Here is a 72089-nt window from a genome sequence, read left to right on the forward strand (position 1 = left end):
AAGGGGCAAATAGTTTTCAAGATGATAGCCAATTCTGTTTTCTTTCTGGGGTCATATACTCTTAATGTGTTATAAAATTAAAATAAAAGTTCAGGTTGCCAGACTGGTGAAAAGTTCTATTAAAAGAGTTTGCAGTTTAAATTTGCTCTAGACTAGTGCTAAGTTCCAATAGAACTTTCTCAGTGATGGAAATGTTCTATTTTGCCACATCCAATACGGAAGCCAGTAGCCACATGTGGCTGTGGAACTCTTCAGTTGTGGCTATGGTGACTGAGGAACTGAATTTCAATTTTATTTAATTTTCATTCATTTAAACTTAAGTAGTTACATGTAGCTGTTGGCTACTATATTGGACAGGGCACACTGCAGACTACCTGGGAATTTTACTGTTTTTCATTTGGAGAATATAGTTGATTGTGGTTTAGGATGCTCCCAAATAAGGGTGAGCCTACTAAGCACAGTGTGCTTGCCATCTGAAAATCCTTACTACCTTTATCATAAAGATGTTTTATTACTTCTTAGGAGTCACAACCACCAGAGCTGTTATTTTGGTTACTGTAGTCATTCTGTTGAAATGAGAGGTGTTTTAAGTGGCTTTCTTACAGCTGTCATTTGGAACATTTGCTCATCATTATTAAACATTTATCGAATACTTACTATGCATCTTTGTGGACTTGAGAGTCATACTAGGATTCAAATTCCAGCTACACTCTCAAACTAACATTTATATTTGTGACATCTCTGGTACATTGCGGTGTTTGGGGCCCTGCATGTGTGTTTGTGTGGTATATGTCTTGTTTAGCTAGATCACAGCTTGTTAAAAGCAGAGATTGCCTTCCCTGGTTTGTGACAAAGTGCCACAGATCGGATATACATAAATACTTGATTTATATGGAACTGAATGTAGAATCAGAGGCATTGTTAATGAAACTGGAGCAGAGCCTTGAAAAGGGAAAGTGATTTCACTTTGATACTAGAAATAGCAGTATGTTTTTTTTTTGCCAGTTTTAGCCAAGGTGGCTAGCTAATAAATTAGACAATAGCCAGTATAACATTATCCAAAATAAAAGCTACCATTTATTGAGTCTTAGTATAAACCAGCTGCTGTATGAAACATACTATATACATTTGCTAATTTAATCCTCATTTCAATAGAGGTAAGTACTCTTATTAGTTTGATTTTTGTGTATGAGGAAACTGAGGCTATCTTCAGCCCAGATCTTTCCTCTGAGCTCCTGTTCTTGATATCTCTTGCCTATTTCACATCTCCTCTTAGATGCCTGAGGCCCCTCAAACTTCACCGGTTCAAGATCTACCTAATAATTCCACCCCAGGACAGAGATACTTCCAGTGGTTCCCGTCTTAATGAATGGCTTCACTGTGCATTCAGCTGAAACCTAGAGGTTATCTTTGGGAGTTCTCCCTTTTTATTTTGCTTTCCATATTTAAGCCTTAGTCTCTAAGTCTTGTAACTTTTACCTTTAAAAAAAATTCTACCTACTTCTCACCACCACCCTAGTCCAAGCTGGTAGCACCTCTACCTTGCACTAATTACTTCAGCCTCTCAATCCACTGACCTACCCCTACCCCCACCCCCACCCCACCCCCACCTCCACGCAGCTAGAGAGAGAGATCTTTTTCTTCAAAATGTATATATGTTATCTTGTTGCTTAAAATGCTTTAGCAGTTGAAGACTTCTATTGTCTGGCCTCTCCAGCTTTATTTTTATACCACTTCTTATTCTGTCCCTTAGGGTTAAATTGATCCTTTTATTCCTTTATACCACCAGGCTTTTTTTTGCAGGGCCTTTGCACCTGCTCTTCTGTCTACCTGGAATGTTCTTCCTGGCCCTCACTCTCTGCTTATCCTTTAGATCCAATTTTAAGCTTCTTCAGAGAGCTATTTTCTGTCCTCCCTGACAAAGATTACTTCTTATTAAATCTTTTCATGCCACTATGTAACTTCTTATTGGCAGCTGTCACAGTTGCAGCTTTGCTTTTGTTCGTGTGTTTGGTTAGCTTTGGTTAGAAGATGCACTGTGGAAGGTACTGTTTCTGTTTTCTTCATGCTTGCATTCCAGTGCCATGTATAACACCTGGCTTCTCTGACCTTTTTCATACCTCCCATCTCTTGCTCCGGGCACAGTGTCTTTCACCCTTTCTCCCCCACCTCCCCCATCCTATTCCCTTGACTATGCTAACCTTTCTACCTCAGGGCTTTTTTACCCATCGTTTTTTCTGTCCAGACTCATTGCTTTGATCTCCTGCTCTCTCTTGGCTAGTTCCTTTCAAATGTTACTTCATTAAGAGAAGCCTTTCCTAACTTCCCTGTGTAAGGTAACCCTCACTGAGATCACCTTGTTTATTTCCTTTATAACAACTGCCAGGAGTATAGTTATCATTTTATGCTCTTGCTTATTGTGCTCTCCCCCCACTAGAGTGCAAGCTCCCTGAGAGCAGAGACTTTGCTTTGCTTTTCCATCAGGTAACACAGCCCCTAGAATAGCGCTATGTCAGGCACTTAGTGAATATTTGTTGAAGGAATGAATGAACATACCCTGTTAGAGCAGGATTCTAACTTAATCAAATTCACATGCCTGTAAAATCCATGTTCTTAATTTAATAGTTTTTTTAATTGATCAACATAATGCTGACAGCACAATATGAAAATTAGCCACGTGCTATGTGCATTGTTCTTTAAGCACTTTTACATAAATTAACTCATTTTACCCCCGTTTTGAGCAGCACAGAGAGATTAAGTAATTTGCTTAAGATAACACAGCAGGAACATGGCAGAACCAACCAAGATTCAAACACAGCTAGTCTTAATCTGCAGCTCACACCTCAACCTTCAGATCTCTGCTCAGATATCACCTTTCGTAAAGCTGATCATGAACACCTTACAGAAAAATAGTCTTCCCTTCACCAACCCTACCCACATTCCCTCTCCTTATTATCCTGCATTAGTTTCTTCAGGTAGTGCTTATCATCACTTGATGTGTGTGTTTGTCTCTCCCCCTTCAGTAGAATGTCATTCCAAGAGAGCAGGAACATTGGCTGTTTTGCTACCGACCTATCCCCAGTGCCTAGAGCAGGGACTGGGATGCAGTCAGCACTTTATGCATATTCACTGAATGATTAAATGGTTACTACTTTTCCTCAAACGAACCATACTTCTCATGGTAGCTGCATGGATATGAGCCTGTCTACTACTGCTGTTTCACAATTGTTTGCATTGTTCGAAATTTTTTAGCAAGACTTTACAGCATCTCTCCTTGACTTCTCTCCCCACAAATTTACTGCCTATGGTCACTAAACTTCACTTACAATACAGAAGCTCTTAAGGTGTCCTGTTAACCATTCTCCACATCTAGGCAAGAGGATAGAGTGAAGCAAGAGCGGCTTTGATGTTGACGGGTTGTCTATTCCATAAGCCGCTCATACTGCCCTATGGCAGAAAAATCAATTGAGGTTTAAGTATCTGAGATGTGTAAAAATGTTTCATAGCCAGAATTGCAATACTTTATCTGTTACTTCTCATTTAAAGTTTGTTCTCCATTTATATGAGTTGTAAATCATTGCTGCTTTTATTAAACACTAAGGAGAATTTATCTTCACTGATTTTTGTATTAAGTTCATATTCTTCTTTATCCCCTGAGGTCATCCTTTGTTTATTGATTTTTATGTATTGTGTGATGTCATAATGGACTGGCTCCTTAAAGATGTTTACATACATTTAGAACATGCCATTTAAAAATTTGTCTTTTTCTCGATGCAAGTAACAGGCCAGCCTTTCACATAACTTCACTTTTGCCTGCTCTTAGATTAAATTCAAACATAAACGGATGTCACAGTAACTGAGGTGAGAAGTAACTGGTTATGAAATAAAACAAATTTGAAAATGAGGAATGATAAATAATATTTGACTGTAGTAAAAGAAAAAGTGTTCTAAACAGTTTTTTAAATTTTAAAGAGGGAGATTTACCCATCTTTAATTCTATGAACAATTTCTACTTTGGAACATAGAAAGAGTTTTTTTTTTATGTTAATTTTTTTTTAAGTCGAGATATAATTGACATATAACATTGTATTAGTTTCAGGTGTATGACATAATGATTTGGTGTGTGTGTGTATATATATATATATACACACACATATATATGTATATATATATACACACATACATACATACATACTGCAAAATTATTACCACAATAAATCTAGCTAACACCCATCACACATAACCACAATTTTTTTCTTGCAATGAGAACTTTTTAAGATCTACTGTTTTAGCAACTTTTAGATGTTTAATACGTTATTGTTAACAATAGTCAGGAACGTCTCCTGGACATATTTGTCTTATAACTGGAAGTTTGTACCTTTTCACCTGTTTCTCCCGCCACCCCCCCCCACCCCAAATCACCAGTCTGTTCTCTGTATCTGTCTAAGTTGTTGTTTTTTTTTTTCCAGATGCCACATACAAGTGAGAGAGATCTTCCTTTATTATTTTCCAAATGACTTGGACTTCCTTACAATGTACATATACAATTCAGAGATTTTCAATTTAGTGCTCACCCTTTTTTATAAAAATGTCTTTTTCTATTGATCTTGCTACTTCCCCTTACCTATGGACCCCTTTCCTTTATTCACACTAGTAGCCTAGTGTTTCTCAAAGTGAGTCTGAGGGTTACCTGCAACAGAATCCCCTGAGGACCTTTATTAATTGTGTAGATTCTGTGTGTATGAGGAGCTTCCTGGTTATTCTAATATACACTAAAGTTTGTTTTAGTCAGTGAACCCCTCTACCTTTCTGCGAGCCCCTCTTGGCTGTTCTGAACTCCCGTTTGCAGCTTGATGTTAAGTGTTGTATATACCTGCCTTCTGGACCTCCCAGGAACTTACTGACTGCTCTGACAGTCCCTGAATCATTTCCATTTTCTGTTGTCTTCACTCTATTTCCACTTCTGATCTTCGCCTCCGTAAATTTCAGCTCTCTTTCTCTTTTCCGTCTCCAGCACCAGCGTACTTCTGGATGAGGATCCAAAATTCTTTCCCTGCTCTTCTTTCTTCTCTACATTTTTTTCTTTTGGAAATGTCTCCAGTTCTCACAACTTCAATAAGACTCCCAAATGTCTTTCTCCAGTTCTTTACCTTATCTGAGTTCTGGTCTATAGCTTGAATTGTCTACTAGTTATTTCTAATCGCACATCCCACCGCCATTTCAAACTCAAAATTGCTAAAACTAAATGGATCACTTCTACCCCTAAACCAAGCTTTTTTTCTTTCACTTTGATTATCCAGTAATATTATTTGTTTTAATTGCAGGCTCTTCAGCAAAAGCCCTTGTCAGTTTAAAAGGTAAGAATCATAGCATGATCATTTAGGTACGACATAAACTAGAAATGTAATTCATGAAAGTAATTTGGATATAGTGTTTCTTTTTTTTTCCTACGTTATAATTCATTATTGATTTTTACTAATGATAATTTTAAATTCATATGCCGTTACAAGAGAATTGGTCCTTGGCTATTAGAAATTATTAAGAAAATTTCTCCCCAGAATTACTGATTAAAGAACTTTCTAACTATAATATTCCACACAGATCTGAGTAGATTTAAAGCATTTATTAAACAATTGTGCTAAGCTGTATTTTTGCATAATAGTTCATTTTTTATGAATCCTGCTTTCTAAATAATAATGCAAGTCTTTTAAAATAAAAGAATGATAGTAATTTTCTTTTTCTAAGAAAAAAGTTAGACATGTTCTTTGGTCTTGTTATTTCTTTCTATAAGTACATTAGACTAACCCTCTTAATATAATATATTTTGAAATTTTACCTCTTGAGCAAGATTCTACTGAGTAAGTAAATTTGGAATGAAGCTAGATATTCTCAAGTGTTCATTAGTACTTCTAGTTTTTAAAACTACTGTGCTGTGCTTTGGATTGGTGATTTACCAAATTAAATTCTTCTGGCTCGAGAACACTTATCTTCCAGAGTTATCCTAATTTCTTTACCTACCGAGATAAACCCCATCCCACCTCTTTTCTTTTGTACGTATTAAAATATACATCTGAAAAATTTTGTTGTTTTTTTCCCCCAATATTAGAATCATTTTTCTATTTTAAAAAAAATATATAGGTGATATAAATTTTCTATAGAAAAAAATTACAAAATGCTGATAAGCAACTAAAAGGAAACAAAAATAACTATGTTGGGTATATTCATCCCAGTTTTCTATGTCTCATTCTATATAGAAACACATCCTTTTTATAAAAATTAAACTCACCCTTTATTTTCGTAATATCTCTGATTGAATCTTTCCTATTGCATACAACTGTGAAGATATTTCTTTGAATTAAGGAAAACCGAAATGCGACACATTTCATTTTTAGATATCAGGAGTTTCATATATTGAAGCAGAAAACATTTAGAAATATGCTCTAAATACAAGATTAGAAGGAGCTTTTTTCATTGCCCTTCTTTCAATCAGATTATACTTACGAAGTAATTCTTGACAAATTAGAATAGAGGAATTATTAAAAACCAAAAATAAAGAAAGAAGCCACGCATGTTTTAATAAGAAAATTTAATACTTTCAAGATGCATTGCTTCGTCAAATTATTTAGAGAGTTTGAAAAAATTATGGTCAATGTATTTTTTTCATATTGATAAATATTTCAGATATTGCTGTTATTAAAAAGGCAGTGTTCACAGTATGACATCCTTTGACCTCAACTTAAATCTTATTAGTAATAATTATTTATTACAGAGGGAAGCTTATCTAACACATGGAATGAAAAGTTCAGTTCTTTACAAAAAACACCTGTTTGGAAAGGCAGGAATACAGGCTCTGCTGTGGAAATGGTAAGGAATTAGTTTTTCTTACACTTTAGAATATGATAGCTAAATTGTCTGTATTGTCATGTGCAAATTCTTACAGGACAGTAAAAAATTTCCAGGGTTTTTCCCCAACTCCAAGCATTTGAGTCTTTACGTGTCATTGAGCAGTATTTGATCATATTTAGATAAATAATTTGTAGCCTAGGATAATCTGGTCATCATTAAGCATTTGTTAAGTAATTGTAGTTTCTTTAAATAGGCAAAGACAAAAAACTCCAACAACCCCAAATCATATTTTTTTAGTATATGTACTGCTGAAGTGACCACCAAATCATATTTTTTTAGAATGTAAAAAATTTTACATAGCTCTTATTCTTTACAAAAAGATATATAAATAAATGGTAAGATGTTGAAAGATCTTGTGTGATAAGGTATTAAAATCTTTTGTAGGTCAAGTGTAAGTGTATTTAGGGTTGAGAAGTAGAGATAAGCTTATAGTTAGCATAACAAATGATTTGGGGGGCCTCTGGTCCTCCTCTGCCCAGCCAGGTAGCTAGGAGGTTTTAGGGTTCAGTCATGAAACAAACCTGGACCTGGGATAAACAGCAGTGGTCTGGACAGCTGGCCATAATGCAAGCACAGGACTTTTCACACTATATCCGTTCTATCACCATCATTCTCTTCCTCCTCTGTCAGGGGAAGGGACTTCCTGTCAGGGCTATGGAATGTTGAGACTCTCAGTGTGTTTAACTTCAGAGATCCATAGCCTTGAACCAACTGGATGGTGCCCATATGTGGTTAGCCCTCCTTCTGCACCTGCCTCCCTTCCAACTAGGCATGAAGTTCTGTCTTGAATGATGGAGAAAGGACTTGAGAAAAGATGTGGGTACTATTAGGATATTATTTCTGTCCTCTACGAAGGAAGCCTCTGAATCTAGGATGGACTGTAAAAATTTTCATGTTAGAGACTGTTAAGTGTATGAAGTTTTTTGGGTACTTAAAAATTCTTTAGTTCTATACATATTTATCAAGTATCTGTTAAAGGTATCTCATATTTTTATTTACAAATGTACATTCACTTAATTTTCGAGAGCAGATATAGTGTAATATTATATACATTTAGATTTACCATCTACAGTAATTTAGTAACTTTGTCCCAGCCCAGCCCTATGCAACAGATGCATCATGAGATACACCCAGTTGGTACTAATGCAAACATTAACATAATGAGAACTGGAATTTCCAGAACTTATTTTCCTATCTTCACCATTCCAGGCTGCCAGTGTACTAAGGAGACCTGGATTCTAGTTTAATCATCAGCTAGGTGTTTTGTTTGTAAACAGTTTGCATAAATATGTATCTTACTACTTTCTAAATATATGATTATTTATATTTGACTTTGTGTACTTTGTATTACCCATACTTCATCCTTCTATACTTCTGATTATCCAGAGTTAGCTGGATTATTCCAAGTATAGAATTATATTTTGGAACAAAGATGGGAAGTGTTTTCATTAAATAAAAAATTTCTGTCATAGCCTTTCAGAAATTCAAAACGAAGTCGACTCTTTTCTGATGAAGATGACAGACAAATAAATACAAGGTCACCTAAAAGAAACCAGAGGGTTGCAATGGTTCCACAGGTATGTGTGGGCTGAAATTTTGTTTTTATGTGATAGAAAGTGAGCAATTGCTCAGAATAATACAGTTTATATTTATTCTGTTACATTTTGAATAACAAGTTCTTTAAATCGGTGCTCCAGTTCAGCTCCTATTTTACATACCTAGAAAAGGCCATTGTTTTATCGATGGATTTTATTTTATTTTATTATTTTATTTTTTTAATGCCTACAGCACCTGTATTCCTAGATGGTCTCCCATCCAAGTACTCACCAGGCCCAATCCTGCTTAGCTTCCGAGATCAGACGAGATAGGGCACGTTCAGGGTGGCATGGCCATAGACTTTATTGATGGACTTTAAACCAAAGTAGAAAGCCAGTCCTCAGTCTTACAAATGCACACTTTTCTTTTAAGCATGGATATAGCAGACATTATGTAAATGAACTGGGCAATGTGGAATGAGTTTGGAGTTTAAATGGGACTAAGAGGAGAACTCTCCTTTATCACTGAGGGAAGGATGTTGAAGACTCCTTTATCCAGAAGAGGAAAATATGTAGCATGAAATCATATCTCCTTTTTCATTTTTGGCATCTTTTTAAAGTCATAGTGGACATGTAAGAATCAAAGGAATGAATGAAAATTAGATAAAGAAATATTAACTTTAAGAATAATGTAATTCTTCTTATCAAATTTTTGATAGTTATTCCCTACTTCCCTTTCATTTTTTTCAAAAATGTTATGAGATTTTCTAGTGGAATGGGCCATAGTAGAGGGGATTTTCTCAACCGAGGAAGGATTAGGCACCAAATAAAGTTATGACCAGCAATATACCCTACCAAAAAAATTTGTTTTAAACCCAAAAAGCTCTTACATATCTTTATGATAATTTCAAATAGTAAAATATGTTCATGTTCTATAAAATGAACAAAAAGGTATTTTGACCTTTTTTTTAACATCAAGGACAAATGTACATAAGGATCTAAAATTCAGTTTTAAAAACTAGAAACCAATAATAACGTGCATTGCTTAACTTGGTAGGTGTTGCATACAGAGTTGAATGAATATCAGAAATAGTTAAATAACTGTTTCTTGCATTGACTTTAGAAGAGCTGTGTTATTAGGATAATTTGAATGACTGTTTAGATTTTTTAAATTTTCAAATGTGGATTTTAAAAAATTTTTTTTAAAGCATACAGAAAATTTTCAAGCATACAGAAAACCCTGGTCTTTATGACTATAAAACCATCCTGCCCCAGCTCTACCCACTACCTTCCTCCCTAGGCACCTCATTCTTTCTAGGACTATTTTACTAAGTCCTTTCTACTTCTGAGCAACACAGAGCAAACATAAGACAAACATAATATGAGATGACTTCTGAGTTTTCTCTTTTCTTGACTTAACATGCCTAGTTCTTTCAATATTTATTTACCATGGCATAGCTTGTTCCCTTACTGTCCTAGTCACGTCCCCTAAATCTGTTGTGTTCTGTGTGTTTCTTTAAACCGCAGTCTAGAGCTGAAAAATTAGCAAAAATCAACTTCCATTGAGTTCTTAATATATAGTACATCCTGTTCTAAGCACTTCATACATATTGCTTTGATTTACTCTTCGGCAATGCCGATGACATAGGTCACTACTATGTTATTTCCCATTTTTCAGATGAGAAAACAGACACAGAGAAATGTCTTGCTAGGAAGTGAAGGCTGGTACTAAAATGGCAAGCATCCTTTCTCCAGAGCCCGGCTTTTTTTTGTTTGTTTTAACAGCTTTATTGAGATATAATTCACATGTCATATCATTCACCTATTTAAAGTGCCCAATTCAGTGGTTTTAATATATGCACAGTTGAGCAACTATTACCACAACCAATTTTAGAATGTTTTCATCACTCCAAAAGAAACCCTGTACCCAGTAGTAATCACTTTCCATTTTCCATGGTATGAATAAACCCTTAGACGTGTAATTGCTACAATAACAAAATTTAAATTTTGCAATATACCACCAAAAGTCTATTCATAAAAGTTGTAATAATTTATATTTCCAATAACAATTTGAATGTATTTCCTCACGCTCAACAAGGGATCTTTAATACAGTTTTATATCCAGTGAGCTACAAATACCTCATTAAAAAATCTGGCAAATAACTCATTGGAAAGAAAAATAGCACCTTTTCTGATAATATTTTATAATAGTTTGTGTTTATGCTTAACAACTCCCAGTAAACAAAAAATTTTTTTACATGAAAAAGTTAATTTTTTAAGTACAATGTGGTTATCTTGACCTGAATTCTGGTACAGAAAAAGGGCATTAGTGGTAAAACTGGAGAAATCCAAATAAAATTTGCAGTTTACAGTATTATACTAATGTTAATTTCTTGGGTTTGATAAACCATGGTTATATGAGATGTTAACATTAGGGAAAGCTAAGTGAAGGACGTATGAAACTTGGTACTATCTTTACAACTTTTCTATAAATCTACAATTTTTCCAAAGTAAAAAGTTTATAATAAAAAAAAGTTAATTTGACCTATACCTACCCTCCATAGCTACTTCCCTTATCAACTGGTAACCACTGTGATTAGCTTGATGATTCTTTTTGACCTTTTTAACACTTCTAAGACTATATATTTATAGAAAATATTTGATATTGTTTAATATATGTAATTTAAAAATTACATTTGTAGAATCATTTTCATGACATTGTAGCATACATCATTCTGTAATTTATTTTTTTCACTGAAAAGTCTGTTTTTGAGACCTGGCCATGCTGATCGATTTAGTCAGCTGGCTAACTGGTTGAAAAGGAAGGGGAGGGGAGAGGCGGAAGAGAAGAAAGAAGAAAATTCTGCCTTCAATATTTCATTTTTTTTACTGTTATATAGTATTCAAATTTATGATACCATAATTTATTTACAAATTCTCTTATTTATGGACATTTAAGTGGTTTCCAAGTTTTTACTATTACAATGCTGTAATGAATCCCAGGCATGCCTAAAATGTGGAATTGCTGAGTCATAGGATCTGCACATTTAAAAATTTTTAAGTGTTGCCAAATTATTCTCCAAGGATATTATACTGGTTTATACTTTCTACCAACAATGTATCATAGTGCCTATTTTTTCAAATGCTTGCCAGCTCAGTATATAATCAAACATCCAAATTTTTCTAATCTAATAATAGCATCTCCCTTGTTTAGTTGACATTTCATCTGTGAGTGATGTTGTTTAAAAACTATTTTTTTCCTTTCCTCTAAACTGTTATGTATTTTTCCCATTTTCTATTAGATTGTGGTTATTTTCTTATTAGCTTGTAAGAATTTTGTATGTATTAACACTATTAGCCTTTGGCTGTTAATATTGGTTGTACTTTTTTTCAGAGTTTGTAGTTTGTCTTCTGACTTTGTTTCTACATTTTTCACCATGCAGGATTGAAAAAAGTTTTAAGAGTCAAATAGAACTATCTTTTCTCTTTATGAGTTCTTGAGTTTATGCTCAGAAAGACCATCCCTAATCTAAAATTTATAGTTTGAGAATTTTGTCATATTTCTTCTTTTGCTTTTTTAATGTTTAAAATTTTAATCCATCTGAATTTATTTTGTAGTAAGGAATGAGGTAAGACTGCAACCTAATTTTTTTCCAGAGGACTACTAGTTTGTTCTGGTAACATTTATTGAGTAATCCATCATTTATACATTGATTTACAATGCTGCCTACATCACAAACTAATATCCTGTATATATTTGGGATTATTTCTAGATTTTCTATCTCTTTGTATCCTCTATGTCTCTGTTGTACTAGTGTCAAATTGTTTTACTGTGGTGTTATATCGTGTGTTAATGTCTGATAAGACATTATTAACTGTTCTTTTTTTAGATTTTCCTAAGTGTTCTTGCAAATTTTTTCCATGTCAATCTCGCACATTTCTTAAGTATATTCCTAGGTATTTAATACTTTGTTCTTGTCATTTTTGCTGTCATAAACAGGATATTTCTTCTGTTTTATTGTTTAACCAGTTCTCATTAACATATAGAAAAAAGTGGTTTTTTTAAGATACTGATTTTTGTATATCAGCTTTGTATTCACCATTTTAAATTATCTTATTATTTGTAATGGTTATAGTCGACTTTCTTGAGTTTTCTGGGGCAGTCATATCACCTGCAAACAATGATAGTTTTTTCTTCTTGCAGTTTTATTCCTCTTATCTAATTGGCTAAAACCATCAAAACAACGTTAAAAAATTAGAGGTGATAGTCAACATTTTTGTCATATTTATCACTTCAATGAGAATGTTTTTAATACTTTAACATTGAGTACAATGCTGACTTTTGGGTTCGAGATATGATTTTGTTTCTTTCAGATAAATACCCAGAAGTGGAATTGCCGGATCATATGGTAGTCTTATTTTTAATTTTTTGAGAAATGTGTTCTATAGATTAAGAAATTATCCCTCATTGATTTTTATGTTCTAACTAAAGATTTGTCAATTTTGTTGTCCTTTTCAAAGAACTTTTGATTCCATTGATTTTTCTCTGTTGTTTTTCTGTTTTCTATTTCATTTATTTCTGCTCTAAACTTTATTATTTTTTTCCTTCTGCTTGCTTTGAGTTTTCTTTGCCTTTTTTGCCTAGTATCTTAAAATGGAAGGATAGGTTATTTGTGATCTTTCTTCTTTTCTAATATAGGCATTTGTCCTATAAATTAAACTTCCCTCCAGGTATTACTTTAGCCATATCATTTAACTTTTGGCATTTGTGTTTTTTCAGTTGTTCTCTCTATTTCTATTGCATTAAGAGTTGTTTTAATGCATATTGAATTTTATCAGATGTCTTTAGCATCAGTGAAGGTGATCATATGATTTTTATTGCTTTGATTTATTGATAATGGTGAGTTACATCAACAGTTTTTTAATACTGGACCATCCTTGCATTTTTGACATAAATTCCATTTGATTATGTTGTGTTCTTTTGATGTTCTTATGGAATTTATCTGGTAACATTCTTTTTTAGAAAAAGCTTTTTTTCAATTGAGATATTTTGTATTGCTTTCAGGTATACAATGTACTAATTTCATATTTGTATATATTGCAAAATGATCACTACAGTAAGGCTAGGTAACATCTGTCAGCACAGTTACAAAAATTTTTTCTTATAACAAAAACTTTTAAAATCTCTCTTAATAACTTTTAAATATGTAATACAGTATTATTAACTATTGTAACCATGCTGTATATTACATCTCCATGACTTATTTATTTTGTAAGTGGAATTTTCTACATTTTGACCCATTTTGCCCATCCCCCACGTCCTGCCTATAGCAACCACCAATATGTTCTCTGTATCTATGAGTTTGGTTTTGGGTTTTTTGTTTTTTTTTTAAATTTTAGATTACACATATTAGTGAGATCATAATAGTGTTTGTCTTTCTCTGTCTGATTTACTTCACTTAGCATAATACTCTCAAGGTTTATTTGTGTTGTTGCAAATAGCCAGGATTTCATTCTTTTTTTATGGTTAAATAATAGACCATTGTGTGTGTATATATATATATATATATATATATACACACCACACTTTCTTTATTCTTTCATCCATTGATAGAGACTTAGGTTGCTTCCATGTCTTGGCTATTGAAATAATGCTGCAGTGAACATGGGAGTACAGATATCTTTTCGAGATATGATTTTGTTTCTTTCAGATAAATACCCAGAAGTGGAATTGCCGGATCATATGGTAGTCTTATTTTTAATTTTTTGAGAAACTCATACTGTTTTCCGCAGTGGCTGCACCAATTTACATTCCCGTCAGCAGTGCACAAGGGTTGCCCTTTTCTTCACATCCTCACCAGCACTTATTTCTTGTCTTTTTGATAATAGCCATTTCAATATTGATGTGATATTAGGTATGATGTGATAGCTCATTGTGATTTTGATTTGCATTTCCCTGATGCTTAGTGATATTAGCATCTTTTCTTGTACCCGTGGGCCTTCTAAATTCTTCTTTGGAAAAATGTCTTCAGATACTGTGCTCATTTTTTAATCAAATTGTTTTTTCCTGTTGTTGTATAAGTTCTTTATATATGTTGGATATTAATTCCTTTTCAGATAGTATGACTTAGAAATGTTTTCTCCCATTCTGTAAGTTGCTTTTTCATTTTGTTGATCGTTTCCTTTGCTGTGCAGAGCTTTTTAGTTCGATGTAGTCCTACTTGTTAATTTTTGCTTTTGATACCTTTGCTTTTCAGTGTCTAATCCAAAAAATCATCACCTAGACCATTGTCAAGGAGCTTACTACCCATGTTTTATTCTGGGAGTTTTGTGGTTTCAGGTTTTACATTCAAATCTTTAATGCATTTTGAGTTAGTTTTTGTGAATGGTACAAGATAGTGGTCCAGTTTCATTCTTTTCCATGTGTCTGTCTAGTTTTCCCAAAACCATTTTTTGAAGAGACTGTACTTTTTCCATTGTATATTCTTGGCTCCTTTGTCATAAATTAACTGACCACATGTGTGGGTTTATATTTGGGCTCTCTCTTCCATTCATTTGATCTATGTATCTGTTTTTGTGCCAATATCCTACTGTTTTGATATTACTGTGGTTTTGTAATGTAGTTGGAAATCAGAGGGTGTGATACCTCCAGCTTTGGGCATTTGGGATCTTTTGTGGTTCTATACTAATTTGGGGATTGCTTGTTCTGTTTCTCTGTGAAAAATACAACTGGAATTTTAATAGGGATTGCATCGAATCTCTAGATTGATTGTTTTGGGTAATATGGACATTTTAACAATATTAGTTCTTGCAGTTTATAAACAGAATATCTTGCCAAGCATTTTAAAAATTCATAGGAATGAGTGATGTTTTCTGAGCTTTTATTTCATTATACTTTGGCAGATTTTATTATCTGTGTTGTGTTGTCTTTATAAAAATTGTTGGGAACCTTTTTTACTTCCTCAGTGATTTGAAACATTTAATAGCATTGGAGTTACAGTTTGATACAGAATTCTCTGGTGAAACCTTCTGGGCCTATTGCTTGCTTGCATGTTTTCTCTTACTCTCTCAATAGTAGCTGAGTCCTTACTGTTTTTTTCTGGCCCAAGAACTCTAAAAATATTTCTAACAGGTATCTTCTTCTTGCATACCTTAATTGAAATTGTACTGAAGTGCAAACATGGTGGGGGGTAAATATTTCACATTCCTTACCAGAATATGTTATGAAACTGGAGGCTTTGTCAGAATTAATTAGAATATTTATTTGTTAAATGATAACAAAAATACTATGTCAAATGTTGTTGAATCTTTTTGAGTACTTAACCATAATTTACCTTTTTACAAATATATTCAGTGTAATAGATGTGCATTTTTATTTAATGGAACTGTTGTTAATCTCTGTTTTTATTGTATAGAAGTTTACAGCAACAATGTCAACACCAGATAAGAAAGCCTCACAGAAGATTGGTTTTCGGTTACGTAACCTACTCAAGCTGCCCAAAGCACATAAATGGTGCATATATGAGTGGTTCTACTCAAATATAGATAAGTATGTATCATGGCTCATATCACAAATATTACCTGAACCAAAAATTTGTTTTTAAAACTTTTTCAAACATACAGTCTTTTCTCTAAGTTTAATTTAATCCTATTTTTTTCCTAAATTCCTTTTTCTATTCCTCATTCTGGTTTAATCCATTTTCATTTCTCATGGGTTTCTTCCCCATTCCTTCTTTTGGGAAAGGAGTTGTTTTAGATTTTTGTGAAAAATAAAATGAAAGTATAATTTCTGTATTATAATTTATAAAGACTATGGAGTGGAGGTACCCTAAAACAAAGCACCAATTTTTGCAATGAACAAGACTTGTTTTATAAATCTTGAAATTTTAAGTGTTGGTATAATAGTAGAGAAACAGTTGATTCAATGAGATTTTTAGGATAGTATTTACACATTTTAGTTATATGTAAATATTGAAATAAAACATTAAGAGATTTGGGTTAAATCCGATTATTCAACAACAGAAGTTACTGAGGAAAAATTCTGATTTCTAATCCATGCCAGTTGTTGGTGCTTGCTTTGCTGGCTACTTATCTTTACTTTCCTTCTCTGCTTTCCAAACCTGCTCTCCAAAACCATTACCTACTCTGATGCTTGCAAATCTCATGAACATTCACATTTAAGCCCAAGATATTCAGGTATCATTCATTGCTAAGACTGGTTCCTGGTTGCCCAGACTCATGAATGAAATCGTTTTATTTTTGTCCACAGATTTTCCATAGATTTAGGAGAGTTCTCAGGGTACCCTAGTGTGATCTGAGTTCTTCTGGAATTCTTAAGAATTAATATGACCTTCTAGAATCCTCCAGTTTTCCAAAACTGATTTAATCTCAAAGAGGTCTCCTTGGTGATGGTATTACCTTTAGGGCAGATATTTTGTAGCTAACATTGTCTGTCCTCCCCAGATATAATAATGCCAGTGCCAGGATAGCCTCCCAGAGGATACACTCCTGTCGGAGATTTAACAAAAATCAGTGTCTCCTGGACACCTCAAGCACAGACAATATTGCCTGAGTAACTTTTACACATTGTTTCACAAATGCCAAGGATTTAGTTTCGTTTTAGCACTTTGAATGTGTGTACCTGTTGTGTGTTTTGAGTAGAAGTGAAAGTTTGGCATTTTGTTTGGTATTGAAAATCATAATGCGTGTTTTGAATTTTATGTCTCTTAAGTAACATATTGTATATTAACCATTAAAATACCATTTCTATTTTATAGACCACTCTTTGAAGGTGATAATGACTTCTGCGTATGTCTAAAGGAATCTTTTCCTAATTTGAAAACGAGAAAGTTAACAAGAGTAGAATGGGGGAAAATCAGGCGGCTTATGGGAAAACCACGGAGGTAAAAACAATGTTTCTGTTTAAAATAAAATCAGTAAGTTGGTAGTATTGTTACTACACTGAATTTTTTAAGCTTCTAAAGGACAAGTCCCAACACATAACTTTTCAGAATAATGAATTATATGTTAAATATATCCTGTTAACCAACTTTAATGTAAGGGCCTTTTATACTTATACATCTTATAATTAAATGTGCAATCTCATTTTTGTTCACATCACAAACTTTGAATATAATTTTGTTATATATAATTGTAGCCCATTGTGTTCCAAAAATATTTAAGAATGCACTAAAAAATACTTAATGAAGCTATAAGGTTGTACATACATTGTTATCTTTTGTTAAACTTTTTATCACCTCAAGAGCCTTCTCACAAAAAAGAAAAAAAAAGCCTTCTCACAGTGTATATTTTACTTTATATCAAAACAAATCAAGTAACTCTATCTAATATCTAATTACTTTCTGAGAATTACTTTTCATGTGAAATGACTTTTCCTTTTCCAGTGTTATCCATATTTCCAACACATCACAAAACCTTATATTACTTTTGAGTAGAATCTTGAAATGTATTAAAGGATTGGATCGTTAATTCTCATAGTATGTCTGTCTGCCTAATAAAAGCATGTACAGGGTTTTAAATAATGGGAAATAGTCAAGAAAGGCCTAGAAATATAAAATGACGTGAACAAGTAGAAATGGAGTTTAGTTTTAATGATTTCTGGAGATAGTGATGAAATGTAAGGATAAATTTTAATTGAACTGATAATAGTTCATTTTATTCCTTGTATTTAATGGTGACCTTGCTGATGATGTTTTTAAGATTTCCCTCATTTACAAGAACAATTTAAATTTGATGTGTTAGTGTGTTTCATACTGGTAATGTATGGCCTTTGGTAATTACTTCAGGAAGTTTTGGGGTTTTTTTTGATATAACGTGTTTAAGCTAATTGAGCTGCACTATTTCTGATTATTGTCCATCAGAATGAGATATTAGCCACTATTTATTTTAGTAATGTGTTATAATTCTGTAGTTTGTTTAAGAGTATCATTATTATATTTCTATTTTTAATTTATCCTCAATTAGCTTACCATAACATTGCTTAATCTTATAGTCTTTTACTTCATCAAGGCTAGTTAACAGTTAAAAATCTTTATTTTCAATGAAAGTTTGTAGTTTTTCTTTTCTCTGAGGAAGTCCAGGTATAATACAAATTATTGATAACAATAAACTTTTAAAATATCCTTTAAAAAAAAGAGAGATAAAATACCAGGAGGGAACTTAACAGGAAATGTGTAGGATACAGATGAGGAAATGTAAAGACATACATGATCTTGGATAAGACTCAAAATCCTAAATTAATCTATAAATTAAAATCAATCTTAATAAAAATATTAGTAGGCCTTTTTTTAAAACTAGATAAACCAATTCTAAAATTCACGTTTGAAAGATGAGAAATCAAGCAAGAAAATCCAGGAAAATTCTAAAGAAGCAAAGTAGTAAAGAGAGACTACATTGATCAGATATTAAAATGGATTATAAAGTGATCATAATAAAAACAGTATGGTCGTGGTGCATGAATAAGATGAATAAAAAAGGAGAGAAAGTCCAGATAGAATCACTAAGTTTTATGGGAATTTAGTACATGATAACAGTGGTTGCATCTGTGGTTGCATAGGGGAGAATGGGGTTAAATTATTTGTTTAATGGATATTGAGATTACTGTTTAGCAATCTAGAGAAACAAGTTGATTTCAAACCTCACACCTTATACCAGTAAAAATTTGAAAAGGTTCAGAGATTTAAATATTTTTAAAATGAAACAGTAAAACTACTAAAGGAATCTACATGAGAGTTTCGCTTAATCTTGAATTGGAAAAGGTCTAACGAGCCCTAAAGCTGGGAACCAAAAAAGAAAATATGAGTAAATTCAATTTCATTAAAAATAAGAACATTAAGCAAAAAACAAACTCATAGACACAGACAATAGTGTGGTGGTTACCAGGGGGGAAGAAGGGTAGGAGGAGGATGAAGAGGGTAATAGGGACCAAATACGTGGTGACAGATTAGACTTTGGGTGGTGAGCATGTACGCAATGCAATATACAGATGACAGAATGGTACACTTGAAACTTATATAATGTATTAACCAATGTCCCCAATAAATGTAATAAAAAATAATAATATTCAAAACACTGGGGGAAAAAAACATTTTGCATTGCCTCCCCCCCAAAAAAACCATAAACAAAGTTGAAAGGTAGTTGAAATATTCATAACTTTTATCACAAAGAGCTAATTCTCTAATGTGTAAAGAACGCCTATGAATCGTCAAGAAAAAGACAAAATAACCCATAATAGAAATGATTATAAAGAGACAGTTTGTAGGAAATAAGAAATGGCTCATCTAAATATATGAAGAGTTCAATCTTACCCATAATGAGAAATGCAAAATCAAAATGTGCTGAGATACATTTTTTAATGTATCTCAACTTAAGTTGGCAGTGGTTTGGTGAAATGGTCACTCTTGCTAGTGAGAATTTAAATTTGTATAATTTCTATGGAGGATGATTTGGTAATATCTATCAAATTTACAAATTTCAATACACTTTGACCTAGTACTTCTACCAGTTTATATCACAGAAATACTTGTACATAGGTGAAATGATAGGTACAAAGTTATTTAGTAGGAAAAGATTGGCAACAACTTAATGTCCATTAATAGAAGAATGATTAAAATATGGCACCTGAGATATCTAAAATTTTTTAAGACTGAGCATATTAAGCATTGGTGAGAATATGGGGTAACAGGAACTCTTATACACTGCTAATGGGAATATAAAATGGTGCAACCACTTTTGAAAACTGTTTGGCAGGTTTTTTTTTTTTAGGGCTTAATTTTTGTAGAACAGTTTTAAGTTCACAAAAAAATTGAGAGGAAGGTACAGGATTTCTCATATATTCCCCTGCCTCCACACATACATAGCCTGCCCAGTTATCAACATCCACCATCACAGTGGTGTACAGTTATGACAATTGATGAATCTATATCAACATATAATCCCTCAAAGTCCATATTTTACATTAGGCTTCACTCCTGGTGTTGTACATTCTCTGGGTTTTGACTAATGTATAATGACATATGTCCACTATTATAATATCATACAGATATTGTTACTGCCCTAAAAATCCTCTGTGCTCCACCTATTTATCCCTCCCTCCTCTACCCAATCCTGGCAACTGCTGGTCTTATTATCTCTATAGTTTTGCATTTTCAGAATGTCATATATTGAAATCATATGTAGCCTTTTCAGATTGGCTTCTTTCACTTAGTAATATATATTTCAGGTTATTCCATGTTTTTTCATGGCTTGATAGCACATTCTTTTTGTCACTGAGTAATATTTCATTATCTGGATGTACCATGGTTTATCCATTCACTCTTTGAAGGACATCTCAGTTGCTTCCAAGTTTCGGCAATGATGAATAAAAGTGCTATAAACATCCATGTGCAGATTTTAGTGTGGACATAAGTCTTCAACTCATCTGGGTAAATACCAAGGAGTATTCTTAATAGATCATATAGTAAGAGTATGTTTAGTTTTGTAAGAAACCACCAAACTGTCTTCCAAAGTGGCTGTACCATTTTGCATTCCCACCAGCAGTGAATGAGAGTTCCTATTGCTCCACATCCTTGCCAGCATTTGGTGTTGTCAGTGTTTCAGATTTTGGCTGTTATGTGTGTAGTGGTGTGTTGTTTCATCTGTATTTCCCTAATGACATATGACGTAGAGAATCTTTTCATATGCTTATTTGCCAGATGTATACCTTCTTTGGTGATACTAGGCTTCTTTGATTTTTAAAAGGTTAAACACACTGACCGTATGACCCAACCATTCCACTCCTAGGTATTGATTTCAAAGAAATTAGAGCATGTGATACAAAAACATATACACAAATGTTCATGTCAACTTTGTTGTACTTGTACTAGCCCCAAAATGGAAACAACCCAAACATCCACTAGCAGATGAATAGATAATCAAATTGAGACCTAGCTATAGAATAGAATACTATTCTCCAATAAAAAGAATTGAACCACTGATATTTACAATACGAATGAATCTTAGAATAACTATGTGAATGAGAGAAGTCCAACAAAAGAGTACATACTAGATGATTTCATTTATATAAAATTTTAGAAGATAGAAATGATAATGACAGAAAGCAACAGTGATTGCTAGGCAAATGAGGGTATAAAAGTGGAAGGAATGCAAAGTAGGAAAGGCACAAGGAAACTTTTGGGGGTAATTGATGTCTTTATATGTCCATTATCTTGAGTATAGTGATGGGTTTATGGATATATATTTTGTGGCATGAAACCTATGTTTAAATATCTTCAGTTCATCATAGAATTTGAAAATATAAGTAAGATAGACCCTAAAAAGAAGAGTAAATTCAGTATTTATACTTACAGGTAGGAAGAATGATTAAACGTTTACACAGTGGCACGTCTCATCTTTTTCATTCCTATAGTAGTATGCTCACTGGGTGACAGGAAAAATGTCATATTCTTCTGAATAGAATATTACAATTGCACTTTGTCCTTATATGAAGACTTGAGATCCAGATGCAGTTTTGTCAAAGGATGGTGAACAAATCTTTCTGCTTTATAGGAAGGAACAATCTAGACTTGCTTACATATCTTTGAGTCTTGCAAGGCCTTGTTTTTAAAAATATGTAAGGGCAACTTGGAAAGGAAACGATTTCTAAGAACTCATTTTTAAACACAGTATTCAAAAGAATGAGATGAAGAGCAAACAATGAGATAGATGGTCTGACTTGAAGTTTTTGTGTAGGCTAGTTATATATGATTTTCGTAATTTATTCTAGATGTTCTTCTGCATTTTTTGAGGAAGAGAGGTCAGCATTAAAACAGAAACGGCAGAAAATAAGGCTCCTACAACAAAGGAAAGTGGCGGATCTTACGCAATTCAAAGATCTCCCAGATGAGATTCCTTTGCCCCTGGTTATTGGAACCAAAGTTACAGGTAAGTGAAGATAAGCTTGTTAATATTTTGACTTGTAATTTTACACCAGGATAACCTCTCTTAGAGATATGGCTTTTAAATTTAGAAAGCTTAAACTATAGCAATATATTATAGAGGGTTACTGTTTCTTCATCTACGAAGTCTGTTTTTTAAAGTAATTGGAAAAAAGGTATACTAGATCAAAGCCATGCCTAATACAAACGGCCACAAGATGAAATTTTAAATTCACTGGAATGAGTATAGCTATATATTATTTAAATTTAAAATTTTTTAAATTATTCTTTTGCTTCCATATCATTTATTTTCTTTTTCTAACCACTCTCATTCGAATAGTCCGCAAATACCATTGTTCTTGTGATCTTTGAGTCTAGAAATAGTCCATTTCTAATGACTCAGTAAAACTAAATTATTCACTAGATAGTTTGCTTAAAATTTTGTAAGGGTATAAATTTTGTCAATTTATAAATGTGATTCTATGTATTCACTTCAGTTATAACATGGAGGGAAAGTACCACCAAAACCTCAAGTTTAGGTTAATCTTCAATAATTTGATAAATTAAAATTACAACTTATATATTACAGCTGAGTAAGTGGGTTAGTAATTGTACTGAAAGGGTTTGAGAAATGGTTGGATAAATCAGGGCGTTTTTCTGGAGGAAGGGAGCTTGAGATTTTGCGTTTTACCAGACTCTCTTAGGTATTCCCTACCCATTCACGTAGTTTCTCAGTTAGCCAGGGATTTATGGAGAGCTTGCTTATTTCAGCCCTTTCGAGGATGTCTACTTTCCAGAATCTCCCTGTTAAATTTCTGCTGTTCAGCCGCTCACGTCAGCCAGGACTACACGTTGGGCTTACAAAGCTTTGGGTTTTTCTTGCTCTTTTTTGATCGATTTCACCACTTTTAACTGGCAAAGTCACAGGTTTTTACCCCACTGGTCCACATCTAGCCTTCCCCCTTTGGCAACAACGCTGCTGGTTTTCATGACCAGCCATCCACTAGGAAAACCATTCTCACCAACCAAGCTGGTGGTGATGGTGGGGGTGTGAACAGCCTTATGCTTAACAGGCCACTGACGTCCCCTGTCCTTACCTGATGTTCTAGCAGTTTTTCAACACTACACATTTCTTAAATGTTTTATGCCTTTGGACCATTTCTATTCCCCCAAAATGGTTGTCTTTGACAGTCTTGTACGGGCTTATACTTGTCTTTTGCAGAGAAGAATCACAGATCCTTTCACACTGCCATAACTAGAAGTCCTTTTCTATATTTATATTTTATTCAACTTTATTTATTACCTATATCTTCTATATACTGGTTTACTTTTAATTGATCTGTCAAGAACTGAAAATATTTTAGTCTTCTACAATTATGTATTTTTAACCAATTGATTTTTTAAAAGTTTTGCATTGAATAGTTGTGTTCTATTAAAATGATACTGTGTATTGTACTTTTTTCATCCATATAAAATGTGTCACTTTGCCTAGTTTAATGCCTTAAATGTTATTGTTCTTATATTTTTCACTCATGTGGGATGTTTGCTTGGATCTTCCTGATGTTATTTCAGACTGGATTTAAATAATAGTGACATAAGAATTCATTTGCATGAAGGGCCCTCAGACTGCCCCAGATTTGCTGATTCACTAGAATGATTCAGAGAAAAAAGGAATGTAGGGCACAAGTTCTACTTAAGAAGACTTGTTTAATTCCTCCAGCAACAAATTGCAATATCACTTGTGAAGTGTTGTCTATCAAAGTAACTCATTAGATACTCAGTACCCAAGGTTTTATTGGGGTGGTCACGCAGGCACCGTTACATAGCACATACTGGAATTCCAGGCTCCTTGAAAGAAGCAGGTGTACAACATAAATGACATTTTTTTCACATACAACCTTGGCACAGAAAACCACTTTTATTAGTATTGGAACAGTGGGAACACTCTGAATTCAAGTTTCCAGATGCCAACCCTAAGGCAGGCCTTTCTAAGGATAGCAGTCTCAGGCCTGGTATATTCATTCTTCATGGCATCCCTGTCTTTTATTTCCTTTTTTAAAAAATTAAACTTATGGGGTCACATTGGTTAATAAAATTGTATAGGGTTCAAGTATACAATTCTGTAAGTCACCACCTGTGTATTTCATTGTGTGTTCACCACTCAAGGTCAAGTCTCCTTCCGTCACCATATCGTTGACTCCCTTTACCCTTTTCTAATTCCCCTCACCCCCCTCTCCCACCATACTGTTATTTGTGTCTATGAGTTTTTGTTTGTCTTATTTGTTCATTTGTTGCTTTCAGTTTTAAATCTCACACATAAGTGAAATTATATGGTTCTTAACTTTTTCCATCTGACGTTTTTCTTAGCATGATATTCTAAAGATCCATCTGTGTTGTGGCAAATGGCAGTATCTCATCTTATCTTATGGCTGAGCAATATTCCATTATATATATATGTACTACATCTTCTTTATCCAGTCATCTGTCAAAGGACATTTTGGTTGTTTCCATGTCTTGGTCACCGTGAATAATGCTGCAATGAACATAGGAATACATATAGCTTTATAAAAAAGTTTTCAAATTTTTGGGGTATAGATACCCAAAAGAGGGACTGCTGGGTCGTATGGTAGCTATGTTCTTAATTTTTTGAGGAAACTTCATACTGTTTTCCATAGCAGCTGTACCAGTTTACATTCCTACCAGCAATGTATGAGGGTTTCTTTTTCCCCACATCCTCTCCAACATATGTTATTACTTGTCTTGTTGATAATAGCCATTCTAACTGGTATGAGGTAGTATCTCATTGTTTGTTTTTTTTTTTTCAGTTGAATTGTACCTTTGTTTCACTTATGAGTATAAAGGCCAAAGTTCTTTTGACTTTTTTTTTTTTTTTTTTTAAGGTTTAAAACAGTGATTTAAAAATATTTTCCTTTTAATTTGGTAGATACATGATTTCATTCATGTATTAAAATAGGGTTCGTCATTTATAGTTTTTTGTTTCAGATTTTTTTTCTCTAAACCGAAATAGTGTGTACTTTTTTTGAAACTATAATAGACAATAATACTATACTTTTCTACATTTTAAATTACATGCTTGAGCAATTTTATATTTGACAATTCTTTGTATCTTCCAACATCATAATGCCTTATTGGTTCTTTTCTCAGCACGGTTGCGTGGTGTTCACGATGGTCTGTTCACTGGACAAATAGATGCTGTGGACACTCTCAATGCTACTTATAGAGTAACTTTTGATAGGACAGGGCTTGGAACCCATACCATCCCTGACTACGAAGTTCTTGTAAGTATTTCATAATATATTTGTATATTATGCCTACTAAATATGTTATGTAGAACATTTTTAGAGATTGTTCTTCATGATAGAATCAATGGGTCACAGAGAAAGAGATCCTTAAGGGTTTCAGGTCCTACCTACTGGCCCCCTGGAGCACAACTGTACTTAAGTCTTCCACATTTTTCAGAAACTAGCATTTCTGTATTGTACCTTACCCACACAGCACCTCTGTGTGACAGAACTGATCACTCCTGACAGTATAATCTTGGAGAATAAGCTATACAAGACTTTTATTCCAGCTGTTTTGTTGAAGTACGCTCTTCTTGCAAAATAATTTTAAAAGTGTGAAGTAACACTTTTCACTTTAAAATTTGTTCTCTGATTTTATCCTCAGAATTATGCAGGGTAGATGTTAATTATACTCACTTTTCGTATGATGAAACTGAAACATAAATAATTATAAATTAAGTGATTTATTCAAGGCTCTAGAGCTGGTTTCTTACCAGGCTGAGACTAGAACGCAGCTCTTTTGAATTTCTAATACAATCCATTAAGCCGCTGGACCATTATTTCATGATCATGCTTGATTTAGCAATGTCATGGAAATTATATACTTTTCTAATAAGTTAATATAATCTTAAGAACAAATATAACTCTGCAATCTAATGAAGTTTTTAAAAAGTGAATAATGAGCTCTTTATAACAAAATTATTTGCCTCTAAGCATTATGGAAATTAAATTGTTCACTTTTGGCCTCTCTTTTTTTCATTTCTTTGTTATAAACTTGATTTTAAAGGTTTATGAACTTAAAATTAAAGATCAAAATTTCTTTATCTCCTTAGTACAAAAATAGAAGAAGATTCTTCCTTTTCTAATATGTACTTTTTAAAAACTAAAATTCTCTGTTTATCGTAAGGGTTTCCCTATCAAACAAGGAAAATTCCCCTTTCAAAAAAAGAAAATTGCTTTTCTGTTTCATCAATGTAATTTCCTTTATGAGATCACGCAAATATTCCTCTCCGGCCAGATAAGAGTTGACTTTAATTATAGTAAGTAATCTTCAGGTAGTCTTTAACACAACCAAGGGTGGCCACAGAATAATGTTAATCTTTGATTCTCTGTTTTGATCCTTTGGTCCTTTTTTTTTTTAGTTCTTCTGTTTTGTGGGTTCGACCTTTTGGTAGCAAAGTAGTATTTTCATACTCTGACTTAAGTTCTAGCCCTTTGATCTTTGTAAGATAATATATTCTATGATACATCATGGCATATGAGCTAGTGTATATCTCACGCTGAAATATAATGTTTATAAGGCTAAACATTATTGGTAGAGCTCTACAAGTTTTGTGGACTTTTCTCTTTTTTTTCCAAAGAGTAATGAGCCTCATGAGACAATGCCAATTGCTGCCTTTGGACAAAAACAGCGGCCTTCTCGATTTTTTATGACTCCACCACGGTTACATTATACTCCTCCTCTCCAGTCACCAATTACGGTAATATTTTTAAAATGTCATCAGTAATTTAAATGATTGTTATAGATGTGAACTGTGTTCTTATGAAATACACATCTATTACAGCAACTTCAGAAGGTGCCCACATGATTTTGAGTTGTCAGATTTTAAATAGGTAAATAGTTGCTTCAACTCCTGGAAATATTTTCCTTTTTGTAGGATTTTTAATATAATATTAATTATAATACAATTTGCTTTTTATCTAAATGTAAGATACTCCCTTTGAATAGTTAAATAATTTCCTTTTATTCCCATAGGATAATGATCCTTTATTAGGACAGTCACCTTGGAGAAATAAAATTTCTGGCTCTGACACTGAAACATTAGGTGGTTTTCCAGTAGAATTCCTTATCCAAGTGGTAAGAACTTCTCTGAATATCTTGGCTGTTTGTTAAAAAACTCAATGTCTTTTGTGTTATTAAAGTTGAAACTTTTTCTAGGACCACATATTTTAAAAATATTTAATTATTTTATTGATTTTAAGAATGCTGTTATTTCCAGCAAAGCTTGACGATAAAAGTTATATCAGTCAAAAAAGACTTAAAGGTCTTTTTTGTTGGGTTTTTCTTGAGTTTGGTTCTTATTAAGTTTGAATCATAGTCAAACAACATTTGATTTGTTTCTTTTCCTTTTTTGAAAAGAAAAACTACTTTGGCTTGGGAAAGAGTATAAATTTAAAAGTTTATATATTATTTCATGTAGCATAATCCATTAAAACATTCAGTGTTACCTTTTGCAGTTGATGTTATTTCAAAGAAAAGTCTTGTCATCTGTGTACATGTATATAGCATTGTGTATTCCTTAATCAAGTTATTACATTTCCTTGCAGTATAGAATTTTATTATGCCTTTTGGCTTCCAAAGGTAGATAAGATATTTTTATATGAAAAGTTGAAACTATGAAAAGAACCAAGGCTTATACTTTTCACAAATAGGACACTTGATTTTTAAAGAAATGCTTTCTTTAAATAGTGAAAGTAAAAACAAAGCTAACATGTCATATTTGTGTGTGCGTGTGTGTGTGTGCGCGTGCGTGTGTGTGAGTGAGACAGAGAGACAGAGAGACAGAGAGAGAAAAGAAAGGAAGGAGGGAGGGAGAGATCCACTGGCAGAGGGAGCCAGAAGCTGTGTACGTACTGCACTGCTTTGAAGTATTGATATTTTTATTGATTTTTAGATGTTTGATATCAGTGCTTAATTTTAACTTCAAAATGTGTAAAGCCTAGTTAAAGACCTACTTGCATTACTATTTTAAGGTGAGAGGTGAAAATAGAAATCCTTTTATGTATTTGTCTTTTGTAATATGTAAGGTTTTATGAAACAGGTTTGTTCTTGTTCATATTAAGCTTTGAAGTAAATAGATATGTAGATGGATATGTTTTTATCTTTTTCCTAATATTTTTTCTTATTAAAAATACACAATATTAAATTTTGCAAGTTTCATAATTCATAGTTTATGGTGAATTTTCTTTTTGAGGGAACTTTCTATTCTTGGGGTTAGGGATTTTGAGGAATCTAAAAGGATAGATCCACTTTCTTGGGACTCCGTTTTAAAAAGAATTAAACGGAAACAATGATTTTCTATCAAAAACAAGCAACACAAAACTGAAACAGAAACAAAAGAGAGAACTGCTGCCTTTATCTCATCTTTTACTGCTTCCAACACTAAAAAAAATCATACAAATTTCTGTAAAAACTCAGCAACTTAGAGGAAAAGGGAGAGCAATCCAGAGCTCTAGGCCTACTGAGCACCAGATAAAAGTCTGTGTGAACAAGTACGTAACATATCTCACCAGGCCTGTACCAACTTAGGTCATTTTTTTAGAATTTTTTATATCAAGAATTTAAAGCATATAAGCACACAATTGTGTAATGCACATCTATGTACCCATCGTCTGGCCATAATAGTATCAACAACTCCTAGCCAGTCCTGTTTCATCTTTACTCCCACCTACTTTCTCCCTTTTGTGTTATTTGGATGCAGATACCAGACATCATATCATTTACCTGTAAATATTTTATCATGTATCTCTAAGAGATAAGGGCTCTTTAAAAAAATAAAAAATAAAAATAACTAGAATACCATTATTACACCTAAAAAATTAATTTAAATGTCTTAATATTATCAAATATCTAATCAATATTTAAATTTTTTCCGTTGTCTCTGAAATGCTGAATGTTCTTTTTCCCCAAATAACTTACTTGTTGAAGAAACTGGGTTATTTGTCCATAGAGTCTCCCACAATCTGTGTCCCGATAGGAGACTCGTACTGTGTTATCTTTTTTTTATATGTTAGCTGCCACTGATTATCAGCGCCTAAATCCATTTCATTCACTAGGATTGTAAAAAGATGTTATTCTCATTCTATCATTCCTTCTTCATTTATTAGCTGAAATAATTTTATAAAGAAAAATTTCCCCTAATCTGTTACTTGCTTACCTAATGGTATGGTTTGTATGGGAAAGGCAAGATAAATGCTTGATGTTTTGCTTTCCAGTTTGTAAAATAATGAGTTTGGTCACTAGCATTCTCTAACAATGGTTAATTTTTTTAAGATAGCGGTATGAACTCATGGATTTTAACATATTTGTGCTTTAGTCCATTGTAGTTAGTATTCTTTTTTTTTTTTCTTTGTAGTTAATATTCTTATTGGTCCACAAATTGTCCCAGTGAAAGCTTGTTCAGGTTGGCTCCTTAGTCCTTTTGACATGTCCTGGTTGCAGTGGACTTTAAATAATATTTTCATATCAGCTAATCAGATTTATAAAATAAAAAGCCTGTGCTATGTTTATATTGAAACACTAAAATCTGCTGCTAAAATATCTTAGTGAAAAATCGGAAATCTGATGTCTAACTGATTTACTTAAATGCCTCTATTTGTTCTAAAACATCTCTTTTCTTCCTGTAGACTAAACTATCAAAAATTCTCATGATTAAAAAGGAACATATCAAGAAATTAAGGGAAATGAATACAGAAGCAGAAAAATTGGTAAGGATTCTTTTTTCTTTGCTTGTCTAATTATAAAATAGTGGGGACTTCTATATCTAAGGATTTTTAAATATTTTATGGAAGAAAACCTTGAGATTTTTAACTCTTCTTTTGCTATTACTATCTCTGGTTACACTGAATGCATGCTAAGTAAATAAGCAATGCAGTACAGTTTATATTACCCCAGACCTCATTGTGCCATTGACTGTACAGTTGAATAGGATTAATGGGTATATTAGGTTCTTTGACAGTTTGCATGAGTGTAGAATCTCTAGCATTGGTGCCTCTAACTAAGGAAGCTATATTAACAGAGGTTATTAGAAGTTATTCAGAATAAATAAATCAGGAAATATGTAAGTTGGCATCTTCAGGTTATCTTGACAGAGTTCATATCCTATTTTATTAGTCTAATGAGTCCAAAAATATGAGACTCAATTTTATTCATAGGAGAGAATTATCAGTTTTTTTAAAAATGTAAAAAATACTTAAAGTTTTTGAACTGTATCAAAAGTCATAACTTGCTTATAGATTTATAGGATGACAAATAGATTTCATCTCAAGTACCATCTCCAATTCACTGGAAATGGCTGCATGAAAATAAGGGAGAGCCCAGTGACTGGATTCAAGGGGGCAAAGTGCTATAGCTAATTACCAGTCTGTTATACGTATAGGAAGAGGGAGTTGTGGCATTAGTCATCTCTGGTATGGTATTAAGGGGTAGGTGTGGGTAAACAGCTGGACAAGTAGATACCTAACTGAATGAGGAACAATCCTCTTTCAGGGTTAGAGTTTGTTTTTTTTTAATCTGAACATGACAATTATCTAATTCGAACCCATCATTTTATGGAATTGGAAACTGAAGACCAAAAATATCAAGGGATCTCAGTCTAAGATTATACTGCTATTTAGTGATACAGATACGAGAACAGGCTTTGTGGCTCTGGTTTAACTCATTTAGAAACAATATGAAATTAGTATTATCAGATGCACAGGCATCAAGTATTGAAAAACTTAGCCATGACTATTGCCATTACATATCCTAAACATTAAAATATATGCATTTGCTTCTTTCCTACTGGACTTTAATTCTTATCTTGGTTTCCATTAGTTTTACTTCTCACCTTTATTCTATGCCTTTTCAATGTTCCCCCACTATATTTCCTTTGATTATTTCATCATCTCTTTCATATTTATTTCACTTTCATATCACTAGTCGCTAGGATATTTCCCTGTGGCTAGGATCCATACCTTAAACTAGTGGGCTTGCCTTAGCTTGGTCAGTGTTACCTACTTTTAAATAGAGACGTATTTTGATGTTGGCTTGGCTTCTTGACATTTGAGAGCTTTGTAGAAGTCTAGTTGGTTTGATATATTTTATTATTTGTTTTGTTTTATTTATGATAAAAATAATTCCCATTATAAAAATTCAAATATTATAAAACTTTAATGAGGAAAACAATTCTTTATAAACCCTCCCTAATAGAGAAATATTATTTAATTTAGCATATACTATAAGTATGTTTATATATTTGGCATATGGATTCTTCCTGTATGCATATACTATCATATGTGGTTTTGAAAATTATTTTCTAACAAAAATGGAATTATGTTATTATATATTGACTTATCTCAGTCTTTTAAAGTTTCGGTATTGTACCATCAATTAAATAATCTATTAATAGGTATTTGGGTCATTTCCATTATTTTACTAAAATAGTGCTGTAGAAAATATCCTTGTCCATATAGTTTTGTGTATTTATATCTATTTGTAAGATAATTGTTAGAAAGTAGAATGACTAGGTCAAAGTATATGAACACTTTAAAGATTTAATGAAATTTCTAGTTTAAATTGGTAGACTAAACATGTTTTCTTCCTATTCCTTACAATTCCACACAAAAAAAAGTACAAAAGAAATAAATAGAATAGACAGTAGACTACTTATTAACAATGTATGAAAGATTTAAAATTTTTTTCTGACATGTTGTTGCATGAAACAAAAACCATGGCTAAACGCTACATGTTAAAACCCTGAAGAGGCTCGAGTCGCAGAGTTGCAAATATGATGGAGTGCAGAAGTGAGATGCAGTGTTTAAAAAGGAATCGATTCAGTGTCTGTTACATTTCCTTCATTCCAGTGACAAAACTTAAATACGATATCTACCCAAGTTAAAAGGAGAAAATGAAACAGATACTCCTCTAAAGAATTTGAACATACCATTTGGGAAAAAGTAAGGCTTCTTCTGCTTTTGGTAATGGTAGACTAGGTAATTTGGATTAATTTTTCTAATCCAAATAGTTGAGAACTATTTCTTCTGGAATAAAATATAAAAGTAACCTGCTTGAAGTCACTGGAGTATTAACAAGGCATTAAAGAATTATAGGGATAGATCTAAAAATAAGTAAACTCAGAAAGGGGAACCTGACATTTTGTGTTTCTTTTATGCTCGGGGCTTTGGCAAATTTCAGAAAAGGTGGCATAGAAGTGGATGGAGTAGCATTCTTGAAAGGTTTACAAGGGTGAAGAGGACAAAAATTAGAGCCCAGAGACCCAACAAGGGTTGGGGTAAACTGCCAAACCTTTCTTGCTATGGATTGGAACCCCAGAAAGCAACATCGGCCTAGCTTCAAATCATCCCATCTCTTGAAACGGAATTAAGATGATTATGGAAATGTAGAGCCTTAAGCAGCCCACCAGAAGTAAATATAAGTCCTCTTAGAGGCATATAACATCATACTGGGCCTCAAATTGTTTCTATATTTTTAATATACAGTGTCTGAGACTCAATTTTAATTCCCAGATATAATAGGAGACAAGATCACCCTAACAAAAACAAAAGAAAGTAGACAAATGGCAGACTCCAGATAATGGAATTTTTAGGCATAGATTTTAAGTGCTTAATTTGTTTAAAGAGATTAGAAAAACTTGAGAATTTTAAAAAGAGAATTGGAAACAACAAAAAGGACCAAATGAAAACTAGAAATAAACTATAGCAATCAAAATTAAGAACTCAGTTGGTAGATACAACCACAGCAGATTATGAACAGCTAAAGAAAGAGCTAGTAAATAAAAATAGATCAAAAGAAAATGGAGAGAAAAATGAATGTAAGATACAGAAGAGAGGATAAGATAAATAGGGATATAGTGAGCAGTCTAATATGTCTAATGGAATAACAGAAGGAGAAGAGAAAGACAATGGGACAGGACGATGTTGAGAGAGAATGACTGAGAACATTCTAAAACTGTCCAAAAAAAAAAACCGGCCATAGAGTCACAGATTCAAGAAGCCTCGTGAATCCCAGTGGGATAAAAGGTAATGACTCCTAGGCACATCAGAGTAAAAATGCTGAAAACTAAACACAAAGTGAAAAATGTTTAGAACTACCCAGAGCTAAGTGGAGATAAGGGAGTTCTTTCCAAAGAGCAACAGTTTGACAGCCGGCCTCTCCACAAAAGCCATGAAGGACGGAAGAGAATGGAATGACGTCTTCGTAGGGCTGAAACTAAAATTACTACTAACTTAGATCTCTATTCCCAGGAAAAATTCCTTCATGGTGAAGTTAATACAAGGACATTTGTAGACAGATTTATAGAATTTGTTACCAAAATACCTATACTAAAGGAAATAATAAAGTTTTGTTCAAGCAGAAGAAAAAACTTGAAGTTTTTTTTCAAGAAACTTGGTTTCAGAAATGAATGAGGAAAACAAAAAGAGTAAACACATGGATTATAAAATATAAAATAATATAAACTATAAAATAATACCTGTGGTATTTAAAATAAAAAGACTTAAAACTACAACCCAACAATTGCCTATTGGTCAGGGTACGGGGTGTGTATATACATGTAGACTTTGATAAATCAAGGGTATACATTTTAAACTCTAAGGTACCTATTTAAATAATAATAAAAGACGAATAACAAGCAAATTGGGGATGTGAGTGGAAGATTGAAACAGTGAAAATCGTTCAGTCATTCCAAAAGAAGACAAGAAAAGAAAGAAAAAAAAATGACGCCAAACAAGTGAGACAAATAGGGAATTAGTAAGATGGTAGATTTAAATGTAAATATATCAGTAATAAATAAAAGTGGACTAAATTTTTTGAGTTAAAAAAAGCAAAGATTGCCAAACTGGCTGAAAAATAAAACCCAACTCTGTGATGTATACAAGAGACACATTTAATATAAAAGGACCCTGAAAGGATAAAGTTTTAAATGTATGAAAAAATAGAGTTTTAAAATAACAACAGAAGGTCTTATAGCTATATTAATACCTGATGGTAAAGTTTAGGGCAACAAATATGACAGGATATAAAACTGTGTTTCCTAATGATGAAAGGTTTAATTCACCAGATAGTATTGAATATAAAGAGGTGTGCTTCCTGATGATCAAAGGTTTAATTTCAAAATTTATAATTTGAAATTTATATGTTCCTAATAACTCAGCCTCCAGATATATAAAGCAAAAATTGGCAAAACTCAACGAAAAAAGACAAACTTACTATTGTAGTGGGACAATTTTGATAGCCCTCTTAGTATTTTATAAAAACAGTCAAAAAATCAATTAGTATATAGATTTGTAAAACAACAGTTAACAAACTTGATTTCATTGGCATGTGCACAATATTATACTTGACAACTGCAGTATACTTCTCATTTCAAGCCCACGTAGAATATTTACAAAAATTAATTATATGTTGGCCCTGAATCATATTTCAGCAAATTTCAAGATGATTAGAGTTCTCCAGAATGTTCTCTGATCACAGTGCAAATAAGCTTAGAAGTTAATAATAAAAGTAGAAAAACTCTCATGCTTGAAAAATTTTTAATGTAGTGCTAATAAACTGTTGGTCAAAGAATAAATTATAAAGGAGACTGAAAATGGCTTGAATGGTGTTGAAAATTATATACATCAAAACTTTGGGATGCAACCGTGCCTATTTTGAAATAAAAGAATATGTTCAAATTGAAGAAAGACTGAAAAATCAGCAAGTTATCCATCCCAAGAAGTTAGAGTAAGAAAAGATATTAATAGAAAAGAAATCTGAAATAGGGATGATTAACAAAGTTAGAATTGGTGCATATGGAATTTACAAAGAATATAGAACATTGGTCTGGTAAAGTCTCCTGGAATTTTGGAAAACTTAATTGTTTATCTCTACCCAGCAAAAGCAAACTAAAGCCAAAGAATGTAGTCAAAATATGAAATTCTGTTCAAACTTTCAATTTGTAAAGTGAAGGGGGAAAATTATGTTAAAATAGTTCAGTTATGATACAACAAGGACAAATTTCTCAGTCCTACACCAGAGAAGTTTCTGTTAAGTTCATTCAGAGTTAAAACTTTGAGCTACCATTTCTTGGCCAATTATATAGTACATTAAAGTCCATGAAAGTTTGTCTAAGATTATTAATTTCAGTATGCTTTTTCTATTTTGGATTATTAAAATAATTTAAAAATACACATACAGCATTCACAAAGAAATTAATAGTGCACATGCAATTTATTAAAATAGATTTGAATTGCCTCAGCAATATATAAAAGATAACTGAACTAATAGTCTCAGTCTCTCATAATTGCTTTCCACCTTGAAAATTTGTCTTGTTCTACACGGACATTAATAATTTAAGAGTAAGAAAGGGGATTTATCTCAGAGTTCTTTTACCCATTTTTAAAATAGTATGTTAGTGGTTCTGGGAAACTCTATGCTCCTTCCCTCTCTCATATCCACCACTGTGAAAGTTTATTTTCTTGCCCTGAATTTACTATCAAAATCGTCCTTACCATGTTTGTTAGTCCTCTTTTATTTTGGGGATTATGGCTCTCTGCAGAAATATGCTCACCAGTTAACCAGTCTTCAAAATAGAAGTCATATCATGTGTCACAACCAACATGTATGTGGCAGCTAAAGCACACTAGTTGATTCTAGAATTGATAGAAAACCACGCTTAATTATAGTAACATTTTTTAAAGGACAGGTTTTTTTTTTATAACAGCTTTATTGAGATGTTATCCACATACCATACAATTCCCCCATCTACAGTAATTGGACAGTTCAGTGGCTTTTAGTTTACAGTTCAGTTCACAGGTTGTGCAGCCATCGTGACAATCAATTTTAGAGCATTTTCATCGTTCTCTAAAGAAATCCCGTACCTTTAAGCAGCCACTCCTCATTTCCTCTCCAATACCACCCGCCTCACCTAGGCAGCCACTAATCTAATTTCTGTCTGCCTAGATATTTAATGAAAATAGAATCATACAATACGTGATCCTAGAAAATCTAAAGGAATCTGCAGACAAATTATTAGAATTAATAAGTGAGTTTAGCAAAGTTGCTGGATTTAATGTCAGTTTTTTACAGAAAGCAGTTGTTTCTATATGAGCAAATAGGCAGTTAGAAAAGGAAATTTCAAAAAATACTATTTAAAATTACATATCTTAATATAAATATGTTATATTAAACTTGTATATAGAAAATTAATGTTGACAGAAATTAAAGAAGACCTAAATAAAAAGAGAAATATATCCATGATTTCAGATACAATATTTTTAATACTTAAGGGTAAGAACTTTGTAAATGGATAAATAGAATATAAAAAGCAATATTCATAAAGGAAAAGATTAATAAATTGAACTACATTAAAATTAAGAACCTCTGTTCATTAAAAATACAACTATAGGAAAATAAAATACAAACCACAGAATGGAAGGAAATATTTGCAGCACATAGAACTGACAAAAAGCTTACATCCAGAATATGTAAAAAACTGTCATCAATAGGAAAAAGATCTGCAGCCTAATAGAAAACAGGAAAAAAATTGAACAGATTTTTTAAAAAGTATATTCAAATGTGCAAAAAAGATTTTTTGAAAAAGATATCCAACCTAATTAGTAATCAGAGAAATGCAGATTAATACTACAGTGTAATACCACTCACATCCTCTGAAGTGACTAATATTCAGACTTACAGTGTCAAAGATTGGCAAAGATGTGAAGTAGCCGGAACTTTCTTATGCCATCACTTTGGGAAACTTGCTCTATCGACTAAAACTAAGTACGTGTACCTAAGTACAAGTTGTCATAGCAGCACTATTCATATTGGCCAAAAACTAGAAGCAACCTAAATGCCCAATAATAAATAGAACAGTAGAATGGGTGAATATATCATATTTCTGCAAAAGAATACTATACAGCAATGAATGAATTAACTACAGATATATACAACAGAGTGATGAATCTCACAAACTTAATGTTAACTGAAAGAAGCCAGAAATAAATATATACTGTATGATTGCATTTTATATAAAGTTCAAAAACTATAATGTTTGATGTCAGGGTAATGGTTACTTTGAAGAGAGAAGAGAAATAATTGTAAAATGACATATGGAGAGCTTCTGGAGTGCTAGCAATGCTCTATTGTTTGATCTGGCTAGATTTATTCCATTATTATTTTCTCCAACTTTGTTAAGCTATAATTGATGTACAGTAAACTGTACCTATTTGAAATGTACAGTTTGGTCAGATATATGTATACATGCGTATATACATATACACCGGTGAAACCACGGCAAACTAGATTACAAATATTTCTATTTTCTACCCTCCCCCCCAGATTTCCCCAAGCCCTTTGTAGTTTATTCCTCCCTCTACCCTAGGCTCCAGGCAACCACTGATCTGCTTTCTGTCATAGTTGCATTTTTTAGAATTTATACAAAAGAAAGTATATAGTAAATGCTCTTTTATGCCTGGTTTCTTTCATTCAGTAGAACAATTTTGATTCATCCACTTGGTTATGTGCTTCAAAATTTACACAACATTGTTTCTTTTTTGTTTTATTCTGTCATAATGAGAATATATTCATGTAATAAATATTTTTCAATTTATTTTAAAAGATCCTTGTCCCTTAAGCCATTTTTTGTTCTATGGTATAAATCCCCTTACAATTCTGCATCCTCTGCTCTGGATTAAAATGTAGAGCCCAGATTGGATATAATGTTCCAGGTTAGGTCAGACTCTAATACTTAATCCAGTGGAACTGTTATTATACAGTAGCTGGGCACTGTGTACTTGCAGTTTAGATTGACATTAGCCCTATTACAGTAATGACTTATATAACTTTATGGCCAGCTAAAACCCACACAACCCTTACACCTGAACTGCTAAATCTGGCATTTTCCATCTTATCCCCTAAAAGCAAGTCTTCATATAGAACGTTTGTCTTCAGCATCACTTTAGAAGCCACACAAGAAAATCATTAGTTATTATACCTTGTTTTTCACTAAAAGTTGTATTAGGTATAAGTTATTTCATACGATTCAACTAATAACTGACTTCATGCCTCATCTTATTCATGCAGACCTAACTCAACATCTTATTTTTGCAGTTTTTAAAAATTATATGTATAAAACCTGAATGTATTACAAAAAATTACTGTTCTTATCGAATTTGATGTGTATTTTTCCTTCTATTTTTGTACATATGAGTACCTATAGAATGTATACTATTGGATTTTTTAGGGTAGTGGCACATTTTTTAAATAAATGTTATACTAAGTAACATTCTGCTTTCCATTTCACAGCATCAGTGAATGTAGATCATCCTTTCCAATCTTAGATATTACAAGATTATTAAATTGTTAGCAATCATGGTTAAAAAATCGTTCATTGACTTCTTTTACATTTCTAAGGCTTCTAGTGGAAGATGTTATAGTACAGAAAATTTTAATTGTAATGTGCTCAAATATACCAATATTTTCCCTTTTCTAATATTTTTGTATTTTGTTAAAAATAGCTTTTCTACCCCTTGTTCATAAACATATTCTTCTGTTTTTTCTTGTAATACTTTTATAGTTGTTTTTTGTTTAGATCTTCAGTCTATCCTAAAATTACTTTTATGAATGTGAGCAAGATCTAACTTTATTTTTTCCTAAATAGTTAATAATTCCAATTTATTAATAGTTCATCTTTTCTCACTGATTTGAAAGGGCAACTTTATTATAGTCTAAATTCTCATTATGTACACACACACACACACACACACACACACACACACACACTGTGCCAGGTACATGGGAATTTAACGTATATTAGAGACTGCCTGCTATCCTGTTCCATTGATATATTTGTCTCCCATGCCAGTACCACACAGTTTAGTCTGACATCTACCAATACAAGTTCCCTGTTTGTCCTCCCCTTTCAAAACTGGTTTGCTTATTTCTCTATTATACTTCATAGTATGAATATTTAAAAACATAAGGGAAAATATTTGTCATCCTTGAGGATATTCGGATGTGCTGAAGACTTTGAGAACAGTTTAAAAAAAGAGGGCTCCAAAAGTATTTTGAGAGGTTGGGAGATAAAGCCAGATGATAATTTTGAAGGGGATGATATCCATTTTGTTTTAAGGTGGTTTTTTTAATAGTTCATTAGTCACTTTATTTTATTATCTAAGGTATTAGCCATCTCCCAACTTTGTACATTTTGATGTGTGTATATAAAGTTCTTGTATGTTTTTATTTAAATAACTCATAAAAATATTGAACACAAAAGTTGAGGATCAAGGTTTTTGACACCTCTCCTCAGTTCTGTGCAAGATGATACAGAGCCTTTAATATTTGATTTTGATTGACTAGTCCTGAGTCTGCCAAATTATACCCTTGGTCTCAAGAAAAGACTTGATCAGGTGCTTAAATTCAACACTATGTCCTCAGTAATCCCCAGTCCAACCCAACAGGGAAATGAAGTTAAATTCACTATGTCCTATTTATCCTTGCATTCTTATACAATACTAATCTTTTGGATAGTGCAGTGGGCTTAACTCCACAGAAACTGAGGCTTAGGAGGAGAAAACAATTCAGGAAGCACCAGTGGTAAACTAAGAGTAGGATGCCCTGGTTATGATTCCAGGCTTGTATAAAACTTATCCCTTGCTTACTCTCCCTATGAAATTCTCTCCTCGCCTCCTCTTTCATTGCATCAGATCCGTAGTAGCAGAGGAATTCTTAGCCATGCAGTCTGGCTTCACATCCTGCATGCTTACCACTTACTGGCTGTGGTAGGTGGGCCTCCGAGTTCTCATATGTAAAATGCAAATAATAATTATAGTTCCCTTCTCATGGGGTTATTGCAAGGATTCAGTGAGACCCCATTAAACACTGAGAATAGTGCCTGGCACCGTAGATGTAGTCAAAACATGTTAGCCATCTTCATCATCATCATTATTAAGTCATTAGCACATTACATTTAACTTTCTTTGGCCTCAGTTTTCTCATTCGTAAAATGACGAGGTTGCATTAGATGATTTCTAAGGTTTCTGTTAGCTCAAACAATTATAATCTGTGTTTTGGTGCTCAGGTAAGTAGTTTATCCCTACAGTCTAGGTATACTTTCCTTCCTTAACTATACTTCCTAGAAGAAGCAGTTGGACCTCCCCAGTACATGATGATCTGCTTTCTCAGAAATCCTGTGGAAAAAGAAATGTGGTTAACTTTGGCTTGACTGGAGAAGTCTCATTGCAGCATTTGTAGCTGGAATGGAATGTAAAGTGTAATTTATTGGAGGTATAGTGAAGAGAGGAAAGGAATTGGAATCAAAGTGCATTTACACTTATTGATAGGAAACAAATATGGAATGATGGCAATGATGGTAACAGTTCATGTTTATGGAGCATTTTCTTTGTGGGAGGCAGTATGCTAGCATGTATTATTTCATTTAATCTTTGCCGTAATCTCATTAGGTATTTATTCTTATCCCCATTTTACAGATGAGAAAACTAAAGCACAGATTAAGGAACTTGCTTAAGGTCAAACAGCTAGTAGGTGATAGAGTTGGCATTTGAACATATACAATCTGATTCTAGCACCCATGCTCTTAACCATTACACTATATTGAATCCACTCCAGATGGAGAATCAATTGAGTTTAAATAACTAGAACACTTCAAATGAGTACATAAAATTCTTTACTGACTTTGTATTTTGAAAAATGACAAATTTATGAAAAAATCGAAAGACTAATATAAGGAACAGGTATATAGAATCAACAATTTACTTCATTTATTTTCTCCCTGTAAGATATCCTTTTTTAAAAAAATAAATGGCAGACATCATGATGCTCCTAAGAACAAAGACAATCCCCTAAATAACAATACATAGTACTATTATCGCACATGGGAAGTGTAACACTGAACATAGACAATTTCATAACCTTTAGTTTAGATAAATCAAATCTCCTGTTAATTGAAATTGCACTGCTCAAGAAAACCCTTATCAAAATCTGATTTTTTTTTTCTGCTCAGAAATCATATTCCATGCCCATTGGCATTGAATTTCAGAGGAGTTATGCAACAATTGTTCTAGAGCTTGAACAGCTGAACAAGGACCTCAACAAAGTTTTGCACAAAGTTCAACAGTACTGCTATGAGGTAGGTAATTTGCATGAATTTCTCTTGAGAGGCTATGCCCTCTACTCTTTTATTTGAAGCTTAATACTGTTACCTTTACATTTTAGAAAATCCAAACTAAGCCATTATCTTTTTAAGGAAAGAAAAAAAAAATATGACACCAAACAGGTGGGACAAATAGCAGAGAAGTGGTAAGGTGATAGATTGAAATGTAAATATATCAAGAGAAAAACAACAGTTGGCAACCGTCTTGGTAATAATTGGTAAAGGCAAGAATCATCAGTAGATGCCAAAACTGGTGTGTAAAAAAGTTTGATGATGAACAGAATCTTTACATAGCCTCAAAATATCTCTTCAGGAATACTTATTAATTACAAGGGGAGAAATCCATTACTGTGAGAAAATCTGACAGACACTTAACTACCTTAACCAAGCGATCAAAGATAATGTCACCAGTAATGCCTCCTAATCATGATACACTGAGAATAACTCAGCTTCACTTTTGTGATATTCCTGCCGAAACTGCATAATCTCAGGCTGATTTTGAGGAAACAGACACAATCCCATTGATGGATGTGATATGAAATAATTGGCTGGTACTCTTCAAAAATAGCAAGGTCATGAAAGACTGTAGAACTGTTCTAGAATAAAGGACTCTAAAGAGACAGGACAACCAAAATGTATTCAGGGGGAAAATAGCTACATGTAAGACATTATTGAGTCAGTTGATGAAATTTGAATATAGACTTAGAAAAAGATACTATATCAATGTTAAATTTCCTAATTGTAATAATTGCACTATTATGTAAGAGAATATCTTATACTTAAGAAATACAAACTGGAGTATTTAGGGATAAAGAGAATAAGGGAAAAGAATTGTATACATAGACAAACAGAAAGAGATCAAATGTTAAATGGAATAAGCTATAAACAGTGAATCTGGATGACAGGTTATTTGGAGTTTTTTGTTCTGTTGTTTTTTTTTTTCCCCAGAAGTTTGAAATTACATCAAAATTAAAAGTTAACAAAAATATAAAACAATAAAAAAACTTATAGGAGAAAAAAACTAAGGTAGAGTGAGTATCATTTTTGTTATAAATGCTAGTTTTGTAAAAATCCAAATCTGAAAACAGGGCACAAACACAAAGGAATGATCATGGCCCTGTGAATGTACATCTTACGTTTCAATCATCTGTATTCAGCTTGCTCCAGACCAGGGGCTCCAACCTGCAGATCAGCCAACAGATATGAGACGGAGGTGTGAGGAAGAAGCACAGGAAATTGTTCGGCATGCAAATTCCTCAACAGGACAGCCCTGTGTTGAAAACGAAAATCTGACAGACTTAATCTCCAGGCTTACAGCTATTTTATTACAAATTAAGGTAAATTTCAGAGAAAATACTTTCTTGATTTTGACATCTAAACAACCTATGCTAATTTGTGGCTAAAAATTTATAACCCATAGATTATGTCAGATATTTTTTGTCTCTATTTGAACTATAATTCAATTAAATTTTGAAATATTTCTTCCTTTAGTGTCTAGCAGAAGGAGGAGACCTGAATTCCTTTGAATTCAAATCACTTACAGATTCATTAAATGATATCAAGAGTACAATAGATGCTTCTAATATCAGGTAATTCATTAGATATACCCTAATTATTTTTATATTAAATTCATAGTGATTTCCAGTACAAGTTTTAAGAGTTATGCACATTTGTGAAGTATTTATATAATTTGTATTCTTTAAATAAATTATAAAAGCTTTTTCAGTTATATCCTGTCTATTGATAAAATAGGAACTTCACATGTATTTTTTATATAAAGGAATCAGAAGACGTAGAAGTAGAGCTTAGAAACAGAGTTTCTCCAATCAGAGAGAGGTTCATCTAGTCCTCCGTGGCTCCTTGCTGCTTTTGAGCATACTTTTCAGTTACAACTGCCGTGGAATTAGGGTTAATGTAAAGGGCAGATTTATTCCTTCCCTAGGGTCATTATCTTAGCTATTTCCTAACTAAAATTCACCTCTTCCTTTTTTAGAAATTGTTTTTAATTTTGTGAAATAAAGCGGTTAACTGTGTTTCTTTTTTCTTTAGTTGCTTTCAGAATAATGTAGAAATCCATGTTGCACATATTCAGAGCGGCCTGAGCCAGATGGGAAACTTACATGCCTTTGCAGCAAATAACACCAACAGAGACTGAGTACATTTAATTATTCCAACTGCATAGGACATTGTGTTTGAGAAGTTCTTTTCCTTTATATAGGCTTCCAACACCAAATAACCTAACTCCTGGAAAACAAGGGAAATTTAAATCTCCAAATAAGGCATTTTAATATACTGTACTGCTTCTTAAACCAGCATTGCTAACCAGCATTATATTTATTTTTCTTTTATTATTCAGCTGCAGTAGCATTGCTTGTGTTACATATGATTATTAGCAAGTATTTTTAAACTGAAAATGTCTGAACATAATATAATTTCATGGAAGAATATGTTGACCATTTTTTTTTAATGTGCATGAATTCAACCCAACACATGCAGACAAATGCAGTGAAGAACATGAAGAAACATGGTCTTTTTGTACATATGAGAGGCAATGTGGAAATTCCGTCTAGAAAATGACAACTCTGGTTCATTTAGTTGATCATCATCTCAGTCTTCAAAAGATAACATCATGAGATATGGGAAGTCCTATTTTGAAGGAAGGCACTGGAATATAGATGGGAAATATGAACTTTACAAGTATATATACTATATACTTGAAATGTGACATGGATCTGTAGATCATTTTATAATAAATATTTTAATTTATCATAATTTATAAAAGAAACCTTTGTTTTATCTGTTGAAAGGAAATTAAGGAGCAGGAAAAAACATTACTTGCAAAATGCTAAATTTCAGCAAGTGGATTTGGCATGTCTTTTCCCTTCAATTCAGGGCAAAAAGTGCTATTGTTATGAGATTTATTTAAAAAAAAAACTAATAACACACTATTTTCATATTTTTTTGTTTATTTGCACAACTTTTGAACCAGGTTGCTGGTTAAAATCCAACAGTACACAATTTATAAAGTAAAAAGATTTTATATAAGGAAAACAAGTAAAATAACCAGTGCTGTGAAATGCAGAAAAAAGGTTTGTATTTGGTTGTGGTTTTGTTTTTAGGGTTTTTGTTTTTTTTTAAGTTTTTTTGTTTGTTTGTTTGTTTAAGGAGAACCCTGCCTAAAAGGTTACTCTTGTAAAAAGTGTGTGTTTGGAATTTTCTTTGTTTTAATATAGAATATTATAAAGTCAAAATATAATAAATTGTTTTCAGATTTGGAGTTTAAGACATAGCTGTAGAAATGGCTTTGATTCTTTTAGATGTCTCATAAAATGAGGCTTTTTATATGTTAATGTATAATAAAACTGAAACAAGATTATTTTCCATTTGAGATTTTTGTATAGTTTAAAAATGCTTCCATATTCTGTTGATATTGTGCCACTGCAAAACTTTAGTGCAGAGTTTATATTTAGCTAAACTGTTATGTTAATTAAGAAATGCATAAATCTTTTATTCTTAATATTTCTAATTCTAAATAAATTGATCTATGAAAATTAATGTTGTCTACATTTTCATTTAATTAATATAAGTTGATAAGTATTCCTCTATTTAAGAAGTTTTAAAGAACTGTAATTTCTACTTTATTTTTAGGGGAAACAGTACCTATTAATTACCAAGTCATTCTGAATTACAATATCCTCCAATGTAAGTTACTTGGCTTGCTATAAACATCGTGAAAGGTTGATTTTAATATATTCTGCCTAGAATTAGGTAAGCATTTTTTTACTTTTTTTAATTTAAATTTTACATTAAGGCTTATCACACTTAAAGTATACCTCATTTTGCACACATTTAATTTAGCACTATCCTTGTCTTTTAGTGCCATCATGTGTTGATGGCAGGAACTGCGTGTAAGGATAAGGATATCTGAATTTTATTTCTGTTTAGGAGAAAAGAAATCAATGTAATTCAAAGTAGTCATTTGGGGTCCGCTGTACATTAACTTGCATGATGCTGCCGCTGCTTAGCACATTTTTAGAGCTCTAAAGAAATCTGTCAAAGCCAGATTGAGCTAAGAAGCAAGCACATCATGTGTTAGGTAGATTTGGTTCTGAATTGCTTTAAATTAGTTTAAAAATCATATTCGCTTACTACCATTGAAAACCTACCGAAAGATCTGCCCATTAAGTTTTTTGTCTTGAATTCATGCACCTTTCTCCATCTTCATTGTTACTATTCTCAACCCAGGTGCCATCGTCACTAGCCTGGCACACTGCAATCATCTACTAACTTATCCCCAGGATCCACACAGCCCTCCTCAAACACAGCCATCATAAGTGATATTTTTTCAATGCAGAATTGATCATTTATCCCCATCTAGAGTCTTTTGGCTCTCAGGACAAATTCAGAACTCTCTTACAAGGCCTACCAAGCCACACACGGTCTGGCCTTCCCTACCAATCTCTCCCTCCTGCTCCATAGTCCACAGGGCCTTTGCCCGTGTAGTGTCCTCCGCGTTCCCTCTCCGTGTCACCTTGGTAACTCCTCATCATCCTACAGATCTTACCTTCAGCATCGTGTTTTCAGAGCTTCCCTTGACTATAGCACGTCATCTCCAGTTGCTCATGTACCTCTCCTTTCGGTACTGTCACGTTTGCAATTTTATATTTCTTGTTTTGTGTCCGTACTGCCTTCTTTGCTCAATGAGGGGAAGGACAGTTTCTGGTTTTCTCACCATTTTATTTCCAGGTCCTGATAAAGTAGCTGGTCATAGGCACCCAATATTTGTGGAACGAATGAACAAATAAGAGTTTCAAAAGCGTTTTTAGCAATATTAGTGCCACTGGAATAAAAGTATGGTCTTCCATGATGATCACTTTGAAAGATGAGACTGTACTCACTTGGATGTAGAAATTCTGACTAGGGAGTTGCCTTTAAACCTGTCGCGTTATCATCAGTCCAGACTAAAAAGGCCAGGCCAGCCCAGTATAGGAGGCATTATGCGGTGGTGGATAAATGGCTGGGCTGAGTTAGTACTAGGTTGGAGTCCTGGTTGTCATTTATTAGCTGTGTGATTGTGAACCACTACTGAAGTTTCTCGATCTTTAAAACAATAATAGTCCCCACTTTATATGGCAGTTGTGAGGACTAAACATACAATGCCTGTAACACATTTAGCAGTTAGGGCCTTTTAAGAATTTGAGAGAGGTATAGACTACTGTTCTTAGAAGATCCTGCAACTTTTAAAAATAAAAAAGGCGACAAGAATTAAATATTTGTGGATTTTTAAATTGTTCCTTGGGAAAAACAATATAACACAATAGGAATGCAGTCATACAATTAATAAGCTAGTTACAAGATTTACTTTTAAATGTGATCCTTAGTGGACTGTAAGTTTAAAGTGTTATATGTCTTTTAGTCTTTTGAATTTATTTGTATCATCTCCTTTGGACATGTCACAAGTCTGAATGCAAAGGAAGCTCTCTGTGAGATCTCCTGGCCACCCCCACAAACCCTGAGCACAATGTTTGGCACATAGTAAGTATTTAAAATAATAATAGCTACATTTGTCATCTCATTTTTGGTTTCGGACAGTTTTCAAGGGTTTAGAAATCAAGTCTGCTACTAAAGCATGAACTATGTCCTGGTGGCTTTTAGTAGTGGATTTGCTATTCTGAAAAGTGCAAGCCATTTGAGTAACACCTCTACGAAAATTAGGGCAGCTAGCATGTATGATCTCTATGACATTCAACATAGCCCATCCTCTCCCAGTAACCATCACACATGAGTCCTGGCCCTAGCCAGGGCTTCTCAGGAACCTTCCCCACAGCACCGTTTACAAAGAAACCTCACCCCTGTTACCTCACACAGCTTCCTTTGGCCCTCAAAAGTTTAAAAGCCGTCAAAATATCAAAATAACTTATTTCTGGCTAACTTAGAAACAGCAATTCACATACATTCTTAATGTATAAATTGGGAAAAAGAAGTCTCCCAAAGCCAAAAGACTGTGACTAAACTTCGAACAAGCCAAAGATATGCTTTTAACCAAGTTGAATTTCTCAGCACAGTGACCTGCTGATAAAAATTACTGACTATAAATGACATTTGCAAACTTTTTTCTTTTAGAAATGTTTTTCATGGCCACATAATGGGCACTGAGCAATTGTGGAGCAAAGCACGATACTAAGTGCTGTCTAACAGACAATTCACTTAAATAGAATTACAGTGAAACATTTGTGGAAAACATTTAATAATTCACTAAAGTTGGACAGAAGTACAGCAACAAGTGCTAAGGGTAATGTTGGAGTGATTGTGAAGTAACAGATACAAAATCGGGATTAGACAAAGTTTCAGACTTCAGCAAGAAGCGGGTCTCCAGTGTTTTGAAAGAGAGAAGTATTTGGTTGGTTCTAAAACTGAAATGAATGACCTTGAGACTGAGGCATAACTTGTGGATGAGTGATCTTAAGAAGATCTGCATAACCACCCTGTAGGCTATAGATGTCAGTTATCTGGGAGGGTAACTGAAAGGTTTATATAATTTGGTAGCCAGAGTAATTTCTTAAAAGTTGAGAAGCTAGAAGCAGAGAGCCCTCGAAATAACCTGGATGCAGAGTCACTGGAACTAGTACTCAGTTGATAACAGTACTAGTTTTAATAAGATTTCCTACTAAAAAGTAGTAAATCTTGGTGACAGGCTGAGGATTGAAGGAGCTGGGTTAGAGTTTAATAAGCCTTGGAGGAAGCATGAGAAGATGGCAGCTGTCAAGCACAAGGGGAAACTGGGTCAAGCTGAGAAGTTCTTGTGAAGATAATGAGTTCTGAAAAACGAGTCTGAAAAATAAGAACAGGACTGGCAGGAAGGAGCAGGGATGGAGACCAAACTGAATGTGCAGATTTGGAGATGGCACAGGTAAATATGAATGCCAGTACTCCTAGGGGCGTGTGCTACAGAATAAGAGCTGGGCTTGGGTAAAGGCTCACAAGGGAGGAAGCTTCACAGGGGAGAGATGACCGTCAAAACCATCATTAAAGTTAACATGGATGTGTCCTTAAAATGGAAACCAGAAAGGACAGTATTCTTATGTGTCTCTCCCTGGCTGTCAGTCATGGCTCCTCTGAGCTTATCTGGAATTCTAGAATCCTCAAGAGTTACCAAAGGCAGAAAAGATGTGTTCCTCCCATGAGTCCAGCTTTGAAACAATGTCTTCAGTGAGAGGAGAATAGGTTTCAAAATTCTGACCTTGGGAGCTAGGGTCAGAGCTGCCCGCTCCAGCCCTGTTGGGATCTGGCAGGCAGTTCACGTCTACCTCAAGAGGCAGCAAGGGCTTCAGACATTTCCCTTCGGTTCCATGAGCCTCCGGATGGAGGAGGAGCGCCGGCCTGGCTGAAGGCTGAAAGGACTTCCCGCTCTGACGCCGCGACTTGGCACGCCTGTTCTGGAACCACACCTGGAAGCAGGGACAGAAAAGCTGCTTTTGGTTAGTCTTTATGACTGTGACCTTCGCAGTTCATAAGAAGTTCCAGTTTAACATACCCTGCCTCCCTGCTCCAGACAGAACCGTTTAATTTTCAGAAAGCACTTGGGCCAATGGTTAGAAGTGCAGAGCACCTGGCGTTCTCTGCCTCACCATTCCCAGCTGCAAAACTGGAATAATGCCTCATTCCATCTAAGCGTATAGGGACTTTTGCGATAAAAAATGGGATCGCAGAAATAGAAACACTTTCGATTTGAGAGGAAATGTTACTATGCTTAAAGATGATAGGTGTTAAAATAATCTAGAAAAATGCTTTTTAAAAGTACCTATACTCACTCCCTTGTCAAACTAACCAAGCAGGTATTTTGCTTAACGGATTTTACTCCCGTCAACAATTTTTTTTTTTTTTTTTTTTTGCTATTTCCCAACATTTGCTGAAGGTGTCCTGCTGAGGAAGCCTCTGTGCCAGCTGTTAAAACTGACATGTATTCCACCAGGGATGCAGAAAAACAAGTCCACTCTCTCCCACGGTTCAAATGAGGCTCCTACTTAAAACCGAGCTTGGACTCAGACCAGGGAGCTACAGACTAACAGCCCCAGGGGTAACTTGGTGAGCCAGCCCCGTGTTCTGTCAGCTACCATCTACCAGGGGAAACCCTAACTGTGCCTCCTGTCTCTTCCTGGATAAGGAAAAAATGTGAAAATACACTCATCACCTTCTGGCTGAGGATTTACTTTCTGACCATTTCAAGGGACCAGCCAGCCTTCTCGGAGACGCCCTTCTACTTAACGAGAGACCAAGCTATTTAATTTAAAAAGCCCGATGCAGTAGGTACTGATATTGTCCCTATTTTACAGCCTGGGACACTGAGGCTCAATTTGCTGAAGGTCAAGTCAGTGGGCGCCAGGTTGCTGCCCTGGGAATCCTGGCTGCTAACGCCGGCGCCTCCACTAGGGGCGCATCGGCGATCGCGCGGGGCTGCGGCGGGCCGCTCACCTGGATCCTGGACTCGGGGAGCAGGGTAAGCGCAGCCAAGCGCTCGCGCAGGTGGATGTCGGGGTACATGGTCCGGCGGAAGACGAGCTCCAACAGCTGCAGCTGCTCCGGGCTGAACGACGTGCGCTTGCGGCGCTGCGACGCAGACGGGGCGGTCGTGCCTTTGGGGGGCGCAGGCGGGTCCAGGCTGGCGGGGGGTGTCGGGGCTGGCCCGGGGCCCCTTCCGAGGAAGCCGGCGAAGGTGGCCGGGGCGCCACACTCCGGGCTGGGGCCTGAGGAGTTCGTGGGGAGCAGGGTGGCGGCGGGGCTCGGGGTCGGCAGGAGCGCCCCTCCTGCGTGCACTGGCGGGTACACGGGGAACACGGCCCTGTCCCCGAACTCGAGCTGGCGGGACCCTGCTGCGGCCATCGCTACCCAACCCCAGTGCGCCGCCGGGAGGGGCACGGACTCGAGTTATACGGACCCCCGGGCCGAGGGAGGGGGCCCGGGGTGACGGCGCGATCAAAGGGTTGGACAAGGGGAGGCCCGTGGCTCTTCGGGGTGCGAGCCCGCCCTCGCCCCGCCAGACGCCGGTGGGGAATAATCGCTTCCGCTGACCGTGGGATGCAGGGAGCGAGGCGTGAACTTGGGACCAGGCCCCCTCCCGCCCCCTCCTCTGTCCATCCGCCCCGCCAGCGCCGCCAGCCCTGCCACTGCAATCCACATCCTCTAGATGCTCGGGGAGGGGAGGCTAGAGGGCCCCGGTGCGTGGGTGGGGTGAGGGCACAACCACCGCTACCCGCCCCTCGGGTCAGGTCACCCACTCGGCGCGGGCCAGCCTATCTCTAGCCCCAGCTCGCCTTGCCCGCTGTCTCGACTGTTGTCATCAAAGGTATTTATTTACGCCCCCTGCTATGTGCTAGACCCTGTACCAGGTTGGTCAAACAGCCCAGCCCCTGACCTCCGCAAGCCTCCCTAACACATCCTGAATCAGAAGGAGGGGGTGCAGATAAAGGGACCTCAAAGGGGGGCAGTATATTCACCAAGAGGAAGGGGCGTGGGAGCGCCCGAACCTTTTGTCTGGACTCCCCTGTGGTCCTCGGAGTAAGGGCACCCTAAGCACGCAGTGTTGAAAATGTGCCCACACTGCGCACACGCGTGATTTGGCCTTTCTGGAGATACCCAGCGATGCTCAAGGCGCCTGCAGCTGGAAGCGAGGACGTAAAGGGACTCCGTGAAGCTTCCATTCCCTCTTGCCTCTGACCTTTGGGCCTCGTTGAAGGGTCATATTTTGGCCTGATGTGTACTGTGGTTATGGTGTATGTATCAGCTTCCTCTCCTGGACTATAAAGTCTTAGGAACCCATTTTTCTCATTCAAGTCAGTGGAGCATCTACTTGTACATTTGTTATGCAGCAGGCACCATGCTAGACGCCCCCTCAACCTCTGTTGAATTGGCGTCACTGAATTCACTTGCTAGAAAGAGAAACGCATGGTCCAGTATGAGAGCTGCTTCCCCGCAGTGGGGTCCTCAGAGGAGGAGCCCAGAGGCCAGGTCTTCTGGCTCCCAGGACCTAAGCGCAGACATCACTAGGACCATTCATCTGTGACACAAAGGGGGCTCTCTGTCGGGAGGGTCTTTCAGGGTCCCTGTCCTGTCGCCATCCCTTCTAGAATGCTACAAGACAACCTCAAGAAGAGCTTGGATATTTTCATTCTGAATGGACTTTGCAGCTGTCAAAGTAGGAAGAATTCGTGGGGCTGCTGGAGAAGTTCTGTGCTTGATTCTCTCCTGGTAGGATGGGGGTATTGGGACTGTGTCCCAGTCCCCTGCACAACCCCAAGGCTCTCAGAAGCAGCCTGACAATATTCATTGCCTTCTCCTCCAGCTACCCCTACCCCTGACAGACAGCTCTTTCTGTTTCTTCCCCCACCCCTCCTCCCATCCTTTCTAATTCCCATGCCTGGTCGTTGAGGTTTTCAGGCAGAGGGTATGTGAGATGGGAGAGCAGACCTTCTATTTTTCTGAGTTCATTCATTCTTTCATTAATTCAAAAGCCATTTCTGAAGTGTCGCCGTGCTAGGCCATGCTTTATGCGTGTTCCTATGAAGTAGGTATTCCTGTCCCATTTTATAGATCAGGAAATACTCCACCATCCTAGATGGGTCCAAATTACTCCAAAGCCGTTGTGCCAGGTGGGCCTGCAAAGTTGGCTCTGTGCTCACTGCTGAGTTCCCTGCCACCTCAGGAGGAAGGCAAAGCCCCTACTCTGCTCCAGTCCAGGGCGGGTGTTGCTTATAGGCACATTGGGCTCATTAAGTTCCCAGTTGCAGGCAGTGGTGATACAGCCAGATCTAGGCAGACCCAGGTTCTGTTGCTGTAGCTGTGGGTACCAGGAAGCCAGTCCCAGGAGGAATCCAGAGGTTCCCTTGCTGCTGGCAGCCAGCTGAGATTAAACAGCAGTCAGAGATGGCCCAGCAAGCCAGAAACTCTGCCAGAGTCAAGAGTCATGGGGATTCTCTCCTCTGCGTGGAAATTCTCCCCACATGCTCTGGCCAAAGCCTCATTCCTCTGGTGCTGTCTGCTCGCTAGTAAGGCCCCCGAGCTGGTCTGTTTGCTAGTAAGCCAGGAGAATGAAAAGGCAGAGACAGATGAAGTGCCGGGTCATAAATGGAAGCTGGTGATGGTTTGACGAAGCGATCTAACCATGCACGACGGTCTTTTCTCTGCCTTTTAAATTGGTCATAAGAAATTCAGTATTCGGTTTGCAGCTTGATAACCCTGCAAACCAACTAAACAAGCATCATCTTATGACTTTTCCTGAGAGTTCGTGTGGTTAATATAATCTTCAATATTGAAATAAGATTTCAGCCTTTCCCCTTCTTGCCTCCTTTCACCTAAAATGAAGTTTTAATTATGTATGCTTGTACATATCTAAAAAATAAACTCAGTGAGGATACAGTAGAAACCCAGGGTTGGAATTGGGAGGGCAGGGTTGGAGAGGGACGCTTTATTTCTTTTCCTATGGTGCCGCTTTATTATTTTTTTATCATGTGCCTGTATTATTGTTATAAGTACATTTTTAGAAGCTAGTTTTTTGATGACTAAATGTAATGCGGCATTCTAGGTTGGATCCTTAGGAAAGAAAAAAGGACATGGAAAACTGGTAGAATCTGACTTTAAAAAAAAATTACTTTGAAAAACGGAAGCAGAGGAAGCGATGCAATGTATCTGGAAAGAGAGGTGACTCCCCCGTGAGAATGGGTTTCCTGGGGCTCTCGGTGTTTTCATTGACTAGAGTTCGCAAGATGGGAGCTTCTGAAGGGTCTCTACAGAAGCTCTGATGCGTAGGTTCACTCAAAAGTCAAATTATTTTCTGCTTTGGTTTGACAGACGTCTATAAAATCATAAGCGGTTTTCACTAAATCCCGTTTCTAGATTCCTTCATTACCCTGCCAAAAATGAACAATGAATGTTTGTTAATTCTTCTATACGTGTATCCCCAGTTGGAAAATGGAAAGAGCCTGACCTTGGCAATATCTTAAAAAACAATTATTGCAGGTTATTTTCCCAAAATAGAGAATCTGTGAAATCGAAGCACATTTTATTTTATTTTTTTGAAGCACATTTTAAGTAGGCTCCATGAAGTACTTTCTTCTGAAGCAAGTCAGTGTACCAGTTTCAGGATACAAAGTGAAGTTCAGGGCTTGCTGAAGACACCGTGGCTGAGATCAGGGGCAGGAGTCCCCTTCGCCAGTACCTGGGCTTGCTCGATCACTCACCACTGGAATTGCTGGGTCTGTCAGTAACATCTGTCAAAACATATAAGGGGAGGGCAAGGTGAAATAGAAGACAGTCCTCAGAGATGCTTTCTGTATAATGGGGGAAGTCTGGCAAATATAAGTAAAGATGCAATAGAAAAGCAGTAAGCTAAAAGAAAAAAAAAACAACATATCATTATAACCATCCTGTTCTGCAACCTCAATATTTCCCACCACGTTTCCATCCCTACCACCACCCCCTCACCACCACCACCACCTCAAGGAGACCTGCCTTTCCTCTTAAAGTGCTAAGTACTCTCTTCCCCCGGCTCTCTTTGTTGTTCAAGTTGGGCCCTCCAAGCTGCCCTAAGACCTGGCTCAGGAGCCCTGGGTGTTTATTAGAGAGCCAGGAAAAGGCAGCCCAGGGGAGTCGATGGCTCTGCTTCCACCTTGAGATCCCAGAGCTGTTTGCCTCTTTGATCCTGGCCTTGCTTTGATTTCCTTTCCTCTCCTGCCCAGGCCTCTTCAGTTCCCAAAGTTTATTTCAGAACCAGTAGTTACGAGAAGTTGAGAGAGGACACCTCCCAAAAAGGTTTAAATGTGCCAGGAAAGTGATAAAATGTTAAGGAGGTTTTATGTATTGTTTAGTCGGTGCCATATACATTCAAATAACAAACACAAAATAGATTTTGAACTCAACATGTTGAGTTTTTTAAGATGATTTTTTTTTTCTACCCAAAGCCTCTGAGTAGAAAAGACCCCTCTGTACGTCTTTCATGGTCCCTGTTCACATAATGAACCAATAAAGTTAAAAAAAAAAAAAACTTTTCAATCTCAGAGAAAGGAAATCATACATTTTCCAACCTTGTGTCAACGCCCTTGAAATGAAGACCCGAAACAACTGGCAGATTATTTGGTCCTCAAACCTGACGTTTATTTGACTTCTTTCTGGAATGTGCCTATTGAGCACTTTAAATAGGACTAGTGCAACTGAGGAGTTGAATTTTTTATTTTATTTCAGTGTAATCGATTTAAGTAGCCAGCCACATGTGGCTAGTGGCCACCATTTTTAACACAGCCCTATATCATCATCTGGCAAATCACTCTTCTTATTATTATTTTTGGTAATTTTTCAGATGTGGATACAAAGAGATATTTAGTTGGTACAAAATCATACACTAGATTTGAATTCTGGACTCTTGTTTTCTTTGCTTAAACTGACCTTTGGGTCTTCAAAATGATTGCTTCATTTTCATACCGAACTGTCTCAGACAGATTTGGCTGAACAGTGTGTTAGATATTACCGTAGCACGTATAAATGGTCTTTCTTCAAAAGCGACAGTGTGAGAGCACTTGCCGGTGAAATGTCGATGATACTGCAAGTTTCTTTTTTTAACATTGTCATCTGATTTAACCGCATTTCATTTTGATCATTTTTTCCTCTTCTAACCATATAATGAAACTTTGCTTTGGACGTTCTCCGATTTTCTCGCTAGGATGTGACACAGTATTGAATTAGTGTATGCCACATATCTTGCGTGAGGTCTCATTGAACAAGGGCAAGTAAAGAGAGGTGTCAGGGGAACACAGAGTCTGCCAATACCCGTCTTTTCTGCCCCGGAATAATTTATTAAAGTGTTAGCGAATACCCAGAGTAATCTGAGATCAATTCTGGACTATGTCTCAGCCAGCACGTATTGGGCTTGTATTTCCAAAATATTGCCTTTTACTGGATCTATAATAGCCGAGAGATACCCGTGCAGGTAAAATACCACCCTAAATTGGTCCAAGCAAACACAGATTCTTGATGGATATAGGATATAACAAGGCATTTTCACTTGATCTTAGCCAAAAGGCCAAGAAGCGATACAAGGCATTTTCAAATAGATTCTAATCTATTTTAGTGTACGCTAAGAAGGGTGGGGGTTTTAAATAAACGGTTCTTCTCTCTCAGGCAGTGGGGCCCTCAGCTTCCATAGTAACCCGAACCTCCAGCACTCATTTGGATGAGAGAGGAAGTCACACTAGCTGCCTCCTTTCTCAGATCGCACTCACGTGCTCTGAGCGCCGACTGCACACCAAGCACCATGCCTGGTCGGGAATATCCAGTCGTATCTGAAAATCTGGACTATTTAGTCACAACTGAAAGTGACAAAACTATGAAATACTCCTGAAATAATTACTCTAAGAAATAATTTCAAGAGGCTCCCACTGGCCAAACAGGACAATTTTGAGGATCAATAAGAATAATAAGAGTAATAGATTGAAACACATCGAATGTTAAAATCTATTCTTTCATAATGATCATAAGAAAACAAAAATTGGTCACTTTTGGAGGATTCTAGAGAACAAACTCTTTGTCTTGAAAACTGATAAACAGAGAGAAGGAAGCAAATATTTATCCTGCCTTTTTTTGTAAACAAACTGTTGATAAGGAAAACTTTATCCTGCTGATAATGAAGGAATGGTAGAGTTAGACTAGCCCCACTTTGTAACCTGTAATGGAAATCATGACCCTAAGCAGTCAGTGATCATTACTGCCTTATAGACATACACATAATTACCTGTGAATCATTCTTGCCAAAATATAGATCTAGAATTGAGTCCAGAAAACAATCTCTCACCCAGGAGGTCCTCCCCCACTGTCCTGTGCAAGTTTCTGGGGGCTCTGAGCCGAGTTCTGGAGTATCTCCAAGAACTGTCTTTGTTAAGTCAGCCAAGTCGACAAAGAGCCCTAAGTCAGAGGGGCAGCTTAGAGCTGCTCCTTCATAAGTCTGTGAGAAGAGGCTCCCTTAAAAATGACCCCAAGCTGGGTGTAAGACACCTGCCCACTGCGGAACTGGTCCCGCGCCTGCCTCAGACACCGGTGCGTTCCCGGGGCAACCCTGTCCAGGATGGGGTGTGCTTTGGATCATACACTTCTAGGGTAGCCCTCCCTGGCTCCTGGGCCCTTCGTTCTGGGCCCCTGGGCAAAAGCAGAGTGAGGCAACAAGGGTCCTCTCCCAGCTGTGCAGACTGAGGAGCCCACGCCAGGTACTTTCACAGCAGCCAGAGATGCTGTTGCAAGTCCTCCCCGTTGCCTCCCACAGGCCTGCTGAAGGACGGACCAGGCCCTACCCGGCTTGGGGGTCCCGTGTGGCCCAACAAGGCACGAAGCCCGCCGGCCTTTGCACATGTGGTTTCAAGGCGTCTTTCCTCCCCACAGCTCCATGGGTGAGGGGCGACTGGAGGAGAAAGCAGGTCCAGGAGCCCGAGGTCGCTGGAATCAGAGCCCTCTGACCAAATCCAGGGCCTGCGCCTTCATGTGAGTCCTAGTTTCTGTAGAAATCAAATATAAACCACAGAAAAAAGAACCATGAATAAATGTATCTGAAGGCAGGCACTATCAACCCTCTCATACAAAGCCTTTTCTATGTGTGTGTCTGTATGTATGTACACATGCGTGGGTATGTTTTATGTTTATGTAAACTAATCTTATTTCCGTGACCCGAGTATCATTTCTTTGTGGGCATGAATGTGCAATATTACTTTGTCCCCCAGTTGCTTAGCGCACTATAAAATCTGTAATAGGCTCTCAGGATGTAGCAGAAGAAATCTCACAGCTGACAATCCCAAATCCGTTTGAGCTGGTGTATGGAGGGAAGGGGGTTCAATGAGCGAGAGGGACTGTCACACTTTTCCTTGCATGCTTTGAAAGTAGTCGTATTGATTGTACAGCAATCGTTCTGAAACTCTTGTAATCCGCCATGTGTCCCAGGTTTGGAAGAACTCAGGATTTGCCCAGGATGCCCCAGGGGAAATCTCTGGATAACCCCCCCCACCCCTATTACTGCAGCCAAGCCTGCTTAGGAAGCATTTGATGCTGGTTTGTGGGTGGGAGAGAATATAATTTATTTCATTCCCAGAAGGGCCTACGTGAGATTCTGTCTGAGCTGGGCCTTGGGGACAGTCCTTGTCTTGACCTAAAGATATTTTGAAAGCTTCTAGATGAGGAGAGAATCAGAAACTTGGGGACGCCTCTGCCGCCTGGCAGGTCCGGTAAAAGAATGGGGTCGAGTGGAGAGCGTGGTGGGAGGGCCACTGCGCATCTCTTACTTGGGGGTCCCTGAGGCACCCTGAGTCTGATGGCTGAAGGGGCAGAGCCTGACAGGTCAGATTGAGGAGGTGCTGGCCGAGGCTGTTCGGGAAGTATCCATGTCAGACTCTAAAAATCGTCTCCCTGTTTTAGCCCCTGGCTTTTCCTCACAGCCCACATCTGTTCAACTGTGCCAGGGTGTCATTCCTCAGCCCGCCGCCAGGTGGGGAAACACTCCCCACACAACAGTCCCATTCAGGTGACTCCCCCTTCCTACCACGTAGTTGCTGAAGTTCCTGGCTTGGACTAGATGGCTTGGGGTTCTGTCCCACGTAGAAGTGTGGGTGTGGACACCCAAAAGGCGCCGTGACCGCAAGACCAGGTCAGGGTCTTCTGCAGGGCCTCCTGTCTGTCTGCGCATCTCTCTTGATTGGGCCTGGGAGACTCTCAGAGCTAGATCTGACTTGTTCTCTGCTCCCCCAACACCAGCCCCTTATCTGGTATGTAATAGAGGCTCCGTGAGCTTTTCACACAGTAAACACGTAGGGTTCAGGGTGCCTCTGCTGCTGGCATACTACAGGGGCTCAGGTGGTCCCTGCCCTCTCTGGGTCAAGCCTGCAAGGCCGGGTGTGGTGCAAAGTTTGAACTGGTCTTCACTTTAGTACCTTGTCAGTTGTTGGACCTCGGGCAAGTCTCTTACCCTCTCTGAGCTTTGGTTTTCTCATCTGCAGAATGTGCCTTCAGGGAGCAGAGTTTACCTAGGAAAGGGCTTTTAAAGCTGGCTAGCCCAGGCCAAGGGCAAGGCTGACGCGTGTGTGGTAATGAATACATCCCAGAATGCTGCCCGTGGAGCATCCTGTTCATAGTTCTACATGATTCGTGGCGCTGCTGCTTGGGCGAGGTGGAGGGACCACGTGTGCTCTCTTTGGCTCCATCCACACCCCCTCCCGCCCTCTATGGCCTCCAGCTGGCCAGGCTCCTGGGAGGTACCCATACTGCTTGTCTGTCACGTCTCACTGCTTTGCAAAGTCTGTTGTTTCAGGTGTGCTCGTCTTGTCTCCCATCTGGCCTGTGAGCTCCTGGTGGGCGGGGCCCAGGTGTGTACTGAACTCTGGGACCGGCTCACATGGTGGCTATGCAGGCAGTGGTTGCAGGAGTAGCCAGGCGTGAGCTCCTGAGGGGGTGAAGGTGAGGCTCATGGCACCTATACTGAGACACAGAGGACACAGCAGGGCGTCCATGTAAGAGACTCCCCGTGGGGTTTCTTTCAGCCCCAGCAGGGTCCTGCCAACCGATTTTTCTCAAGAGGGACCTGAGGACTTGGCTGGGGCAACTGACAGTTTCTCCTAGAAGCCTTAGTTTTACTAGCAGTGAAATGGGAAAAGTGGTACCTGCCTCCCGCCTCCTGCCTCCTGCCTCCTTCTTTGATAGTTGAAACTTTTCTCAGCCCTTTAAAAGGCTGAGATGAAAGGCGCTGATGGGATGAAGGGGTCTTGGAGCCATATTGAGTTTCTCCCAGTTGTTGAAGCCTGGGAGAAGCGGCTGGAGGAAGTGGTCAGCTGGCAGGTACTTGTGAAAGCACCCAGAGGATTAGCATGCCAATGAGCGCACCTAGGGCGTGAGGGCTGGGGGGGCGGGGGCTGGGGGCCCTTATCAGGGACAAAAATCTGTCATTTCCCTGAGGAGGGGGTCTTGGGATAAAATGCTGAGGAAACTGGGCCCAACGGATGGAGGCCAGAAAGGCAAAGACTTGGGCCAGGTCTTCCCCGGCTCTGGGCCTCAGTTTCCTGGCCTGTAGAGCGAGCCTCAGTTTCCCGGCCTGTAGAGCGGGAAGCTGGATGCGGGAGTGGTTCCCAGACTTGGCTGCATATCTTTTTCGCCTAGGGAGATTTTTAAAATCCTGACTCCAAGCTGCACCTCCAATGGAATAAACCTGAGCCTCTGGGAATGGGACCTTGCATTGGAAGTTTTTAAAACTCCCCCAGGGGATTATAGAATTCTGGGATTCACGAATCAGAATGCACTTTCCCACCAAGTGAGGAGTCTCTGGGGAATAAGGTGGGGGTTCATATGGCCGAGTCTTTGGACCCATATATCTGCGTCTTTTGGAGCACCTTCTGTATACAGAACTGTTATTAATTTATTTCCAACTACTTCTCAATTGTATTTTAGAAGGCAGAATATGGCAGAACTGAAATCCATATAAAATCTTTTCTGGACTCTTTTTAGTCAGGTTTTAGTCTCCTCCTTGACCAATTCATTTTTAAAATAATGGAGCTGCCAGTAGATAGCCTTCATCGGGCTGTCTTGAGTTTCAGTCTCTTCGTTTTGACCGTCCGTGGTGGAAACAGTGGACCTGAAGGCCCGCTGCCGGCGGAGGGGAGGAGCCAGCACCGCCACAAATCATGGGAAGAGGGCGGGGTTTAAACCTCTCGTCCGGCTCCTCCGCCTCCCTCGACCCCCAGACTCCAAGCGGACACTCTTGTACCACCCGGGGTAGACTTGGAAGGGCATTGGTTTCAGAATCTCACCGAGACCCATGATGGAGCGCTGGATATGCCCCAGGACCCTGGGTGCAGAGAGGAACCCTGTGGTACCTGAGGGTGACAAGGATTCTCTGCTTGACCAAACTAGTCGGGCTACTGAACCTTCTCCTAGAGTCATCTGTGTGCTTCCTTATAAAATCCAGTTTTAGTGAATCCCCCCCACACACACACACACCCTCAATATATGATCAGGTTCCCCGCCCCCTCCCCCCAGGTGACATCTGAGCACCCTGGCCTGTCTTCAGCAAGAATCCTAATCCTCCGTTTAGCCAGAATCCCCGCTTACCCCAATGTACTTTTAGTAATTTTAATGCAATTTTTGTAATTATCTCTTAGAAATTTTCCATCCACTGACCCACACCCTGCTCCCTGGCTGTATAATCCCACCTGCTCCTGCTGTATATGGAGTTGAGAGTGATCTTTCTTCCTCTGTGCAAAGTCCAGTGGTCCCTATAGCTATCAAAACAGTCCTGAATGAAGTCTGCCTTTCCATCTTTAAGTGTCATAAATAATTGTTTCTTGAACACAGAAGCCACTTCAGAGAGGAGAGGCCCCCAGGGCCTCTTCCCACACACTGTGCAGGGACTTCCTGACTAAGAGTAGTGCTCAGGCCACCTGCCCCAGACAGCTAAGGGAGTTGTAGGGACAGAGGTGACGAGCAGAGGCAGCCAAACATCCAGTGGGTTTTTTATCAGTACCAAGTTCTTTGGCACCTGCTCCCTCACGCTGTTAGGATCACTGCTTGCCCCGCTCTCTGATCCAGAATTGCCCCCACCTCCACGTCTGAGATTCTGTAGCAGGCCCTGAGTCATGTCCAAGTTACACGTCATATCACATGACAAGGCCTGGCACACTGAAGGCGGCCCTCGACTGCCCAGGCAGCAGCCCTCATTTCTACCTCTCTGTTGGGAGATCCCGCCATGTTTTCATCTGACTGCTAGTCACAACTGTTAGGACACAGGATTCTCAATTGTACATTAGAAGGCTTTTGTTACAAAATCTTTTCATGGACTTGACCAAGAGTATACTTCATGTACATTCACATTACAAACCTCATGAGTCTTAGCTCTCCTACACATCTACTTAGAAAACAACGGTGACTCAGTACAACACATTTAAACCCTCTTCAGCCCTTTCGAAGGAGGACGGTGTGTCCATGCTGAGCCAGGCACTTTTCTAGATGCTCAGCCCTTATTACCTTGATTAATGCCCAGTAATCCACTCTTTGAGTGCCTTTCCTCCCATTTTACAGGTGGGAAAACTGAGGCTCTGAGAAGGCAGATGACCAGCCCGAGATCCCACAGCTTGTGTGTGGTGGGAAGGGGTCTGCCCACACCTCCAGACCCCTGCGGGCTCCTGACACTCCACTGGAGACCGTGGGAAAGCCAGAGCAGCTGTCCTCAGAGTGCCCCCTGTCCACTTTCAGCCACCTAGGAGTATCTTGGAATTAGATTGTTCCCTCCATACGAACCTCAAAGGGACTGAGTCTTGAGATAATAACCCGTTCCTAAGACATCCAATTAAGGACAAAACAAATGTTCCCGGCTCTGCTTCAGCCTGCCTTCTGATCAGTGTGCCCTCCCTCCTGCCCTGTCCAGTGTCCTTGCCCAAAAGTTTAGAATTTCCAAGTCCCCCAGGTCCCTCAGTGAGCCTCCGACACCCTCTCTGGCCCTAGCCCCCTCCATTATTGAATTTCACTTAAGACGGCCTGGCTTCCGGAGCTGACCATTCAGAGGTATTTCTGGAGTAGCCTGTCCCAGGCACTAGGAACATGGTGATGACTCAAACCACAAAAATCCCGGGCTCCGTGGTGTTCACATTCTGATTGCGAGGAGACAGAGAAGAAACCAAATAAGTGATGGATGATACAGGAATTTGGTCTGGTATGTTACATAGCTTGTTAGGAGTGGCATAAAGAACAAGAGACAGAGGATGCGGAAAGAGATGGAGATGGCGCGTTTAAGTAGGACGGTCAGAGTAGCCTGCGTGAGAAGGTGACATGGAACAGATACTCCAGGGTGACGGCTGTGGGTGTCTGGGGGGGAAAACGTGAAGGGCCTGGGCCGGGGCTGTGTCTGACCGGTGCAGGAACAGCTAGTCCAGTGTGGGAGGCAGGGGCCAGCGGCCAGAGAACAGGCCAGGGGGGCAGCGCTCCCAGCCTGAGCGGGGGCCCTGTTGATGGTGTCCTGACTTTGGCTTTTACTGGGAGATGGGAGCCCTGGGAAGCTCTGCTCAGAGGAAGGTCTTTGTCTCAATAGCTGACACTAATTGACTTCTTCCTCTCATTTAACCTCACAGCCGCCGCCCTGTGTGGTTAAGTATTGTCATGATTATTGCCACCATTGATTTTATGGAGATGAAATCACATAAAATAAAATTAACCATTTCAAAGTATGCAGTACGGTGACATTTAGTATCTCCAGAATAGTGTATAACTATCACCTCTATCTAGTTCCAAACAATTTCATCAACCCCAAAGCAGACCCCGGGCCCATTAAGCACTGACTAATTCTTCCCCTCCCCCAGCCTCTAGCAACCACCAATCTCTTTCTTTATGGATTTGTCTATTCTCGATATTTCATACAAATGGAATCATCCGACGTGTGACCTTTTGTGCCTCGCTTCTTTGACTTGTGTAGTATTTTTGAGGTTTATCTAATGTTGTGGCAGGCAGGTATCAGTAATTACTTTTTTATGGTTGGATAGTATCCTATTGTACAGTTATCACCATTTATTTTACAGATGAAGACACCGAGGCTTTGGTGACGGGACCAAATGACTTAGTCAAGACCCCCTTACTCAAGCTCTTAGTGGCCAAGCCTGGACTTGAACCCATGTCTGCCTGATACCACAGTCTAACCTCCTCACTATGACAAGGCCACACCACACCCTTCTCTCAGCTCTGGCACACTTACAGTCTCCCAGCATGGCGACACGTGGTCTCTTGTCATTCGTGGTCTGTTTGCAGATAGTTGGCTTCCTGAGAGCGAGCGCTGAGACCCACACTTCCACCTTCCCCTCAGCACGTGCTGGACACAGAGGAGGTGTAAGGGAAGGTGTGCTGGTTGGGAACACGACCCCTCTACAGCTGATGTGATTATAAACCAGCTCTCGTAGAGGGCTGCTTGGGTGGATTAGGATAACATTCATAAGATAGAGTGTTATCCAATCATTAAAAATTGTGTTATAAAATAATATTTACTGTCGTAAGAAAATGATATAGTGCTGACAGGGAAGGCAAGCTACAGAACAAAAGGATATGGAAAATACACCATTTTCTAAAAATAAAAGAAAATACACCTATATTCACAGAAAAGCTTCTGGAGGGACATCAAAATATTAACTCTGCTCATTTTTAGATAATGAGATTTTAGATTGTACTCACTTATTTAATTTGGGGGAGGGGGGAAATAATCCAATAAACATTGTTTTAAAAATCTGTCAGTCAGATATATTTACTCTCCAAAGAAACTACCTCAGAGGCCACTTGCTGCCCTGACCCCCAAATTCTCAGATAGGCACAAGGGGAGGTCCCCCGCCAGCGGTTTTCAAATTCCAAGCTCTTCCCAGACCGAGAGAATCCATCTTTCTCTGATGGGAGGCTGGATGGTTGCGGGGTAAGGCAGCAAGGGGCTGATACCACAGGGAAGGGCTGGTAAGTCAGCTGGGCTGAGGGGACTTTGGGTCAAGTATGGGTTCTTCTACCAGCTGGCAGTGTCTTGGGTCAACCCTTAACCACTCACCCACAGAGTGTGGGCACTGGACTCCTAGGTCCCTTCCAACTCCGTGATTCAAACCCTTCCCTAGCGTGCACTGGGAGGAGAGATAATCACACAGCACGACCCCTCCTGGGACCTGGCCCCTCTGCCCCTCCCCAGGTGTGCCTGAGAGACCCCGGCATGGGTCAGTTCATCATGTCACGTTTGCCGTGCCCTCCACTCCCCGAGGTTCTAGAGGGCGCCTACTCCCTGGTTAAATAAACTGGGGTACATTGATGCAAAGGAAACCAAAAAAGAGGTCCCTGATGAAATAGTGAAATGAAAAAAGCCAATTGTCAAGCAAGATGTATGCTGTAAGCACATTTGTATGTTTCAAAAGGCTCTGCGCTGTATATACATGTGTGTATTTGCATATATTTACAGAAAAAAAACTTCAGGAAAGGATACATGAGAAATTCTTACCTTGGGAAGTGAGACTGGGGAGTTTAAGGGTGAAGAAGGAGAATTATACTTCTCACCTAATACCCTATAGTGCCATGCGAATATTTTTTTTATCACAAATATGTGTTATTTTGAGATTAACTAAAAAGTAAATATATTAGAATGAAGTTAATAAGAAATAAAGGATAGTCCTTTATTAAGAATTCATATGAGTTATTGGTGATATTTATAAATAATATTAGGGATTATATTACAGTTATATATTTATTTTTTATAGTAATTAAAATACATCCTATATTGAAATGTATTAACTGTGAATAATATTAGTAAGGATTAATAACTAAAATTCGTAAGGAATAAAAATCATAAGAAGAGAACATTTCCTGGTCCCACTGCCTGGCTTCTGATTATGGGCATGTCCTCTGGGACTCACGCCCTGTTCCACATCCTGACACATAGCCCTGCTTCCTGGGCAGCTTAAAAATTGTTCATTTTTAAAAAATAAGTAGACATAACCCAGCACGCAGTCCTGGGCCATGGGGAAGGCATAGCTGGCACACTCTCGATACTTATTTTAAGGTCCTTTATAATAGGGGTGTTATTTGATTATCACCTTTCTATCTGCCCCAGCCAGAATCCTGCTGTCTGACACCTCGAAAGCCAACCCCCTAGTCCCCGTTCTGGGCTCTGCACACCACATTTTTCCTGGGTGTCGGGACTTCCTGCTGTTTGAAGATAAGCAGTGTGACTGGGTTCTGACTCTTCAGAGTGACCGCCTCCGAGGCCTTGCATGGCTGCCCCTGGGCCTAGCGTTCTTACGGTGCCCTGTCTCCCCTTGAGGCTTTTCCCTGCTTTTCTCTGCTTTAGGGACAAGAGCCTGGTGATCTGTGGGTGGGGCCAGGGGTACAAGATGTCCTGCAACTTCCCGTGTTCCGCTGGATAATCATGAAGAAGACAAAAGGCCAGTCCGTAATTATCTGAGCACTGACCTGAATTTTACAAATAAACATAGGGAATTTGTGCAGAGTTTTATATATAGTAAAATTTCCAGGGAAGTATCTACGTATCAACTAAGTTTTCTTAAGAGTGGTTCCCAGTTTCAAAAACCTTATCACCAACTGCAACACCATGAGCCACCTGTATCTATCGCATGTTTTCAGGGTGGTTCCACGTATAGATGCAGGCGTCTGATCGCTTCATTATTGTCCTAAAAATCATGCTCACAAACACCCACAGTTTTGTTATTAATCACTTTCCTCAAATTTTCTTTTTTATATTACATTTAAGACATTTTAAAAGATGATCATGTAGATATGCTGTTTTATCTATGGATTTCTTTCAGATAGGAAAAGGGATACTAAAAAGGATCCGTTTTATGAAGAGGCTTGGGGTCTGAGATCCATGGCACCTGAACCTCCGGGGCCATCAGGGCACGGAGTGTCTGTTTTGCACACCCCTTTAGCCCCTGCACCTGGAAATATTTGCTGAATGAATAGCTTGACTCTAACAACAATTGGGGGAAGTTAACACCAGCCCCTTGCTCTGTCCTCTGCATGTAGTAAATGACCAATAAACATTTCATAAATGAATGTATGAAAACAGTTGAATTTTGGGGTAGAAGAGGAAGTCTGCGAAGGTGACAGTTGCAATGACCTGTCACTTAATCTGCTCTTCAGAGATTGTGGGAGGGTTCGAGGGGCTGAGCTCTACTGGTGCCGTGAATTTAATTTAAAAAAAAGTTCTCGGAAGGGAAATAAAGATCAGAAAGAAATTCTTCTAACTTGTTCACCAAATTAATTCATCTGTTGAAGAATAAACGTTTATTCGCTATCTACTATGTGCCGGGTACTACGAGGGGCAGGAGTCGAGGTAACAGCTGCCACCTCAAAAATTCCTACGATAGGCTTTGAAAAAAGATTAATTTTTAAAATACAAGAATAGGTTATTTTAATACAAGAATAGAAGACTCGTGTATTTTTAACACAAGAATACACAATAGAAAGATTTTTAAATTAGTCATAATCTTCCTTCCCAGATAATCCTCAGTGACATTTAAAAAATAACGTCCTAAGTTACAAAATTCAAACAGTACCAAATGGTAAAAAATGAAAGTTAAAGACTCCCTCATATATCCCATATAAATTGATTTCTTCAGCTATATAAATGTTTTAACTCAAAAAGGACCATACTATAAACATGGCCCTTCACCTTGCTTTTGTAACATAGTAACATATTTTTGAGATCTCTCCATATTGAGGCATCTTTATTAACAGCTACTAACTCCACTGCATGGGACCATTATGTATGTCCCTTGTCCCTTATTGCCGGGCACTTCAATTGCTACTATTTTTCTTTTTCTATTATAAACACTGTTGCAATAAACCTTCCCGTGCCTATATCTTGGTACTCTTTTAAGGGGCTCTCTGCACCCCTCATCAAGAGACCAGATTCTCATCCTCGCCTGGCCAGCCCCAGGCAAAGCCAAGAGAATGGGGAGGTGACTTTGTCTCTCAAATAGCAGTCTCTGCTGGGCTGCATCCTCACCATTAGGAAACAACGCTAAGCCCCTAGGCGGAACCTGGAGTTATACCTGCTCTCCCCACGGCAGAGTTCTGCAAGATTATTTTTCTTTATATTAATCTGTGTTGACAAAATTTTCTACAATGAACATATACTCACAGTTTTAAAAAAATCAACCTAGGTTTTGTCTCTGATAGTTTTATGGCAGGTCCTGGAGAGGGAAAGAATGCCTTTTATTCTTGTGCATGGTTTGGTTTCCAGAAGTGGCTTTACCTACAGCAGCTCAGATGGGGGTTGGGGAGACTGGGCTTTGTCACTACGTTTTGGAGGTTTGGTGACAGGGTCTTTCTTACCCCCTTGTTGACTCAGGAATCCGGAAGGCTTCTGTAAAAATAGTAATAATAAGACAGCTGACATTTACGGAGAATTTTTTTTTTTTCATTTCACAGAGAAAGATTCCTCCTTTATGTTATTTTAAAAGGGAGCTATGTTTCCTTAGAGTCTGCATATTTGGGAGTTAGACAGGCCAAAATTACCACTGCATATATTCGCACAGATGCTATCCTTTTTCCATTGGTTCTAAGATGCAAGAGGAAATGAGAAACATCAGGCTCTCTTTATTCGTAACAAATAAAACAAAAGGATAAAGTATGTTCTCCTAAACTGTTTTTAGTTTGTCTCTGTGGTTGGTCCTGGTCACCTGGTGCATTTCCTCTCTATTCAATGAGAAGATCATCTTCAGGGCAAAAAATGTTTATCAGACTCTTGTTCCAAGAAGCACCTATTTTATTCGTGTGTGTGTGTGTGTGTGTGTGTGTGCGCGCGTGTGTGTGCGCGCGCACGCGTGTGTGTGTGTGTATCTATCTTACTCTCACCTTATTGCATTCTTGTTAACATGAGTCATTTATTATCACCTCCAAATTGTATTTATAGTTAAAAATTGGTACGTGGTATAAATCAACTCAGCTATCAGTTCACAGAAACCACATACTCCTCACTGTGCTGAAATACTTTTTTCCAGCCTTGGAGAAATAATTAGATGTTAATTTAAACAGACAGAGAGACTGTTTCTGAGACAAATATAATGCCTGAGCCTCATCTGGTAAGATAAATTGCTTTGTACGTCTTAGCACAATAAAATATATCTTGGGAACTGAGAACAACCAAAGAACATTTAAAACAATAACAGAAAATCACACATACTGATCACACAACGGATTGACTGATACCTCAAGATTCTGTCAAAATAGATTTTCAGTGAGGCTTGTCATTTCAAACAGGCCAGGGAAAAAGTCCTAAACTGTCTGTGTATTTTATACATGTGGCTCTTTACCCTCTTCAAGGTCATTTTTTCATTTAAAGTTTATAAATAGTATTTAGAAAAAGAATATTTATTACAGGACAGATTGTCTCAGTTAATTTTTTTGTGAGAGGTGATCAACAACTGCTTTTAATGCTCAAATGTCAAGAAGTTGGAAAACAAATACATTTTGCAATTAAATGCGTGATGCTGCATTTCCTTAAGTGGAAATCATTTATTTCCCTTACACCCTAATTTTTAAAAATTATCCCTCTAAAAACTCATGGAACTAGTTAAATATCGACTATTTTTTCTCCTCTTTCAAATCTTTCCTCATATTTTCACTAAGTTTCTGCTTAATGTTGGATAGCGTTCGCCCCGATTTGCTCCATAGGAATTTTCCTCAGCCACCTTAGGAAGGCAGAAGGACATAGTTTACTCAAAATCCTTCAGGCCAAAGAAAGCTCCTCAGGTGCCTTGAATGTAGGGGACGGGAAGGGAGAGCAGGATGGTGATATTAAGAAATTATCAACATGAAATGCTCAAAGAGGCCAGGAGACAGTCACCAAAATAATAAGAAAGATTTATTATTTCATTTTTTAACTCCATATATAGATTCTAGAGTTCACTGAAATTCAAACACAAGAGAATAACTATAGAATCTGTAGCTTTGGGCTAGCATATAACTTTTCACATCAATTCTCTACTAGAAAAATTAGATTGGATTTTGTCTTATGGTTATCTTCCTTGTTATATTTTGCTTTCAATAAATGACATTTCAATTCTAAGCAGGAAGTTAAACTAAACCAGCTAAAATTAAAATGCTAGATTAGATTCTGATATGAACATTTTGGTGGAAATTATAATAGAGCTCATATTGGGGACCACCTGTGAGTGACTAGGGGAGCCCTACGTGCACTTCCAAGGAAGAATATGAACACTTAAAAACTATGATGCATTTGTAGTACAGCGACATGAATTCCTTTGCCATTATTATAGAACACGTCCTCTAAATAAAGTAATGCAGAAGAACTCTAGTGTCTAACAGTTACAGGTGACTGGTGAAATGTTCCCAATGGTCCAATAAACTGACACATTCACCTTGAAAGCTATTACTCCAGTAGAAACTGACCAGAGACCAAAATTTCCTCCTTCACTAGTTCAAAGAAGGGCACAGTGACCAGCAACGTGACAGGTGACATCAGAACCTAATTGTACAGCAGCCGCATCGAGTTTCCTTGCAATTCATGCTGTTTGGGTGCTACCCCAAAACAGGTAGGTAGGTACTATGTTTGGTGAGCATCATACACCCACGTTTCTCTGTTTCCTTTCTTCTCTTCAACTTGAGTCAGACAATTTATGCAATTTCGCTCTCTTCCCAAAAGTCTATTGTCTCTATAATGCATTTTCTAAACCTTGGATACAGCTTCAAAATTTACGAAATCTGCAATGTGAGCCCTATATTTGTAGAGAAGGTTTCTACAGCAGAGGTTTGTATGACCGTGATCACCAGTGCGGTCATGGCCTTGGCCAGCTGAAAGGTGCCCACAGTGCTGTTCTGCAGGGAGCTATGGAGAATTTAACGTGCCAGTTATTATTCTAAGTGTGGTTAAGTGTGTTAACACATGTTCTAATAAAAGGACTGTTATAACCACCTCACTCTGCGGCTGTAGAAACTGAGGCCCAAAGTGGATGTGTAACATGCTCAAGATCACACGGCTAACGGTGGTAAGGCTGGCTCTGCAATTACGCAGACTGGCTCTAGGGTCCGGTGTGCTCAGTACTACTATGCTCACCCTCTCTTAAATAATGTCTGTCATTCTACATCTCCCTGACCCTCTGTTTCTTCTTCTGTAAAATGGGTTCATAATATCTACTTCATGAGATTTTTGAGAAATAAACAAGGTAAAGCATGTGAATTGCCTGAGGCATAGAATGTGTGAAACAAATTCACTGACCACGATTAATACCCCAGGGCCCCCCATTTATCAGGATGGCGGTTCCAGAGGTGGATTGTTTGTGGACCGTGGTCTTGCAAGGAACACTCTTGATCTGCTCTAAGGAGGGAAAGTGATGGCTTATGGTGGCTTAGGCTCTGCACACAGAAGCTGTGTTTGCGGTGGCCAACTGTCCATCAGCAACTCAAGCTGACTTTACTCTGCAGGGCCTCCCCGGGGGAAAAGCTGTGCATATTCTGCCTATAAAATGCAAGGGTCACCCGGGTCATTGAGACTCCTGAAGTACAGGCAGACCGGAGCTGGAGGCACTATCAGAACTTCCGGGTGAGATTTGATTTGGCTTTGGAGTCAGACAGACAGACAGACCAGGTTGCCCATCGAGGCTCTTCCACCAGCTCTGGGCAAGGGTGTGCCGACGCCCTGTGTACATTGCTTAACCTGTGACTTAGTGTCCTCATTTTTAAATGGGGACAGTGAGCTGAAATTGGTCCCTTGTAACTTCCTTATATTGCTATGATATTTGCATGCTCTTTTAGTTATTCAGCAAACACAGATTGGGCTTTTTCTTTGTGCCAGGCCTGTGAACGCCACTGAGGATTAAGACCAGTCCTTGTATGTGGAGAAGTGCCCTCCTCTGCATGGAAGCCATCACCAGTTCCTGACAGACCTGTTTGCCTGGCTCGCCTCCCTCTCCCCTACTCATTTAGCTTCACTTCTTGTTCTTGTGACTTGCTGGTTTTATTTTCTTTTATTTTTTTTATTTATTTTTGCCGATTTTAATTAAGACTCAAAAATATCCCTCCTCCAGGAAGTCTTCCCAAGCAACTGTATTAACACTTTCTAGTCATCCAGTTAGCACTTGGGGACCCAGTTGCTGAACTTCCTATTTGTTTGACTTGTCAATTTTCTGGTGTGCTCCCACTTTTCTGGGGAGCAACTCAGGGCTCCCCAGCACTGTGTAAGGACATGGAAGATAGCGCTCTCAAACCACAGCTGGGATCCTCCAGGAAACCTTGGTCAGTCTTCAGATTGGCCGCCAGGGAGCTCAAGCACAGTTCAGGTATAGGAGGAAGGTTGTGCTGTCTGAGAGCATGTGCTCTGGAAACAGAAAGAAGCACAGGTCGGCCCCCCGACACAGGACCAGTGAGTGGCCAAGCCATCTCTACCGGGTCTTCCGCTTTGGTTCTGTGCTCTTTCAAAAGCAGCCCTCAAGTATACCTAATCGAGGGCATATTTAGAATTTGTGGGGCCCAAAGCTTATTAAATTACTGGGGGGTGTGGGGGGGAGTTCTTTAAGAAAAAGAATAGAAAATTAGGTACAAAAGTGAATGTTTATTTAGAATGAGAAAAGAAAATGTAATGAGTCACAAATGTTAAAAAAGCTGACTAGTATGACGAAATTCAAAGGACACAGTGATAATAACAACTATTATTATTATTTGATTTCCTGACACTTCACTATGCCTATTTTTCTTCCTATATTTTTTGGCTGCATACTCCTTGGTCTCCATATGATAACGATTTTGTAATTTAATTTTCTATTGAGAGAATGTATATATAATTCAGTCTTTCCGCTGGCATGTCTAATTGAATTTTGGTTTTTACATCTATCATTTAGAAAAGTTTCATCATCCACACTGTCCTGCCTGGGGCAGAGCCGCCCAGAGCCCCAGCTTTTGTCCTGTCTCTGCAGCTCCCAGTCGGGGCCTCAG

General features: G+C 37.5%; 2 protein-coding genes, 1 long non-coding RNA gene and 1 pseudogene across 3 annotated transcripts; 2 read left to right on the forward strand and 2 right to left on the reverse strand.

Annotated features, from left to right (window-relative positions):
- The first annotated feature begins 1253 nt into the window (after positions 1 to 1253).
- Positions 1254 to 44614, forward strand: LIN9 (lin-9 DREAM MuvB core complex component). Its single transcript, XM_039883288.1, has 15 exons — positions 1254 to 1403; positions 5325 to 5357; positions 6770 to 6864; positions 8379 to 8483; positions 15857 to 15990; positions 17219 to 17344; positions 22225 to 22382; positions 25541 to 25674; positions 27039 to 27158; positions 27434 to 27535; positions 30085 to 30165; positions 41457 to 41582; positions 42764 to 42943; positions 43098 to 43195; positions 43656 to 44614. Exons 1-15 carry the CDS (start codon positions 1370 to 1372, stop codon positions 43759 to 43761), a joined length of 1632 nt encoding a protein of 543 aa, XP_039739222.1. The 5' UTR covers positions 1254 to 1369; the 3' UTR covers positions 43762 to 44614.
- On the reverse strand, positions 8686 to 8803 carry LOC120619448 (uncharacterized; annotated as a pseudogene).
- A 4134-nt stretch (positions 44615 to 48748) lies between the features above and the next one.
- On the reverse strand, positions 48749 to 50972 carry MIXL1 (Mix paired-like homeobox). Its single transcript, XM_039883631.1, has 2 exons — positions 50079 to 50972; positions 48749 to 49078 (listed from the first exon to the last, which is right to left on the reverse strand). Exons 1-2 carry the CDS (start codon positions 50484 to 50486, stop codon positions 48749 to 48751), a joined length of 738 nt encoding a protein of 245 aa, XP_039739565.1. The 5' UTR covers positions 50487 to 50972.
- Positions 50973 to 61805: 10833 nt separating this feature from the next.
- LOC120619118 (uncharacterized) lies at positions 61806 to 63636 on the forward strand. Its single transcript, XR_005657363.1, has 2 exons — positions 61806 to 62322; positions 63182 to 63636. It is a non-coding gene; the product is annotated as an uncharacterized LOC120619118 (long non-coding RNA).
- The last annotated feature ends 8453 nt before the right edge of the window (positions 63637 to 72089 follow it).

This window comes from Pteropus medius, unplaced genomic scaffold, assembly GCF_902729225.1.
Source record: "Pteropus medius unplaced genomic scaffold, Ma_sr-lr_union100, whole genome shotgun sequence".
Taxonomy (NCBI): domain Eukaryota; kingdom Metazoa; phylum Chordata; class Mammalia; order Chiroptera; family Pteropodidae; genus Pteropus; species Pteropus medius.

Bases quoted from the DNA above. Each gene is read 5' to 3' on its own strand.
- MIXL1 (XM_039883631.1), bottom strand. From the start codon at position 50,486: ATGGCCGCAGCAGGGTCCCGCCAGCTCGAGTTCGGGGACAGGGCCGTG. The intron at 49,079-50,078 runs GTGAGCGGCCCG...ACTAACCAAAAG, and splicing joins TCCCCGAGTCCAGGATCCAG to CAGCTTTTCTGTCCCTGCTT.
- LIN9 (XM_039883288.1), top strand. From the start codon at position 1,370: ATGGCTTCACTGTGCATTCAGCTGAAACCTAGAG. The intron at 5,358-6,769 runs GTAAGAATCATA...TATTTATTACAG, and splicing joins AGCCCTTGTCAGTTTAAAAG to AGGGAAGCTTATCTAACACA. The intron at 27,159-27,433 runs GTAATATTTTTA...TTATTCCCATAG, and splicing joins CTCTCCAGTCACCAATTACG to GATAATGATCCTTTATTAGG.